The sequence below is a fragment of the Hemitrygon akajei genome, chromosome 3 (assembly GCF_048418815.1).
Source record: "Hemitrygon akajei chromosome 3, sHemAka1.3, whole genome shotgun sequence".
NCBI lineage: Eukaryota > Metazoa > Chordata > Chondrichthyes > Myliobatiformes > Dasyatidae > Hemitrygon > Hemitrygon akajei.
In genome coordinates this window covers 173,042,414-173,114,502 of record NC_133126.1, presented here as the reverse complement: position 1 = coordinate 173,114,502, position 72,089 = coordinate 173,042,414, and the positions used below count along the sequence as shown (strand labels likewise).

The 72,089-nt window shown below is 40.2% G+C and overlaps 2 protein-coding genes across 2 annotated transcripts; both read left to right on the top strand.

The window, feature by feature from the left end:
• Positions 1-23,888: 23,888 nt before the first annotated feature.
• Positions 23,889-44,681, top strand: LOC140725635 (alpha-2-HS-glycoprotein-like). The gene is made up of 7 exons (XM_073041346.1): positions 23,889-24,166; positions 28,619-28,729; positions 30,330-30,417; positions 32,563-32,729; positions 34,066-34,167; positions 39,445-39,531; positions 44,103-44,681. The coding sequence occupies exons 1-7, from the start codon at positions 23,978-23,980 to the stop codon at positions 44,436-44,438; spliced, it is 1,080 nt and encodes a 359-aa protein (XP_072897447.1). The 5' UTR covers positions 23,889-23,977; the 3' UTR covers positions 44,439-44,681.
• A 57-nt stretch (positions 44,682-44,738) lies between these two features.
• Positions 44,739-67,762, top strand: LOC140725634 (alpha-2-HS-glycoprotein-like). The gene is made up of 8 exons (XM_073041345.1): positions 44,739-44,787; positions 53,089-53,366; positions 54,158-54,268; positions 57,147-57,234; positions 59,143-59,309; positions 60,991-61,092; positions 61,308-61,394; positions 66,219-67,762. Exons 1-8 carry the CDS (start codon positions 44,739-44,741, stop codon positions 66,510-66,512), a joined length of 1,176 nt encoding a protein of 391 aa, XP_072897446.1. The 3' UTR covers positions 66,513-67,762.
• Positions 67,763-72,089: the final 4,327 nt, after the last annotated feature.

Sequence of the window (72,089 nt, the reverse complement as noted above, 5' to 3'; positions counted from 1 at the left end):
CTTGACTTACCAACTGTTAAATTGCATGAACTCGTTCCGTGCTGCGAGTCAAGGGGAACTGTTGGGCACCCATTATTTATACATCCCCAATAATGTCTGTTTGGTTGGTGAGTTACGATGAGATTGCCGAATTTCAGATGCATTGTGACGAGTGCTCATTGCCTGCAGAGCTATGGTTCTTCCTGTGTTCCAGTGCCTCATCCTTTTTTTTTGGAAGTGCCTGCTCTAATAATGGTTGGTTGGGTGTCGTGTACCTCAAGTTAGGATGCTGCTTACAGTTTCCCCCAAGAATCTTGAACACCCCTTGACGACTTCTATTTCCCCTAACACCCCCTTAGGACGTGTAACGGACCCCACTGGAAATCACTGCTCCTTTTAAGTAACAAGCAAAATCTTCATTGGCCCACTGTAACATAACTGTTTGTCACAGCTTTGCGAGACTAACAAAACTCCAGGCTTTAATACTGCTTTGTGTGAGATTTATCATTACCTATGGTGAAGGTGTTGGGTAGCACTGTTAGGTGCAAAAGTCTGAACTTTATTGTCATGCATATTACTCAGAATGAGGCACTGTAGAATTATGGAGACGTTCTGGAGGCAAGACAGCTCTGCTAAGTTTGTGGATGTTACACAGCTGGGCAAGAAGAGGGTTGGGGTGAGAGACATGGAACTGGTGGGCTAGAGATTGTGGATGTCTCCTATGCTCACTCATTCTTAGTGGCTTCATCTATGACCTTCCTTTCACCTTGAGGTGGTTGTTGATGACTGTACATCATTAATTCCATTCACAGTTCCTCAGGAAAGGAAGCATTTCAAGTCTATATGTGGCAAAACCCAGATAATATTCAGGAGTGAGCTGATAAGTGGCAAAAAATATTTTAAAGTGACAGACAATGGCCACCACTAATGAGAGAGAATCTAATTGTGTACCCTCACGTAGTCTAAACACAGCAGCTGTGTGGTGAAAAAGGCACAACAGCACCTCTTTCACCTCAGACGGTTGAGGAAGTTTGGTATGGGCCCTCAAATCCCAAGAACTTTCTACAGGGGCACAATTGAAAGCATCCTGACTGGCTGCATCACTGGCTGGTATGGGAACTGTACCTCCCTTAATCGCAGGATTCTGTAGAGAGTGGTGTGGGCAGCCCAGCACATCTGTATTGTGAACCTGCCATAATTCAGGACATTTGCAAAGACAGGTGTGAGAAAAGGGTCCGAAGGATTAAGATTTAAATTTGGAAAGGATGTAGAAGGAGTGGATTGAGACAATTTGTTTTATGGGAGGATGTAATAGAGAAATGGAGGTCATTTAAAAGTGAAATTTTGAGGGTACAGAATCTTTATGTTTCTGTTAGGTTGAGAGGAAAGGTTAAAAGTTTGAGAGAGCCATGGTTTTCAAGGGGTATTGGAAACTTGGTTCAGAAAAAGAGAGAGATCTACAATAAATATAGGCAGCATGGAGTAAATGAGGTGCTCGAGGAATATAAAGAATGTAAGAAGAATCTTAAGAGAGAAATTAGAAAAGCTAAAAGAAGATATGAGGTTGCTTTGGCAAGTAAGGTGAAAATAAATCCAAAGGGTTTCTACAGTTATATTAATAGCAAAAGGATAGTGAGGGATAAAATTGGTCCCTTAGAGAATCAGAATGGACAGTTATGTGCGGAGCTGAAAGAGATGGGGGAGATTTTGAACAATTTCTTTTCTTCAGTATTCACTAAGGAGAAGGATATTGAATTGTGTAAGGTAAGGGAAACAAGTAGGGAAGTTATGGAAACTATGACGATTAAAGATGAGGAAGTACTGGCGCTTTTAAGGAATATAAAAGTGGATAAATCTCCAGGTCCTGACAGGACATTCCCTAGGACCTTGAGGGAAGTTCGTGTAGAAATAGCAGGGGCTCTGACAGAAATATTCCAAATGTTACTAGAAACGGGAATGGTGCCGGAGGATTGATGTATTGCTCATGTGGTTCCATGGTTTAAAAAGGGCTCTAAGAGTAAACCTAGCAATTATAGGCCTGTCAGTTTGACGTCAATGGTGGGTAAATTAATGGAAAGTATTCTTAGAGATGGTATATATAATTATCTGGATAGAAAGGGTCTGATTAGGAACAGACAGCATGGATTTGTGCGTGGAAGGTCATGTTTGACAAATCTTATTGAATTTTTTGGAGAGGTTACGAGGAAAGTTAATGAGGGTAAAGCAGTGGATGTTGTCTATATGGACTTCAGTAAGGCCTTTGACAAGGTTCCACACAGAAGGTTAGTTAGGAAGGTTCAATTGTTAGGTATTAATATTGAAATAGTAAAATGGATTCAACAGTGGCTGGATGGGAGATGCCAGAGAGTAGCGGTGGATAACTGTTTGTCAGGTTGGAGGCCGGTGACTACTGGTGTGTCTCAGGGATCTGTACTGGGTCCAATGTTGTTTGTCATATACATTAATGATCTGGATGATGGGGTGGTAAATTGGATTAGTAAGGATGCAGATGATACTAAGGTAGGTGGCATTGTGGATAATGAAGTAGGTTTTTAAAGCTTACAGAGAGATTTAGGCCAGTTAGAAGAGTGGGCTGAATGATGGCAGATGGAGTTTAATGCTGATAAGTGTGAGGTGCTACATTTTGGTAGGAATAATCCAAATAGGACATACATGGTAAATGGTAGGGCATTGAAGAATGCAGTGGAACAGAGTGATCTAGAAATAATGGTGCATAGTTCCCTGAAAGTGGAATCTCATGTGGATAGGGTGGTGAAGAAAGCTTTTGGTATGCTAGCCTTTATAAATCAGAGCATTGAGTATAGGAGTTGGGATGTAATGTTAAAATTGTAAAAGGCATTGGTAAGACCGATTTTGGAGTATTGTGTACAGTTCTGGTCACCGAATTATAGGGAAGATGTCAACAAAATAGAGAGAGTACAGAGAAGATTTACTAGAATGTTACCTAGGTTTTAGCAACTAAGTTACAGGGAAATGTTGAACACGTTAGGCCTTTATTCTTTGGAGCGTAGAAGGTTGAGAGGGGACTTGATAGAGGTATTTAAAATTATGAGAGGGATAGATAGAGTTGACGTGGATAGGCTTTTTTCATTGAGAGTAGGGGAGATTCAAACAAGAGGACATGAGTTGAGAGTGAGGGGGCAAAAGTTTAGGGGTAACACGAGGGGGAATTTCTTTACTCAGAGAGTGGTAGCTGTGTGGAATGAGCTTCCAGTAGAAGTGGTAGAGGCAGGTACGGTATTGTCATTTAAAGTAAAATTGGACAGGTATATGGACAGGAAAGGAATGGAGGGTTATGGGCTGAGTGTGGGTTAGTGGGACTAGGTGAGAGTAAGCATTCGGCACGGACTAGAAGGGCCGAGATGGCCTGTTTCCGTGCTGTAATTGTTATATGGTTATATGGATCATTTGGGACCCGAGTCACCCCAACCACAATCTATTCCAGCTGCTACCATCAGGGAAATGACACCGCAGCATAAAAGCCAGGACCAATGGTCTCCGGGTTAACTTCTTTCACCAGGCCATCAGACTGATTAATTCACACTGATTTGAGTGTATTTCTATGTTACATTGACTGTTCTATTTATTATCAATTATTATAAATTACCATGATTGCACATTGCACGTTTAGATGGAGACATGTTGACATAATGTAAAGATTTTTACTCTTCATGTATATGAAGGATGTAAGAAATAAAGTCAATTCATTCATTCAATTCATCCTTGATATTCACCAGCAGTACCTTCACCCAGTCCCTGATTACTGATATTCTGAGGTGTCATCCAGCTACTGTATGTTAATTTATGGCTAAAAAGCCAACACTTCAAAACGTTTCCAGCAAAGGATAAGTTAAGAGTGTGATGGAATCTTCTTCAAAAGGCTGGATGAGTGCAGCCTCAGGAAAACTCAAAATGCTTTACATCATTGAGAACAAAGCTACCTGCTGGAATTGCACTACATCCATTACCCTAAATATTAATTCCATCTGCTATCAGTGCATTATGTGTGTGCAGTGTCTGTTATCTATAAAGTATACTGCAATCATTCACCCATGCTTCTCCAATTCTGTCCTTGATTCTAAAAAGGTCAAAACACTGCTACCATTTCATTGTCAAGAGATAAAATCTTCACAAACCAAATCTAATGGATTTTGGGAGTACAAACAGTAGAATTACAGCAGCATTTGAAGAAGCTGGTTCAGTAATATGTTCACAAAAAGCATGCAGTATTCAAACAGCCAACCTTTTGTAATGTATCCATATAAAAGAGGGTCTTGTTTGGTTGCTCTACCAATATCATTTGCACTCCTTCTTATATGCAAAGTGAACTACTGGGTGTACTTTGATGGGGTCTGGTAATCGTTGTGTAAACAGTGTTGATCTGTCTTAATGTGTTGCAATTGATCTGACCTTCAGGTGTGTAAGCATGCAGAAATACAGGTCCACATTTGCTTTAGTGCTGCATTTAATGTGGGAATTGCTGAATCAGGAATTCCTGGCCAGTTATGAATGTAAACCCATGATTTACAAATATATTTGGTAATTTTATAACCAGAAAAAAAGTAGGGGCAGTTTTTATTCTCATTTTATTTGAACATAGCTCTGCTCAATAGCACTGACATATGTGGTACAAGTGCAGTAGGTCTCACTTGCCCATCATCTATCTTATGAAGGACCACTGGCCAAGTGTCGAATGGCTAGTGACCTCTCATAAGATAGATGATCACATGTTAGTTTGATAACATTTGATGTATAGTATGGAATTCTCTATAAGCTGATCTTTTACAACTTGATTACTTTGTTATCCATTCAATTTCATGGGACAACTTTCCTTGATATATCGTTTAATAGATTTACCAAATGTTGCCATAATTGGTATTATTAAGCCCCAAAAAAAACTGATTTCTGAGAAATGCACACAACATTCTGGAGGAACTCAACAGATCAGGCCACATCTATGGAGAGGAATTAACAGTCGACATTTTGGGCTGAGGCCTTTCATCATTCAATGAGATTATAAGGATTTCCTAATACAGCACCTCCTTTTTGTATCAGTCTTTTCCTTGGATACCTTCAGTATCTAAACATCTTTCGTTCTCTGTCTTTGATATACTCAGCAACTCCATTGCATCCTTGGATGAGATTTTCAAAGATTCTATCACTCCCAGAAGGTAATTTCTTCTTGTCTCTATTCTGTGTATCTTAATGGTGTGTTTTAACTCTAGTTCTAGACACGAGATATATCAAACTCATTATCAGTCACTTCAAGCACCATTTCAATAGGCTCCTCTTTCGTTTATCAAAACCCAACCGAGTATAGGCCCAACATGTTTGATCTCTCACCATACGGCATACTCACAATTCCAAGAATCAAACAGGTGATCCCTCGTTGCTCTCTTCTGCTGCAATTATATCCTCTTCCTCAAGTAGGGTCAACAAGATCCAAGACTATAAAAATCGTCATGCAGACAAATCCTCCACTCTCTTTCATTTCATGGTTCATATTATAATTCTCTCAGGACAACCAAGACTGTCAGTGCCTGAGACCAAAGCATGTTGTACAAAATAATAACCTGAGATAATTAGCCCCTAAACCACTTGGTTGTTTACTACAAATCACCATGAGTTAGTGGCAGATCAGACTCAATAGCTAAATGGCCATTTCTACTTCTATTTCTTATGGACTTCTGGACTTCTCCAGTACAATAATGATACTGTTAAACAAAATTATCAGTAAATAAGAAAAGCCTGAAAGGATCTAATGCTTTCCTGGTGTATATGATGAATAAACTCTTCTCGGGCTTCCAGCTGAGTACAGGTATTGATTTTAGCTGATGTTTCGATGACAAACTCTGCCATCTTCATCAGGATCTTCATTAGTTCTGCTTCTATGTTAAATACCACCGGACATGACATGCCCAGGCATCATCCCTGATGAAGATGGCAGAGTTTGTCATTGAAACATCAGCTAAAATCGATACCAGAACCCAGCTGGAAGCCCGAGAAGAGTTTATTCATAAGAAAAGCCTAGTTACTAAAGTTATTTGGTTTTGGGGCTGGTATTGCAATCCTGTCCCCAGATTCACTTCTTTCTGTAAGCACAAGATCACAGAACTGATCCTTGTTCCCTGGTCTTGTTTAAATTGGAAAGCATTCCAGGGGTAGTTCAGAGACCTGAGTAAATCAAAGGGATAGACTGATAATGAATTTCTTCCCAAAAACAGTTGGCCTGATGGTTGTATTGATACTGTTGTATGCTGTGAGATAATGCCAGATTATGTCTATAAAAAGTGCTTATCATTCTTTTCAGTAAGCAGTGATCTTGAATATAGAAGGCATATCAACAAACAATGCTGAAGCTCAGATATGGTTGGTCTGATTGCAAACTAGACTAAACCTTGTGAATGAGATGGTTTAATGCTCAAGATGGCAGAAGATGCTGTTGTGGTCACCTAATCTGAAGAGGTGGGACTTTATTAAAAAATCATATTGATATTGAAGATATTTGGAACCTCAGGAATAATAGTGGTACATTATGTGTAAAGTAAGCATCTCTTTAAATCTTGACAACAACACACACAAAATGCTGGTAGAACACAACAGGCTAGGCAGCATCTATAGGGAGAAGCGATGTCGACGTTTCGGGCCGAGACCCCTCATCAGGATCCTTTAAATCTTGTATTTGATTCAACACGTTCTCTCAACAAGCTGTTTATTCCTCTTCTTCTGGAGACAGTTACTATCTATAAAACATGCTACAGAATATTAAATGTATTCACCATTTGCCTTTCTTAAATTGCTACAGAATATTAATTTGGACATAAAAGATTCTAAAGAAAACCTGTTTCAAATGCATTATAATGTGTCTACATTCATTATGAAACATTGGGAAGAAGATCCTAGGTTTAAACCTTCCCAACAAGATCTGATCCACCTTGGACTGATTGAGTGTTGGCAAGAAAAGATGTTGGCTCTAAACACAGAAGTGAGAAATTAACAGCTGCAGTAGCTATCCTTGAAAAAAGACCGTTCATATAAGGAATTTTTGTCTTTGTGGTGGCAAAATATCCAGGCACATGAAATCATTGAACGAACCTGCAATCTTGACATCCATCTTGTATCTGCTGCTTTAAATAGCCATATACAAAAAAAAAGTAAAATGGGATTTCAAATATGCATCTTACAAATTGGATAATTGATTAGCAAAAATAAGGAAAGGAACCTCTTTTTTTGAACCATCTTCAAAGAAAGAAGTACAAATGAAGATCCAATTGTGATAGTTAAACAATACTGGAGAAACTAGGCAGGTTGAGTGTATCTGTAGGAAGAAAGGAATTATTGACCTTTCAGGTAAAAGCACTAGATCAGGACTGAGAGTGGAAAAAGAAAATGGCAGTATAAAAAAGAGAAAGGTAATAGTGAGACATAGCCCAAGGTGATACGTGAACTGAAGAGGAAGGAAAGAATTCAGGCAGGTTGTGGCAGGTAGGGGAGACTGGGGGTGTGAGGTGGGTAGAGCTGGGAGGCAATGGCAGGTGAATGATAAATGGAGGCAGACAAAGATAGAGTTCTTCCAGCAGATTGTTTGCAGTCTCTTGTGTCTCTGTAATAACTACACAGAAATCTCATTCTCTGCCATAGTCTTTTTTAACTGCCTCATTTCTGTGGCTGAAGAACTGTTCATTGAAATGCAGTGTTGATTTTTCCCATCCAAAGTTCAAAGTTCAAAGTCAATTTATTATCAAAGTACATACAGTACAGTATACATCACCAAATACAGCCCTGATATTTATTTTCTTGCAGGCTTTCACAGTAAATACAATGAAACACAATAGAATAAACAAAAGACCACACACAACAAGATGGACAAACAACCAATATGCAAAAGACAGCAAACTATACAAATACAAAAAGAAAAAAAATAAGCAATAAATATTGAGAACATGAAATGAAGAGTCCTTGAAAGTGAGTCCATTGGCTATGTTCAGTTCAGTGTTGGAGTGAGTGAAGTTATGTCCTTTGGTTCAAGAGTCTGATGGCTGAGCGGTTATAACTTGTCCTGAAGCTGGAGGTGTGGATCCTTAGGTTCCTGCACCTCCTTCCTGATGGCAGCAGTGAGAAGAGAGCAAGGCCAGGATGGTGTGGCTCTTTGATGATGGATGCTGCTTTCCTACGACAGTGCTCCACGTAGATGAGCTCAATGTAGCGGAGGGCTTTACCCACAGTGGACTGGCCTGTATGCAATACTTTTTGCAGTACAATAGACAAGATCTTCGCTATGTATCAACATAAGAGAAGAGAAGGGAACAACATGAATTGTCTTTTTTTTAACCTAAAAAAACTTTTGACTCAATCAATTTAGAAGGATCATGAAGCATTTTTTTCAAATTTGGCCTCCCACAGAAAGTTGTTTCCAGCTTATGTCTGCTAAGGGACACCAGGAAAAATGTGATACCTGATCAATGAATTCACAACAGACTCAATCTCAGTGTAGACCGGAATTAAGCAAAACCGGTTCATTGTTAGATATATATTAAAGACCTAATCCTTTCAAATGGTGAAGTTAAAGAAAAACTTGTAAATGTAGTGAAGATTGATGAGACTAGTAACATGTGGTAGGAGACGATCCAAAAACAAACCATCTGCTGTTGGAATCAAATATTAGAACAGAGAATAATGATTATAGCATCTGCTTCTATTTCTGAGGCTTCTCTCTCTTCTCTTTTCTGATCTTCTAATCTATCCCCATCTTTTTTTTTGCAGGAACATTTGTGTAAAATACTCATGATATAAATAAACATGAATAATAGATAATGTTAAACTAAGATCTATTTCTCATAATATAAACTAGATGTTATAGAAAAAAAATCACGAACATTTAACACTCTTAAATTCCATTCCTTTGTGCCTTGTATTGCAATGAGGTTTTCACTGCTTATCTTAAATAATTTAATATATCCCTAGAAATAATATACTGATGTCTTTATTACAATAGACTAAAGCACTTGTGCCTGTGATTGTCAAGCATTTAAGCATTCACTCTTTTAAAATCTTGGCTTTGTCAGAATGCTGTAGTGCACAGTATAGCATTACATTTATAAGAAATAATCACAGTCATAGAGTTGAATGGCATATAAATAGGATCATTGGCCTATTGTGTCTATGACAACAAGTGCTTATCAATACTAATAACTTCCAGACAAGATGGCACCTGCGTACAACCCTCCTTTGGTTGACATCTTCTAGATAGATCATGAAACCACATACGGTATTTCACTTGTTTTATGTCTTTTAGTTTTGTTTTCTGTCTTGTGTGTGACTCTGGAACTGTTGGAGCCCATGATTTGCTGCTTGGAGATTGTTTGGGTGTTCCAGTGCTCTGCAGTCTCCGAGAGAATTCCAGAAGGCAGAGTTAGTGTGTCCAAATCTCATGGCAGGCAGACTGCGGGATGGGGTGCAAGCTGATGTTCGACTCCATTTCGCCAATTATAGCTTCCATTATTTTCCAATTAGATAGATAGATAGATAGATACTTTACTCATCCCCATGGGGAAATTCAACATTTTTTCCAATGTCCCATACACTTGTTGTAGCAAAACTAATTACATACAATACTTAACTCAGTAAAAATATGATATGCATCTAAATCACTCTCTCAAAAAGCATTAATAATAGCTTTTAAAAAGTTCTTAAGTAGTTTACTTAAATACACTAAATACAATCAACCCCGGCACTTAAACATATCTTACTCCTGGCGGTTGAATTGTAAAGCCTAATGGCATTGGGGAGTATTGACCTCTTCATCCTGTCTGAGGAGCATTGCATCGATAGCAACCTGTCGCTGAAACTGCTTCTCTGTCTCTGGATGGTGCTATGTAGAGGATGTTCAGGGTTTTCCATAATTGACCGTAGCCTACTCAGCGCCCTTCGCTCAGCTACCGATGTTATACTCTCCAGTACTTTGCCCACGACAGAGCCCGCCTTCCTTACCAGCTTATTAAGACGTGAGGCGTCCCTCTTCTTAATGCTACCTCCCCAACACGCCACCACAAAGAAGATGGCGCTCTCCACAACTGACCTATAGAACATCTTCAGCATCTCACTACAGACATTGAATGACGCCAACCTTCTAAAGAAGTACAGTCGACTCTGTGCCTTCCTGCACAAGGCATCTGTGTTGGCAGTCCAGTCTAGCTTCTCGTCTAACTGTACTCCCAGATACTTGTAGGTCTTAACCTGCTCCACACATTCTCCATTAATGATCACTGGCTCCATATGAGGCCTAGATCACCTAAAGTCCACCACCATCTCCTTGGTCTTGGTGATATTGAGACGCAGGTAGTTTGAGTTGCACTATATCACAAAGTCCTGTATCAGTTTCCTATACTCCTCCTCCTGTCCATTCCTGACACACCCCACTATGGCCGTGTCATCAGCGAACTTCTGCACGTGGCAGGACTCCGAGTTATATTGGAAGTCTGATGTGTACAGGGTGAACAGGACCGGAGAGAGCACGGTCCCCTGCGGCGCTCCTGTGCTGCTGACCACCGTGTCAGACCTACAGTCTCCCAACCGCACATACTGAGGTCTATCTGTCAAGTAGTCCACTATCCAATCCACCATGTGAGAGTCTACTCCCATCTCCGTTAGTTTGTGCCTTAAGATCTTGGGCTGGATGGTGTTAAAGGCACTAGAGAAGTGATGAGGGAGATTGAAACATTGAGGCAAACGAGGAATGTGAGTACTTTTCTTTTGATCGCTCTGCAACTGGAGAGGGGAGAGCCTGCCGCTGTGCCCAAAGAATGTTACCCAGATTTTCTGCATTTTGGATATGGACTTGGACTGTAGACTTTTTTCATTCCCATAGCTTTTTATATTCTATGTTTTTTGCCTGATCTTTCTTGGCTTTTTTGTGTGGGAGGAGGACTTTGAGGGTTGATATGCCGGCTCTGTATTTGTTTGTCTTTTTTGTGCAGGTAGGGGGAATTTGGGACTTGATGTGCCAGCTCCAGGTCAGCATGGTTTCCTTTAGGGGAAATCTTGTCGAACAAATCTGTTGGAATTCTTTAAGGAAATAAGAGGCAGGATTGACAAAGGAGAGTCAATTTACTTGGGTTTTCAGAAGGCTGTTGACAAGGTGCTGCACATGAGGCTGCTAAACAAGATAAGAGCCCACAGTATTACAGGAAAGATACTAGCATGGATGGTATGGATTAGCTGACTGTCAGAAGGCAAAGAGTGGGAATAAAGGGGGCCTATTCTGGTTGGTTGCTGGTGACTAGTGGTGTTCCATAGGGGTTGGTGTTGGGACCACTTCCCTTCCCATTATACGTTAATGATTTGGGTAGTGTTGAGGAAGCATGTAGTCTGCAGAAAGTGTTATACAAATAGGGTGAAATGACAAAGAAGTGGCAAATAGAATATAGTGTAGGGAAGTGTATGGTCATGTACTTTGGTAGAAGGAATAAAGGCGTAGATTATTTTCTAAATAGGGAAAAAAGCCGGAGATCAAAGGTGCAAAGTGCCTTGGGAGCCCTTGCACAGGATTCCCTAATGTTTAGCTTGCAGGTTAAACAGGTGATAAGGAAGGCAAATGCAATTCATTTCAAGAGGACTAGAATACAAGAGCAAGGATGTAATCCTGAGGCTCATTAAGGCACTGGCCAGATTGCACTTGGAGTATTGTGAGCAGCTTTGGACCCATTATCAGGATGTGCTGACATTGGAGAGGGTTCAAAGAAGGTGCACAAGAATGATCCCAGGAATAAAAGGGTTAACGTATGAGGGGCTCTTGAAGGCTGTGGGCCTGTACCTGCTGGAGTTTAAAGCAGAGGTTATAGGTTCTTGATTAGTAAGGGCATCAAAGATTACAGAGAGAAGGCAGGAATATAGGGTAGAAAGGGATAATAAATAGCCCATAATGTGATAGCAGAGCAGACCCAATGCACTGAATGGCCTAATTCTGCTCCGATGTCTAGTGATCTTTTAACTTTATGACCTTATGGCATAAGCCTCTCATAATTTTATAGAACTCAGTCATTTCACTTCATAGCCTCCATTACTCTAGGGAAAACAAACCCATCTATCCCATCTCAACTCAGGCACTACAATCCGTGCAACGTCCTTGTGAATATTTTCGGTCCCTCTCTGGATGAATGATATCTTTCCCAGAATGGTGATCAGAACTGCACACAATACACCAAGTGGCCTAACCAACATTTTGAACAACTGTAACGTGACGTCCCAACCCTTGTACTCATATTCTCAGCTGGTGAATGCAAACATGCTTTGAACCTTCTTCAGCCAGTCCATTGTCAAGTCAAGCTGCTTCTGATTGTCACTTCGACTATAAATTGCTGGTACAGTACACAGTAAAAATGAGACAACATTCCTCCAGGACCATGGTGCTACCTGAAACAACACAAAACTACACAAGACTACAGACCTACACAGGACTACATGAAGTGTAAAAAACAGTGCAGGGTAGTACAATAATTAGTTAATAAATAAATAATTAATAAACAAGACAATAGGCACAGTAGACGACAAATTTTAATATAATAATAAATGATGTAGATGTCAGTCTAGACTCTAGGTCTTGAGGAGTCTGATGGCTTGGGGGAAGAAACCGTTGCACAGTCTGGTCATGAGAGCCCGAATGCTTTCTGGCAGAAATGCTGACTGATGTCTGATCATCCCTGAAAATTATCGTAAAGTGCTGACACCTGATGGTGGAGGCATCTTTAAGGTGACTGTGCTCATCTATGATGAATCACAGATACTTCAAAGTTCAACATTCAAATTAAATTTATTACCGAAGTACGTACACTATATGCAACCTTGAATGTTATCAATCTACAGGAAACCTCCAAAACAATGGAGGCAATAGAACCCATTAAAAGACAGTCAAACCCCCAGAGTGTGAAAAAAGGAACAAGTCAACAAAACAATAACAAGTAAACAAATAACACTCAGAACTGAAGTTCCCAAAGGTGATTCCACAGTGACGAAGCAGTTCGTCGTTGCAGCTGGTCCGGAAGACCTTAGTTCAGTGCAGAGATTAGTAAAACTTGTGGAGCAGCGAGCTGAAAACAGGGCCGTTCCTTGCCTCCAGCCCCAACACTCTGACCTTTTCTTGATTGAAGACATCAGTAAGCTGCATCTTCTGCCTGAAGACACAATCCAAAGTCTTGTAGTTTGTTAACAAGTTTCACGAGACGAGCTGCTGATAATAAACCTGAATCTGAAAATGTGGTCCAGTCGTTGGCATAGTTCTATCTGATCACAATGATGTCATTGAGATAAGTGGCAACACTATCAATACCACTCAGCATGGTGTCCATAAGCTGTTGGAAAATTGCAGGAGCTGCTTTTATCCTGAAAGGCAGACAGAGGAAAGAAAACAACCCCTTATGTTTTGTTATGGTGAGAAGCTCCTGTGTCTTTTCCCCACTTCTGCATGGAGAAAGCCTTCGACAAAGTCCAAATTTGCAAAGTAGCGACCACCGTTCAATTTTGCAAAGAGATCTGCTAGTACCGTAAATGGGTACTGGTGTGTCTCCACAGCCTCAATGAGACCAGTTGAGAAGTCTGCACACAACTTCACTATACTGTTGGCTTTCTTGATAAAGACAATTGGATCTGCCCATCATGAGTAGCTGACAGCTTTGATCACACCTGCTTGTTGCAGGCAATCTTGCTTTTGCTTCATAATTGGTAAGGCAGCATAAGGTACTGATCTTTTAGGACAGAAGACTGGGTTTGCATCAGGATGATGTTGGAGTTCTGCTTGCAATTTAGTGCAGCAAACTGAACACTCTTGAAACATTGCTACATAGCACTGCTACAGTTACTGTTGCTTGGTCTCATGCACTGATGTCGTATGGTGTCACCTGACATGATGGAAGTGGGGAGATGCCTGAATTAAATTGTGGGAAAAGGGGAAAAAGACTAGTTGAAAGGTGATAGGTGAATCCTGGTAGGTGGAAAAGGTCAAGAGCTGGAGAAGAAAATGTTCTGCAGTAGAGGAGAAAGGGAAGGAGGAGAGGACCCAGATGGAAGTGACATGCAGATGAGAAGAAGTAAAAGGTCAGAGAGGGGAATGGAGATGGGGAATTTTATTCATTGGAAGGAGAAATCAGTATTTATACTATCAGGCTGGAGGATACAGAAGGCCAGAGATTGGGCATGCTAAGGTGAGAGACTAACTTGCCAAAGACACAAAAACCTTTCTACCATCTACAAACCAAAACAGGAGTGTGATAGCTTGATGAGTGCAGTTTTGATAAGTCTCAAAAAGTTCATCGACATTTTGGACGAAGCAATTTGTTTGTTTGCCACCTCATTAGCCAAACTAAACCTCTGTTCTCTCCAGCGTCACTGCACAGTGGCTACAAAGTATACCATCTACAAAGTGCTCTGTAGTTACTCACCATGACTACTCCAATAGCACTTTTGAAACATGAGACCTCCACCAGCAAGAAAGGTAAGATTGGCAGGTGCATTAGAACATCATCATCTGGGGGCTCCCCATCAAGTCACACAACTTATGGAAAGATGCTGCCTGTCTTTCATCATTACTGGGTCCAAGTCCCGGAACTTCCTGCCAGCTAGTAGGACTGTTAACAGTTCATAAAATTGGCTCATTGTCACCTTTTCAAGGGAGGATAGAGATGGACCTAGTAAGTAATGGGTGGCCAGATCCTGAAAACTGAATAATGAAAATAAAATGGTAGTATGAGATCTTTAGTTCCAGAGATCATTTCATCTCATAGGTCTGCATAACATTCAAATTTTGTTACATCGACAATGTGGGGAAATTGTTCTACTTCTCCACGCTAAATGGACTAATAATGCCTGAAACATAATTATTGAAATTTATTATTTTGATAGCAATTTACCAATTCTGAAACAGTACCTAAGAGATAGTGAGAGATAGTAGCTTTCTGCCAGCAGTTAATGAAAGTTTTTGTTAAATTCCAAGTATTTTTGCTGTTCATGGAATGTTCTCTTTTTGCAAAATTTGCACATTTTATAAGTAAATTGCCATTGTCTTCTTGATCTGAAAAATTGATTGCTGAGTTAAAATGTAACCATCAAGGGCTTGAATAGCACATTTACTTGAATCTCTGTTCATTCACCTAATCCTGACGTATTAAGGTCAGACATTATGGATAAAAGTTTCCTTTACTTACTGCTTGAACCCAAGCCAAAGTAAATGAAGTTTCAGCTGTTCAATGGTGGTAAATATAAAATGTTGCTTAAAATTCCTACAACCCGCATTGTATGATAAAGATGAATTCTTGATCTCATAGCATCCTTCATCGTGACCCTTGTACCTTATTGTCTACTTGCATTGCATTCTCTCCATAACTGCAACACTTTATTCTGCATTCTCTTATGCTTTCCCTTTGTATTACTTCTATGAACTTAGGTTTTGAAATGATCTTTGTAATGCAAAACAAATCTTTCACTGTATCTCAGTACATATGACAATAATAAACCAGTTATCAGTTACCAATTAACTTGACAAGGAGGAATTTCAATTAACAATTCAGACATTCACTTACATTTTCCAGTTTATCAGTGCTGCAATGTATGGAAGTTACTCCCTTCAGAACTGGAGAATGATTGTGAAATTGCTTTGTTCAGATCATGCCACTCCAAATACTCTTCATTTAGGTTCAGTTGCAAACCATCTTTATGCCATTGATATAATTCTTAAGGAAATCTACATGAGATGAGGGAATTCACTTTATCAATGCTCCTTGGCTTGTGAAATTATGTTACAATTATCTGACCAGCAACTATCATTAATTACTCCTGGAATAATATCATTTTCTCCAAGAGCACTATTTAAAAAGGGGGCTCTTGAAGCAGTCATAAAATAAGACAAGGTATTTGAAGGGTTTGTTTGATATGGAATTGCAATCACTCTCATGAGCTAATGGAAATCTTTTGCATTGTTGTACCTAGCTCCATGGGTTTTATCTCCTCATAACGCCTTCAGCAATTATACACTCAGTGGCCACTTTATTAAGTACCTCCTGTACCTACTAAAGTGGCCACTGGGTTTATGTTCATGGTCTTCTGCTACCATAGCCAAGGTTCACCATGTTATACAGTACATTCAGAAATGTTCTTCTGAAACCATTTGGAAACTCCAGAGGATGATGCATGTGGAAATTCCAGATCAGCAGTTTCTGTGATACTCAAACCGCCCTATCTGGTACCAACAGTCAAAGTCACTTAGGTCATATTTCTTCCCTCATTCTTATGTTTGGTCTGAACAACTACTGAACCCTTTGACCACATCTGCATGTTTTTAATGCATTGAATTGCTGCCAGATGATTGGCTGATTAGATATTTGCATTAATAAGCAGGTGCACAGGTAGCCACTGAATGTATTTGTTTTCTCTAGCTTCTGATAATGTACCAGGAAAACTTCTTGGCTTCTCATTGCTACAGGTTATCCTCCTTCCTTTCCATTTCCTCATCAAGGTTCTCAATGCAATTCCTAACACTCTACAATGTTGTGCTATTTTCCAGGTCAGATTAACTTTCCAGAGATACAGGCTACCTTAGCTTTAGCTGGAGCTAGCCATTCACACACAACTTCCCCCAGCTGTGATGGTTAACATTGGCTGAATGCTGAAGCAGCCACATAACCCACCCTGACAAGTACCACTTCCCCACTTTTGCAAGTGTCTGTAGATCTGCCATAGGACTATCCAATGGACTCGTATGTGGAATGGAGGTAGAGTACAGTGCAAAAGTCAGGCACATATATATACTGTAGCTAGCGTGTCTAAGAATTTTGCACTGTACTGCATTTGTTAACATGAAGTGGACAGCCAGTTTTTCAATCCAGTGGGAACAAAGGATGTTGGGAACGGGGGGTAAAGCTCCACAGGAAGGGTGTGGGACAGGTAGCAGAGAAGGAGTTCTGGGGACTGGTGGGGAGATGGAGAAAACACCAGGCAAAAGTCCTTTAATTCCTCGGTTTATTGATCATTAAAGAATGTCTCTCTGATGCTTCCCATTCCCTCCCTCTCCCTTCTCCTTTTCCCAGCCATAATTTCTCTCTCCCTGCCCCTTTCCTATTCTTTTTTTTTGTAATTTATTTTTTTAATTGAAGTTCGTCATCAAACAAACATTTCCATAAGATGTATTTCAGACATTGTACATGTATATCATCTAATCATATATATCACATATCTCCACAAAGTATTTATCTGGGGTATACACTTATAGAAAAGAGTGGAAAGAAAAAACAAGCAAAAGGAAAGAACTATATACAAGTAGGGAGTGATCTTTTTTTTTACAACATATTCATTGATTTGTGAGAATAAAATCAGGCCTATGAGGCATTATGTAGTTAAACCATTTTTCCCAGTATGAATCAAATTGTTCCAGCTTATCATTAACAGATGCTGTTATCTTCTCCATTTTGTAAATGTCCATTGTAATTTCCATCCATGTATTTAAAGTTGGGCTCTCCTGTGATAACCATTTCCTAGTAAGAGTCTTTTTACCAGCCACCAAAAATATATTCATTAAATATTTATCTCTTTTCAACCATTCTTGAGGTATATATCCAAAATATATGGTCTTACTCTCTAAGGGTATTTCACATTTAAAGATGTCTTGTAGGGCATTGTGTATCCCCCTCCAATGGTGTTTGATAACAGGGCAGTCCCAAAAAATATGATAATGATTTGCATTTTGATTTCCACAATTTCTCCAGCAAACAGGGAGGTTACTATCATAATGGGATTTCTGAGAGGGTGTAATAAAATATCTTATCAAGTTTTTCCATCCAAACTCCCTCCATTTCTGTGAACTGGTACGCTTCCATTGATATCTCCATATTGTTGTCCATTCTTCCTCAGATATAATTATCCCTCCTTCCTTCTCCCATCTTGTTTTAATGTATGAAGTCAAATGTGTTTTAAGATTTGACAACCCCTTACACATGCTTGAAATGATTCTACTACCATTATCTGAATTATATGCTTTTCTAAAGAGCTCTATCAAACATGTATTTGTCTTGGTTACATTTTTAAGCGTCTTATTAACATATTGTCGCATCCGTAAATACCGATAAAAATCTTGTTTTTCTAATAAGTGTTTCTCTTTAAGCATTTCAAAACTGAACAGTGTTCCTTCTTTCATTATGTTGCAAAGAACTGTTATTCCTTTAGCTGTCCAGTCCTTAAATCTAGCATCCAATTTATTTGGTGTAAAATCCAAGTCATATGCACACCATTTAAGAATTGCAATTATTACCCTCTAGATTATATTCTTTTATAGTAGTTTTCCATATTTTAAGAGTCAATTTCACCCATGGGTTATCAACAGTATTTATGTACCTTTGCAGGTTGTTATCAGCCAAAATTGCTTGTATGGGGATGGGAAGTACCCGCTCCTCAATGTTTTTCCATTGAGCATCATATGATGGGTTGCACCAACATATCACAGCTCTCAACTGTGCTGCAAAATAATAATCTCTAAGAGAAGGTAGGCCCCATCCCCCCTTTTCCTTTGTTAATTGCAAAGTTTTGAGATGAACTCTAGGCCTTTTACCCTGCCAAATATACCTTGATAGCATCTTGTTCCATTCATTGAATTGATTTTGATTAATCTCTATTGGTAGGGTCTGAAAGAGCTGTAACAGTCTGGGCAATATATTCATTTTAATAGACTCAATCCTTGAACTGAGACTGAAAAAAGGAATCAGGTTCCATCTTGCCACATCTTCCTTAATTTTTTAATATAAAGGCTGATAATTACATTCTGATAATTTTGCCAAATCTTTTGGCATAATGATGCCCAAATATTTGAAAGACTCTGTGTGCCATGCCCAGGGGTATCGACTTTCAATTTCTCTTGGTGGGCTATAGTAATATGAATGTAATTGGGTTTTATCTATGTTGATCTTGTATCCTGATAATTGACCATATTGTTCAAAGGATTGCATCAATTTAGGTACAGAGTATGTTGGTTGCCCTAGATAGATCAAAATGTCATCCGCATAACAAGCCAGTTTATGCTCTGTCCCTTTAATAGTAATTCCCCTGATATCTTCATTTTGTCTGATGTATTGAGCTAATGGTTCCAGATGTAGCGTGAAGAGTAGTGGTGACCATGCACATCCCTGTCTTGTGCCCCTTTCTAGGGTAAGACTGTTTGATAAATATCCATGATTTTAATCCTAGCAGTAGGATTGTCATATAGTGTCTGTATAGTTTTAATAATTGTGTCTTGGAAACCAAATCTATGTAAAACTCTGTAAAGAAAATTCCAATAAACCGAATCAAATGCTTTTTCAGCGTCCACGCTTATCACTATTGCTTCAATTTTATTTTTTTGTATATGATCCATTATGTGAAGTGTCCTTTGTATATTGTCTTGTGTCTGGCGTTGTCGTATAAAACCTGTCTGATCATTACGTATTGTCGTGGTTTCCCGTGCCCCACAAATGACCAGGAGACGGAGAAGATTCTTCAAGAAGGGTTAAACTTTAATTTGCAAATCAAAGCTGAGATGGTCATTGAACTAGTTGCTGATTGCCCACCGATCCTTTGGACATAGCATTTTTTATAGCAATCTCCTGGTCCAGTTGTATTAGCATATCTATAGTCTATAGTCTATAGTTGCGTATCACAGTACATCCTGCCACTATTGTTTCTACCCATTGACTTAATCATGTTCTAATCTACATCTCTTAGCTACCTCTCATTAACACACCATTGTCTTCTACATTCTTAAGATTTCGTGACTTAATCATGTTCTAATCTACATCTCTTAGCTACCTCTCATTAACACACCATTGTCTTCTACATTCTTAAGATTATGTGACTTAATCATGTTCTAATCTACATCTCTTAGCTACCTCTCATTAACACACAATTGTCTTCTACATTCTTAGGATTTCATTCTCCTACTAAATTGGGTACATGTATAGCAAATAGCAAGTTTCAAAACTGACTACATAGTTTTGGTTACACAGCAAAATTTATACTTTCATACTCCAATAGTATCAGTATGGGTAGAAACTCCTCTAATCATTTGGCCATGATGGAGGTAAATAATCTACAATCTACATTAAGAATGGATATTGGTCTAAATGACCCGCATTCCATTTTTTCCTTACCTTCTTTTGGTATAGCTGAGATTATCGCTTCCTTCCAACTGGGTGGCATTTGTGCCTTTTTTTAGAGCCCAGTTCAGTGTGGGGAGTAAAACAGGAATTAACTCATTTTAAAATTCTTTGTACCACTCTGCCGTATACCCATCTGATCCTGGTGACTTACTAAATTTAAGCCTACTAATTGCAGCTTTTAATTCAACTTCAGTTATGTCAGCAGTCATCGTTCTATTTTGTTCTTTGCTTAAAGTGGGTAACTCTAGAGAATTCAAGAAGGTGTCAATTTGGGTTATGCTCCCCCCTGGAACTTTGGAACATAGAGTTTTGTAAAACACTTCAAAAGCTTCTTGAATTTCACTTAGCTTATTTTTTTATCATTTTCGTTCTTGGGTCCCTAATTCTATGAATTGTATTTTCTGCTATTTTTTTTCAGTTTCCATGCCAGTATTTTCATAGATTTCGATCCACTTTCATAATGTCTCTGTTTCAGAAACATTAAGTTTTTCCTGATTACTTGCGTAGCCAAACTATTTATTTCATTCCTAATTCTTTTAATTTCCCCTAATGTATCCTGTGCCAAATTCAATTTGTGTTTTTTCTCTAGTTCCTTCAGCCTATTTTGTAATTCCTCTAATGTTTTATTCCTTTTATGAAGATATCGCTATAATTTTCCCTCTTAAGACCGCCTTCAGAGTATCCCACAAAATGAGAGGTGAAACCTCTCCATTATCATTAAATTCTAAGTAGAGATCAATTTCTTTTTTTAATTTGTTCCTTAAAGTACGGATCATTGAGTAGACTTGAATTTAGTTTCCAATTAGTATTCTTTGGTTGTAGGTCAAAATCAACAAATAAATATATAGGTGCATGGTCATTTACATCTATTGTCCCAATTCCACAGGTGTTTATTTTGTCGTTGTCTTTTCCAAATGTTATGAAATAGTCTATTCTTGTATATACAGAATGGGGAGCAGAATAATGAGTCTTCTGTCAGGGAAAAGGTCCCTCCATATATCAATTAAACCAACATCCTCAAAAAGTGTATTAACTTATGTGAAGATTTTGTTTCATAGGTTTTTCTATTGGAAGAGTCTAAGTTTGGTTGTAATTGTAAATTTAAGTCTCCCCCACATATCAGGAGACCTTCTGTTTCCATTACCATAATATCAGTAATTTTCTGAAAGAAACCAATATCATTTCCCGGGGGTGCGTATATATTCAATAGAGTAACTGAATTTCCATCTATTTTCCCCCTTACCAGAATACATCTGTCCTCTTTATCTCCCATTTCGAATACTTTTTCAAAATTTAGCTTACTTGAGATAAGAATAGCAACTCCTCTCCTATGTCCTGATTTATATGAGGAGAAAAACAGATTAGTGAAGCCCATTCTCTTTAGTTTTTTATGCTCATTATCACTCATTATCACAAATGAGTTTCCTGTAAATATACTACATGGGCTTGTTCTTTTTTCATTTTGGATAAAATTCTCTTACGTTTGATTGGATTTAATAGCCCATTGACATTAAAAGAAATGAATTTTACCTTGTCCTTAGCCATCTGTATTTATCTCTCAATGTAACATTGAAATTAGCAGAATAAAACTTAATCAATCTACTCCCTGAACAAATAAGAACCAAGAAATGCAAATAATAACAAAAATGGCAACGAACGTGTGATTCCAAGGCTGAGATCTCTAGTAGATTACCCTGCGTTGAGCTAGAGGAAATGTCTAGCTGTGGGGGATAACCCCTCCTACTTGTGAGTTGAGGGCCCCCATTGCAGTATACATAAAAGTCAGTGAACAAATCCATTACACAGAAAAGATTTCCCTGTGTACTCCTCCTATATATACACATATACAAACATATATATGCACACACACAAATATATATACAACTTTGTAGATATATATATATATATATATATATATACACATACATATACACATACACACACACATTACATGCATACACATATATGCACACATATATATATTTTCTCATTTTGGTGGGGAAAAAGGAGTAAGGAGTAAGTAATATAAAATCCACATTATAATAAGTATTTCTCGAGATAGGTATATCACTGTGTACTTTTGCTTCCATTTAGCTTCTCAACATTTTTAAAGTTAGCCAAACCTTATGGCTCTTCTGAAGGGGGTGAGGACTGTCTTTGGGAAACTCCCGGTCTCTTCCTGATATATTTCTCTCTGCCTCCTCCCGTCTCCTGCTTTCTCGATTCTCACACTATTTCACAAGCAGAGCGGGATAATTCCTCTGCCAGGCTTTCCCTCGTTGTGGTCACGCTGGCGGGCAACCCTCTGGCCTTCATGTCTGTAGTCGCCTCTTTCACTGTCTGGTACAACTGCGTCCTGTTGTCATAAAACACTCGAAGTTTAGTAGGGTATGGTGTTTGAAATCTAATCTTATTTTGCTTTAGTACTCGCTTTACTTCAGAGTATTCTTTGCGTTTCTGGAGGACCGTGGGGTGGGGTAATCTTTGTCAAAATATATTAATTTATCCTCTAAAAACACTTTCTTCTTACCCCAGGCCCTTCGTGGAATCTCCGCCTTGGTGCTGTACCAAAGGAATTTTATTATTATTGAGCGTGGCTTTCTATCCCGGGTAGGTTTTGGGACAAGTGCGCAGTGGGCTCTTTCGACTTCCAGCTCCATAGCGAGGGAAGCTCCAGCACATCCCGCAGTAACTTTCTGACAAACTCCGTCATAGACGAGCCCTCTGCTCCTTCGGGAACGTTGTAGATACTGATATTTTTCCGCCATGATCTTCCCTCCAGGTCAAGCAGTTTACCTTCTTGGTGATGTAATATTTTTATTGTCTTACTCAGTATCTGTTCCACGTTTTGAACGCGATCTGCCACCTTCTCAATTCGAGTCCCTGCCACCGCTATTTTTTGATTGACGCTGGCGAGCTCTGACTTAATATCACGGAGATGCTGCTTTTTTTCTTTCTGAAACTCCATTATTTCTTTCAGGATTTTGAAGATATTCGCCGCTTCGTCTGAACAAGGCCCAACGTCTGCCTCGCTAGCACGCAGTCGGGTAGGAGAGCCGCTCGCTGCACTCCTCTCGGACGCAGGCTCCGCAGTGTCACTTTTAAAATTTCCGTTCCTTTTCTCCATTCTTGCCCTTCTTTTCAGTTCAAATATTTTTCAAAAAATATTATATTTGATGGGTTAACGGGGCTTAACACGCGTTTTTCTGGAGGAGCTAGTGACTTAAGCTGCCATTCTCAACGATGATGTCACCGGAAACCCCCCTTCCTATTCTTATTCCACAGTGGAGACCCATATCAGAATCAGGTTATCTTCTCTCACATGTCATGATTTTTTTTTGCGGCAGTAGTATATAGTGCAATACATAAAATTACTACAGCACTGTGTAAAAATCTTAGGCTCCCTAGACGTGTGTATATATATTCTTTTGTGTTAAAGAAGACACAAAACTACCAATGGGACTAATATTTTGTGCATTGTAATCCTCCTTTATGTTGTAATGATTGGTTAGAATCAATAACATGGTGAACCTGTGTACACACTTTGTACAATATTAAATTTACTTTGGTGAGGCTGACCTTCATGGTATCATTCTATTCCTGGAAGTTAAATACTGTCTCTGATTTTGTAATCGGTCTTGTTTTTTCAAGCTCCTTTGTTTTTTGGTCATGTGACTTTTTAAAAAATTGATTTCTTCCCAAACCCAGAGTATTTAATGCAACCAGTCTTTGTGAGCTGTCGCTGACAGTTCTGTCATCTCTCTGGTCTCAGGCAGGTTGCAGTTTAAAACAGTACAAGTTTTGTGAGCAACATGAAGTGGCTTCTGGCACTTGCAGCTTGCTTGGAGCTGTTCGCACCTTGGGTTGCTTCACATTATGTAGCCCTGCCATGCAATGACCAAGAAGCTCTTGCAATTGCAGAAAAGGCAGTTAAACTCATCAATGCGGACCGGAACCGGGGATACAAGTATGCTCTGGACAGAATAGAGAACGTTCAGAAGGTACAGAAACAAGAATGAATGTTATTTCCATGATTAGTGATGTTCATAATTAATTAAATAGCAAGCTGTATTAAGGGCAGAAATGTTGGTTCCTGGTCACACTGTAGTTTCTATAGAACAGGCTCTGCCCCAGGGCGGTGGGTAGAGTGTGCAAAGAACAGGAAGATCGGACGGGCAAGAGCATGGAGATAGCAGGACTGGACAACAGCAGCTTGTAAAATACATTGGTGAGACTGCACTTGGGGAATTGTGTGTAGTTCTAGTCACATGAATATAACAAGACTTGCATTTCAGGAAGGATGTTGCCAGGACTCAATGGCTTCAATTATAAGGAGAGAATGAACAATATGAAACTACATTCACTGGAAACTGAGGGTGACCATATAGAAATATGTAATATCATGAAGGGCCTTAATAAGGTGGATGGTCACAGTCTTTATCCCAAGGTTGGGAAGTTTTAAACTAGACAGCATAGTTTTAAAGTGAGAGCAAAAAGATTTAAAGGAGACCTGCGGGGCAATTTTTTCACTTGGTGGATGGGGACTACGTGCAGTAGACTGCCAGAGGAAAAGGGAGAGGTAGGTATATTTACAACATTTTAGACAGGTACATATATAGAAAATGTTTGGAGGGATAGGGGCCAAATGGGAGGAGCTGAAGTTATCACCGTGACTGGTATGGACAAGGAAGTTAGCATCATGGGCGTATGTTCAAGGTAGTTAGCATCGCGACCATATGGACAAGGAAGTTAGCATTGTAGCCAGAATGGGCTCTTTTCCATGTTGTAAACTCTATGACTCTATGGAGGTTTTGTGAACTGTTTTTTCCTAAGATGTGCAATTTTTTACACCAGTGTAAGCAGATCTGTGATGCTGTAACTATTGCTTGCTTCCTACCTGCTTTGTCAAACAATGGGACTTGTCAGCTGGATAGAGCAGCCAGGTTCTCAGCCATGTCTTCAACACACAGCACAAATATGGTTCAATGGTTCAACTGAATTTCAGAGTATGAATACAGAATCCAACCTGAAATTCTTACTCTTCGCAGACATCTACGAAGTCGAAGAAAAACCCCAAAGAATGAATGGCAGAAAATGTTAGAAGCCAAAGCCCTCCTCCCTCCTCCAAGGCATAAGCAACAGCAAAAGCATCATCGCCCTCCCTCTCCCGCTCCAGCAAAACCCTCAACCCCCAGCATCCATGATGCATGCAATATCAAGCTGCCAGAGACCATGATCCATCGACTGTACTGTTTTCCACAGATGCTGACTGACCTGCTGAATTCCTCCAGCATTTTGTGTGTGCAGATTTTCCCTTGTTTGTGACCGTGATCTGGAGTCCATCAAAAACTACTGTCCATCCCAACACTTTGACATCTCAGAGAGGCTCTCTCTCTCACTAGATAGCTCTCCTGCAGCTGACAAGAGGGAAACCAGCAGCTCGCTGTTTCGATGTTACAATCTGCAGTGTCACTTAGGGCAGTGTCAGCTTGTCTCTTGTGACACATGTGGGCTGAGATGGGTGTCTTGATCAGTGTCTGGAACAACGAAATTTATTAACCTCTACTCAAAAACATAGAAAAGTAAACAAACGACTAACTTAAATGGAAGTTAAGTGTTCTGCGTCTGTAGCTATTAAACAGTCAAACTTAGAGACAATTCTTAACAGATCTTACTCAAGCACAGTCTTAAAGTGGTAATTTAAGAAGTCCAAGTGATTCATGAAATAAGTGAGAGGAGAGACTTCATGAAGCAGCGATGAGACGATTCTTGAAGAAATGAAAAATCTGTTGTTGTCAATCCCAGCCGAGAAGTACCTTTTCCGAAGAGACTACAAAGAGTGAGGTTTCTCAAAGTAACTGACCTTTCCCCGGAGTGGTCACTACTCAACACCCAAACCATGTAAGGGTTAACAAACACGAGGAAATCTGCAGATCCTGGAAATTCAAACAACACACACAAAATGCTGGTAGAACACAGCAGGCCAGGCAGCATCTATAAGGAGAAGCACTGTCGACGTTTTGGGCCGAGACCCTTCGTCAGGACTAACTGAAACGAAAGGTAGTAAGAGATTTGAAAGTAGTGGGGGGAGAGGGAAATGCGAAATGATAGGAGAAGACCGAAGGGGGTGGGATGAAACTAAGAGCTGGAAAGGTGATTGGCGAAAGTGATACAGAGTTGGAGAAGGGAAAGGATCATGGGACGGGAGGCCTCGGGAGAAAGAAAGGTATGGGGATAGAAGGGGAGGAGGGGCTTTCACCTTTCAACTTTCACCCTGCCCTCAAATTTACCTGGTCCATTTCCGACACCTCCCTCCCCTTTCTTGATCTTTCTGTCTCCATCTCTGGAGATGGCTTATCTACTGATATCTACTATAAGCCTACAGACTCTCACAGCTGCCTGGACTATTCCTCTTCCCACCCTGATTCTTGCAAAAATGCCATCCCCATCTCACAATTCGTCCGTCTCCGCCGCATCTGTTCTCAGGATGAGGCTTTTCATTCCAGGATGAAGGAGATGTCTTCCTTTTTTAAACAAAGGGGCTTCCCTTCTTCCACCATCAACTTTGCTCTCAAACGCATCTCTCCCATTTCCCGCACATCTGCCCTCACCCCATCCGCCCACCACCCCACTCGGGATAGGGTTCCCCTTGTCCTCACCTACCACCCCACTAGCCTCCAGGTCCAACGTATAATTCTCTGTAACTTCCGCCACCTCCAATGGGATCCCACTACCAAGCACATCTTTCCCTCCCCCCTCTTTCTGCTTTCCTCAGGGATCACCCACTACGTGACTTCCTTGTCCACTCGTCCCCCCCATCCCTTCCCACCGATCTCCCTCCTGGCACTTATCCTTGTAAGCGGTACAAGTGCTACACCTGCCCTTACACTTCCTCCCTCACCACCATTCAGGGCTCCAGACAGTCCTTCCAGGTGAGGCAACACTTCACCTGTGAGTCGGCTGGTGTGGTATACTGTGTCTGGTGCTCCCAGTGTGGCCCTTTATATATTGGTGAGACCCGATGCAGACTGGAAGACCATTTCACTGAACACCTACGCTCGGTCTGCCAGAGAAAGCAGGATCTCCCAGTGGCCACACATTTTAATTCCACATCCCATTCACATTCTGGTATGTCTATCCATGGCCTCCTCTACTGTCAAAATAAATCCAAACTCAGGTTGGAGGAACAACACCTTATATACCGGCTGGGTAGCCTCCAACCTGATGGCATGTACATTGACTTCTCTAACTTCCGTTAATGCCCCTCCTCCCCTTCTTACCCCATCCCTGACATATTTAGTTGTTTGCCTGTTCCCCATCTCCCTCTGGTGCTTCCTCCCCACTTTCTTTCTTCCTAGGCCTCCCGTCCCATGATCCTTTCCCTTCTCCAGCTCTGTATCACTTTCGCCAATCACCTTTCCAGCTCTTAGCTTCATCCCAACCCCTCCAGTCTTCTCCTATCATTTCGCATTTCCCCCTCCCCCCACTACTTTCAAATCTCTTACTATCTTTCCTTTCAGTTAGTCCTGACGAAGGGTCTCGGCCCGAAACGTCGACAGTGCTTCTCCTTATAGATGCTGCCTGGCCTGCAAGGGTTAACAAAAGTGCGTGCCATGTATGGATTATACCAAGTGTCAGTCACACCCAAAATGCACCAAATGCCACTGATTAACCCCAATCCTTTGGGTTCGTTTGAAGCCTGCAATCTCCACACTCTCTCTCTTTCTCTCCTTCTATGATTGCATAACCACCGACTGCGACTCCCCAACAAAGCAACTGCCAACAATCGGCGGTCTCCCCTTTTATACCAGTGGGATATGCCATCATGTGATGCTCACAGGTAACAAAGTCATCGGGCATTCAGGGGAATTGATACTCACAGGAATCATGAGACACTCATGGGAATTAATATTCAGGGGAATCACGAGATACAGGTAACAGTATCAAATACATATCGAAAGTACAATGTTATTAATGTCATTGAACTCATGAAAAACTCATCTTAGGAAAAACAGTTCACAAAACCTCCATAGAGTCATAGAATTTACAGCATGGAAAAGAGCCTATACTGACTACAATGCCAACTTCCTTGTCCATACCAGTCAGGATGCTAATTTCTTTGTCCATACCAGTCAGGATGCTAACTTCTTTGTCCACAGATACAGATAAATGTCTTATGTGAGGACTCACACTCATCCAGAGAAATTCAGTTCAGCTGCACTAAAATCAGATACTATTTTAAAGATATTATTTCATTGTGAGTGCAGTGTTGTTATTTTGTGTCACTAGATTATTTTATTGCTTTTTAGAACATTGTTTGCATATTCTGTAGCTTGCTTGAGATAACAAAGAGTCAGGCATGGTATCTTCATTCTATTATGCAGCAATCTGTAATAAACCACTAATTTAGGAGCTAAGTCACTGGGAGGATGTAATAATTATTTCTTTTTCAGATTATTGGAAATACAAGGTACTATTTAGAAATTGAAGTTCGAGAAACTGTGTGCCACGTGCTGAACCCCAAATCATTGAGAGACTGTGAAATTCGACGATTCACCGGCACTGTGAGTCTTTCAAAATAGAACAGGGTTGGGAGAGGAAATGGGCACATCAAGATCAAGAAGAGCAAATCTGTGATTAAGTTCCCATTTTAATAGTGACAAAAAATAAGCCAAGAAAAATGTAGTTTCTTCCTAACTAACGTGCATTTGATATATTTTAAATTCTGAGGCAAAAATATTTTTATGAACTTCCAGTGTGGGACAAAACTAGAGAACAGATCTCAAACTGATAGTTGAGACTTTGTCTATAATGATGCCAATTTCTAGTTAGATGGGGAAAGGCTAATTCCTTCCCTGTTGCTCTTCTGGCACATTGTCTTGGCTATTTTCTGAGTCATTATATCCTTATGTTGAAAAGGATGCAGAAAGAATCCACAATTTTGGTGGGACTTGACAGCTTGAGTTATAAGGAGATACTTGATAGGCTAGGCTGTTTTCCCTGAAGTGTAAGAGTCTATGGGGGTGATGATATAGAAATATATGAAAATAATGAGGGGTATTGATAAGGTACCCCAGGATTCTGGCCTGTACATTCTTACTAGACTACAGTAGAATCCTCTCCTTCCACATATTCCAAAACTTTAAATCACAGAGGGAACTCTGCATATTGGTCCTCCTGAGTCATGACTCCATTAAGGTCAACCTGATTTCTATGCTTTTCTTTGTAGCACGTGTTAGTTGTACAGTGATATAAATGATTTTGTCTAGAGTTTGGGATAGGATTTGTAGTTTGTGCATTGTTGGATAAAGGGCAAGGATTCATTATTATTTATATATTTAAATAGACAAGTTTTGATTTGCAAAACCCGAGTAATTAATACCTATGAGTTCGGTTCTTGAGAGCGCTATTGCCATTGTAATTTTTTTTCTGGCCCATTCAAACTTTCTGTGATACATAAGAATAAATAAGCAATTCAAACTGATGTGAAAGTGTAAAATTTGGATTCATCTGGTAATTGCCAGTTACATTTTTGGTCTGTGAAAAATCTGGGTACAAATTTTCTACTGACTAAAATTTAGAGACTAGTAGTATTCTAGCATCACATAAATCACTAGTAAAATTGTCTACTATTAATTCCATTAAAAGTATATATGTGGAACTATAGGAATCTCTTTTACTGTACTAAAAGATTCAAGATTGTTTAATGTCATTTCCAGTACACAAGTGTAAAAGAAAACAAAATAATTGTTATTCTAGATCTGATGCAGCACAAAAATAAACATACAATAAGATAGAGAACACAATATTCAGAAAATGCACAACAAATATAAATACATATATGGGTGGGTTTTAGACTCCTCCTCTATTGGACACACCCTCTTCATGTCCACTTTATCTAGCCTTTCAATATTTGAATGGTTTCAATAAGATCCCCTCCTCATTCTTCTGAACTCCAGGTAATAGAGACCCAGAACAATCAAGCCCTCCTCATATGTTAATCCTTTTATTCGTGAAAACACTCTTAGGAGCATCCTCTAGGTTTTGATTCCATTATCACAAATGTACCACATAGTATTTGAGATGCCTCTGTGATTGATCAGTTGATATATTATATTCTAATCCAATTTAAGAAAAATTATATTTCCCTAATTGTCACATTAGAAAGCAGATGGAGATTGCGAAGTACTCATACAAACTACACCTGATGGTACCAGTCATTTGGATGGCTACGAGTGTGATGTGTCTCCAGGTATGTTCTTGTTTTTCTTGAGCTGGCAAGTACATTTGAGAGTTGTGTGAGTGAATGTTAAGAATGAATTTGTTGCAAAATTGATGCACAGAAATGATGGTGATTAGGTCAGTTTAGAGGAAGTAGCAGCTGAGGATAACACAATATTGTGAATGTAACTAAATCAGGAATTCCCTACCAGCAACATCACAAGAATAAAGACTAGAACAGTTGAAGCAGATGAATTATCACCGCCTTCCCAACAGCGACTGGAAACTGGTGTTAAAGTTCAAAGTTCAAAGAAAATTTCATTTACAAAGTACATATATGCCACCATATAGAACCCAATTAGTTCATTTTTTGTGAGCATACTCAATATGTCTATAGATTAATAAGCATAATGAAATACTACCCAACTAGGGTGTTCAACCAGGCTGCAGAAGGCAACAAACTGTGCAAATACAGAATGAAGAAATAATAACAACAAATAAATAAGCAATAAATATCCAGAACATGAGATGAAGAATCTCTGAAAGTAAGTCCATTGGCTGTGGGAACATTTCAGCGATGGGGCAAGTTAAGTTGAGTGAAGTTATCCCCTTTGCTTCAGGTTGAGGGGTAGTAATTGTCCTATGTCTCCTGTACCTGCTTCCTGATAGCAGCAGTGAGACGAGAGCATGTTCTGGGTAGTGGGGTCCCTGATCATGGATGCTGCTTTCCTACAGCAGTGCTCTATGTAGATGTGGTCAATGGCTGGGAGGACTTTCCCTGTGATGACTGGACTGCATCCCTGGATTGTAGGGTTTACATTTAAGAGCTTTGGTATTTCTATATCAGGCTGTGATACATCCGTTCAATATACTCTCCAGCACACACATATAGAAATTTGTCAAAGTTTTGGATGTTATGTCGAATCAATGCACAGTCTCAAGGAAGCAGAGGCACAGCCATACTTTCTTCATATTTGCACTATGTGCTGGGTCCACCAAAATAATAATACCTGGGAATTTAAAGTTGCTAACCCTCTTCCCCCTCTGCTCTTCTGATGATGATTGGCTCATGGACCCCTGATTTCCTTCTCCTGAAGTCTATAATCAGCTCCCTGGATCTTGCTGACATTGAGTAAAAAGTTGTTGTTATGACACCACTCAACTAGATTTTCAATGTTCTTCCTATATGCTGATTCATCACCGCCTTTGATTCAGCCTGTGACAGTGCTTAGCATAAGACTTGGCAGAAAGTAGTGTTACGAAAACCCCGTAACCAGGTAACTTACCAGCAAAGATAGATGGATCAGCTGAGTCGGATGCTACTATTTTCAAACGTTTTATTCAATAAGGGCACAAACGTATGGTTCATACAAAACATTCAAATCGTCAAAACTCAATCTAAACACCGGTGTAACCATAATCAATCAGAAATAAGCTCTTTCGTTGTCTAGGGTATATAATACTGAGTCCAATTGGAAATATAAAGAGTCACTCTGAAGTCTGCAGGCTTTTCCCTTTTGGTTTCACGTGTTGGAGAGAGAGAGAGATAAAACGGAAAAACTTGCCCAAAACATCCATGGAATCAGGGGAGCGATCTTCCCCGTTGTTAGTTAAAAGCGATCTTCCGTTGGTTCCAGCCACAAACCCCGCATTCGGAATTTAACGCACGTGGCTTATTTCAAAATGGCTTCCCGTTCCCACGGGAAGCGTTATCGTGCTTCTTGGTGTCTCCTTGGTGCGTCTGAGGGTCGTCCTCTTTCAGACCCTTCTTTATACTGCCTCACGGGATCTCAGGTGTCAATTAGGTTGCAGGTGAGGCAATCTCTCTCTCAACCAGCCCACTTTGCCCGAGGGCTTTACAATGTCCCTGCGAGTTGGCACGTCTGCAGTTCCCAGGTGTCTCCTGAGAACAATGCCACAGTCGCCAGCTTTTGTCCCAGTGGAATGCGGTATCCAGCACGTTGCTGTCTTTCCATTTCCTGTGTCCATTCAGCCTGTCTCTCTCTCTCTCTCGGGTCATTGACCCCCCTTTTACTAGGGCTCTTGCAATTCTCACAAAGGAGGGGGCTGGTATCATAACAGTAGTTACAAAGTCTTCTGTTAACCTCAACTACCTGCTTTGTTGAATACCTGTTGCACACAGCAGGATGTATAGTAATACTATAATATTTTTCAGATTCACGTGGAGATGTTGTTAAACAATGTCCTGACTGTCCGGCTCTATTATCACCAGACGATGATTCAGTGAAACATGCTGCACAGGTCTCACGTCAAAAGTTTAATAATGAGTCCAACCATATTCATCGTTTTGATATTCAAGAAATAGCAAGAGGCTATTTGGTGGTTAGTCTATTTGTTTTTTAACTATCCCTTTAACTTTTCATTGTAATTATTATTGGTGTTCAAATTTCATGTTCATCCGACTTTTTAGTGTTCAAAGGAGGGTGCAAGATATAGTGTTGCAAGATCAATGCTGAAACCAGTCACCGGGAAGTATTTCTATGACTAGAATAGCATTGCAATTCCAAATGAACTTTGTCTCCATTAGGAATCATGACAATAGTTTGGCAAAGTTTACCAAAGTTCTTTAATTCATCTAATTAGCAACTGCAATTAGAAAAGACACCACTTATTGAGCACTAACACATATTTTTATCATTGTTAGATACTTTTACACAACTAATATGCTTTCTGAATCTGCCTTCTTGCCCTTGGGAGGCTTTGTGAATTGTTCCAGCTATAGATTTAATGACTCACCTATGGTGTCCTAAACTGACCCAAACCTCCTTGCTTGTCCCAATATCACTTACGTCAGGTTTGCAATTCTTCTTTCTCAGAATTTAATTTCCATTCTATCAAAGAGCTTTGGATGAATATGTTTGGCCGTGAGGCCCCACGTGAGCTGGATAGACCAGAGTGGTATGGTAGGTTCTTTAACTCAGCAAAGTATCCTCATGCCATATTTATAACTTTTAAATACCTCTGATGTTGCTGAATTAAAGTGGATCTCTGATGCATCAAAAACTTTTTTTGAATGGGATACCAACTGAAAGAGGTTAAAATGAGCTAGCATTGCATAGACATCCAAATGGCTATGTTATCACTATGATTTACTCCCTCCACCTCTATGATATTGTTAGCTATGTTCCAAGTAACTAAGGAAGACTTCAGTGCATCTAGCCTATGTTTATCCTGCCATTCTACACAAGTACATTTTGAAACAGTCTCAATCCGATGCTTGCGAAATGCTGACAAAGTGTGAGGACGTAGCCACTTCACAGAGAGTGGGGCATTTTAAACATTTTTTAATCTAAGAGTAGAATAATTGGATTGATTAGAATATCATCCAGTCTATTGTGGGTAATTTCTCTGACCGCTCTGGGTGATGTGAGGATTCTATGTGAAATGAATATGGATGGCAAAACAATTCTTCAATTTATGCCGGTCTTTGGAATAACATTTATTTTTGTTACTTCAGTGCTAATTGGGAGTGATAACAAATGTGACATGGATTTCACAATCTTACCAACATTTTTCAAGTCCTATTTCTCCTTCAGGTGGTCCTACCAAAAATTGATATTACTGTTATCCTAACCATGTTGATGTTAGGTTTGCAATCATAATAAATACAGCGAAAAAACCCAATCTGCCATTCATTGGAAATGTTATTGTGATTAAGTTTCAGGGAAGGTTGTCTTCGGTAGCAGTAGAATATATTTTGAAAGAAACAACATGTCGAAAAAACAGTGATATATGTACTCTCGAACTTCTTCTAAATCCTGTGAGTATAACAGAGATTGGTAAAATAAATAATCCTAACTAAGTTACAGATTATAATCATTCAAAATGCTTAGGTGGTTTATAAGTAATATTATCAATAAATAACTACGGTTTGAAAAATAATTCTGATAATTCTAATAATGGATAGTTTAAAGTGACCTAAATTTATTAGTGTAACAAAGGATGTTGAATGAGATCCTAATAGTGTAGCCTGAACAAACATACAATGCTTATACTGGAAAGCATTTGAGTTTGGAAAATGAATCACAGGCACTAAGTATGAGTTATTATGTGCAAGGAACATTGGGAAATGTGTTTGTGGAGACTGTAATAGGCATTAAACACTCATGGGTTTACCAATAGGTTTCATGGTTGTATTTGTTGACCAAATTATGATAACTTCCAAATGTCTATCTGATCATTTTAGGACATGTTTTATTCAGATAAATGGGGTGATCGTTGCCAGCATGTTTGGATTATGACAGACAGTCAGACATACTTTATTGATCCCGAGGGAAATTGGGTTTCATTACAGTTGCACCAACCAAGGATAGTGTAGAAATATAGCAATTATCTCAGTATTTTTGGCTTGAATTTTATGTAACTGTTGATTACCTATTGATTAGTTGGTGCTTCTGAATTGTAATGAGCCCAATTTTTTTCTGGCATAATCAGAGTTTATAACGTAGCACTGTTGTCAAGCATATTCAGGCACACTAACCTCACACACATGCGGCTTTTATCTCAGATGTTGCTGTATCATCAGTTAACCTAAGGAATTAGACCCATTCAGCACAGTTTTAATTAAGATTCTCTGTGAAAGAAGCACATAGGGCTAATTTTGCCAAAGCAGAATTTATAATCAATTGTCAAACATAATATGAAAATCCAACTTATAACATTTTATATTAGTATGAAGCCATGAGAGAGAAATTTGAAGGTTTTCTTTCCAAAATGAATCAAACTCCTTTCCTGAAAAATGCTGGATTCCAGTCTAATTTTGATAACTTTCACAATGATGAACTTTTATGAGGTAAATTTATGAAAGAACGTGGAACAGAGTGAGCAAATGAAACTGGGGTGGCTTAGCAGTTCAATTAAATTAGGACAAGATGAATGTCTCGGCTCTGTTTCTCTGTTTTAATATTCCTCTGAATTCCAAAGACAATAAACATTCTTCTCTGTTGGTACCTGGTTAGATAAACAGCAACTAAGATCCTTAGGCTTGCATTGTGATAACTGCTGGATCTTAATCAATTCAATACAATTGAACCAGAAGTATAGACATGATAACATATGAACATAAGTTTCTACATAAAATGGGAACAGGCTATTCAGCCCAGCAGGCCCAATCATTATTAATAGTCTTTACTACATTTCTTATCTTATCTCATTCCTCTTGATTCTTCAGCTATTTAGAAATTCATTGATATCAGTTTTGAATTCTGTCAATGACTGACTTTCCATTCACCAAAATTCTTCAGCAGGGAGTAAAGAAATTCTCATTCCTAAATGAGTTATCCCTTATGTTAAGAGTGTGACCACAGTGCAGTCATCTCAGCTGGGGATACATTATCTCTGTATTGTAGCCTACTAAACCTTCCATACAATTCAAATCTGGCCACCTCCTATTCATCTAAATTATAAATAACTGAATCCTAGCTACTCAATGGTAAAGATCAAAGTTCAAAGTAAATCTATTATCAAACTACGTATGTCACAGAATACTACCTTGAGATTCATTTTCTTGCGGTCATTCACAATAGAACAAATAAATAAAATAGAGTCAATAAAAAGATACACAAGCATAGACTGACGAATAACTGACATGCAAAAGAAGACAAACTGTGCAAATACAAAAATAATATTATATAATAAGTAAATAAATAATACCGAGAGCATGAGTTCTAGAAACCTTGGAAGTGAGTCCATAGGTTTCCTGTGTTACATAGGTTATGCATGTTGTACAGGTTTCCATCATTCAGCAGTCTACCATCCCAGGAAATATGAAACAATATTGATAATCATTAAAGTCCCTCTGGACTAAGTATATCCTTCTTTAACTAAGGAGACCAAAACTGCACAATACTCCAGCTGTGGTAGCACTTAAGTTCAATATATTTAAAGTAGAAAATCCTTTTTCCCCAAATTCTCTAGTAAAAAGAGGCCAACATACCATTTTTCTGTCTAATAGTCTGATGAATCTCACATTAGTTTTCAGTGTTTTGAGTATGAGGATACAGAATATATACATCCCAAGGCATGGGATACAAGAGGAAGAAGTATAGTAAAGGCAAGGTGACACATCCGTCGCTGACACGAGAAGTGAAAGCCAATATAAAAGCCAAAGAGAAGGCAGACAATAGAGCAAAAATTTGTGGGAAATTAGATGATTTGAAAGCTTTTAAAAACCAACAAAAGGCTTCTAAAAAGTCATTAAGAAGGTAAAGATCGAATAGTAAAGTCAGTTACTCAATAATATTGAAGAGGATATCAAAAGTCTCTTCAGATACACAAAGTGTGAAAGAGATGTGAGTGTGGATTTTGGACCACTGGAAATGGCAGACAAATTGGTATTTTGCATCATTCTTCACTGTGGAAGACATTAGAAGTATGGTGGAAATTCCTGATGTCAGGGGTCATGAAGTGTGTGAAGTTACCAATACTAGAGAGAAGGTTCTTGGGAAACTGAAAAGTCTGAAGGTAGAGAAGTCACCTAGACTAGATGGTGTACACCCCAGGGGTCTGAAAGAGGAGGCTGAAGAGATTTGTGGAGGCATTAGTAAAGATCTTTCAAGAGTCACTAGGTTCTAGAATTGTTATGGAAGACTGGAAAATTGCAAATGTCACTCCACTCTTCAAGAAGGGAATAAGGCAGAAGAAAGGAAACTACAGGCCAATTAATCTAACCCCAGTGGTTGGGAAGATGTTGGAGTCAATTATTAATTATATCTCAGGGTATTTGGAAGCACATGATAAAATAGGCCATAGTCATCATGGTTTCCTCAAGGGAAAACCTTGCTTGACAAATCTATTGGAATTGTTTGCAGAAGTAACAAGCAGGATAGTCAAAGGAGAATCGGTTGATGTTGTGTACTTGGATTTTCAGAAGGCCTTTGACAAAGTGCCATGCATAAGGTTGCTTAGCAAGCTTCAAGCCCATGGTATTACAGGAAAGACTCTAGCATGGATAAAGCAGTTGCCAATTGGCAGGAGGCAAATAGTGGGAATAAAGGGAGCCTTTTCTGACTGGCTGCTGGTGACTAGTGGTGTTTCACAGGGGTTTGTGTTGGGACCAATTCTTTTTACGTTATATGTCAATAATTTTGATGATGATAGAATTAATGGCTTTCTGCAAAGTTTGCAGTCGATACAAAGATAGATGGAGGGACAGTTAGTAGAGAGGCTAGAGAAGGATAGACAGATTAGACAGATTAGAAGCACAAGCGAAGAAATGGCAGATAGAATACAGTGTCAGGAAGTGTATCGTCATGTAATTTGGTAAAAAAATTGAAAGGGTTGACTACTATCTAAATGGAGAGAAAGTACAAAAGAAAATACTGAGGTGCAAAAGAACTCGGGAGTCCTTGTGCAGGATTTCTTAAAGATTAATTTGCAGGTTGTGTCTGTGGTGAGGATAGCAAATGTGATGTAGCATTAATTTCCAGAAGACCAGAATATAAAAGGAAGCATGTAATGTTGAGACTTTATAAAGCACTGTTGAGGCCTCACTTGGATTATTATGAACAGTTTTGAGTCCCTTATCTTAGAAAGCATGTGCTGAAACTGGAGAGGGTGTAAAGGAGGTTCATGAAAATGATTCCAGGATTGAATGACCTGTCATATGAAAGCGTTTGATGGCTCTGGGCCTGTACTCACTGGAATTCAGAAGAATGAGGTGTGAGCTCATTGAAACCTCTCGAATGCTGAAAAGCCTTGACAGAGTAGATATGGAGTGGATGTCTAAGACCATGAAGCGGACATGGCCTCAGAGTAAAGAGTGTCCTTTGAAAACGGAGATGAGGAGGAATTTCTCTAGCCAGAGTATGGTGAAGCTGTGCAATTCTTTGCCACAGGCAGCTGCAGAGGCCAAGTCTTTACGTACATTTAAGACAAAGTTTGATAGATTCTTGATTGGTTAGGACATGAAGAGATATGGGGTGAAAGCAGAAACTTGGGGTTGAGAGTAAAATTGGATCAGCCATGATGAAATGGCAGAGCAGACTCAATGAACCAAATTACCTAATTCTACTTCTATATCTTATGGTCTTATCATCTTATACTAAGGACTCCTTGAAGATTATTTTTCTCCAATTACAGAATGCCCAGTATAACTGAAGATGATAACCTCACATTTTCCCACGTTGTACTCCATATACACACACACACACACACACACACACACACACACACACACACACACACACACACACACACACACACACACACACACACACACACACACACACACACACACACACACACACACACATCCTCATCAATATTCCCCTTCCCACTTACTTTCAGACCATCGTGGGTCACGTGCAAATGTCCTTACAAAGACCTCAGATTTGAAAAATGTTTATATTCACTTTGGGTAAAGGTTTAGGCTACACTGATCATTTTAGGAAATATTTTGAAGTATTTCATAGGGTTTTACTATATCATTTAAGAGCATAAAACTACAAGACTAGAAGGTATAGGAACAGAATTAGGCCATTTAGCCCATCGAGTCTGCTCTGCCATTTCATTATGGCTGATCCATTATTCCATTCAGCCCCAATCTCCTGCCTTCTCCCGTATTGATTTATGCTCTAACCAATTGAGAACCTGTCAACTTCTGCTTTAAATATACATAAAGACTTGGTCTCCATAGCTGCTTGTGGCAACAAAATCCACAGATTCACCACTCACTGGCTAAAGAAATTCTCATCTTTGCTCTAAAAGGACACCCCTCTATTCTGAGGCTGTGAAAACACTCTTGTTTAGGATCAGCACAGTACGTTCATATCGTAATGTTCATATCCCAAAATCTAATTGGGAAACATTTAAAGGAAGGGAAAGCAAATGGCAATACCAAAGTATTGTCCGATTGTCCCACTGATTTTCCTCAAAGGGCAGCACAGTGAATGGAATTACCATTTGGGCTTCAGTATTCTGTTGAATTTTGTCTCTGCTCAATTCTGTTGAAAATAGGTAGGAAAACACAATGCAAAATAATTGAACTGCACTCAGATGTTTAATCATTTGTTTACTCCTGTATTTTACATTGTTGTAGCAAATTGTGTTCTGCAAATCCGATGTGAGCCCTGGGATAACTGGTTTAGAGTACATTCATCAGAACTGTGAATTCCTCAACACTCAGGTAATGCTTTAGTCCTTGAACTAAATATATTTGCCAATTATATCCCACTGTTATTATAGGACAAATATATGGCAAGGTTTTACAATATTCATTTTCTGTACATCACCAAACCTCTGTATGAATATACTGACCCTGAAGCAGATTCACCAGACCAAAACAAAGATGTTCAGGTGTAGGTAGGCTTGTATACATGCTGTATACATTTGCATTCAGTTGTTTTCAATAGATAAAGACTGATGTAAATGAGATGGTTAAAATGATACAAGGTCTTGATCTGAAACACCAACTTACACATTTTGCCTCCACAACTGCAGCTTGACCACTGAATTCTTCAAGTGAACCCCCAACCCCCACCCCAGGTTGTGGTATCTGTAGTCTGTGTTGTCTACCTCTTTGGCTAAGTAGTGATTTATTAGGCTGAAATCAGCAACCTAAAGGTGATATTCATGAAGGACAACATGAAAAAGGAAGCTACTTCAGACACTGAGATACCCTAGAAGAGTATAGGAAGAGTAGAGATAAAATGGGACAGTAAATCAGAAAAGAAAACAGAAGACACAAAGATGAAGCAGCAAAGTGAAAAACTGGGTGGTATGGATAGAAAGTAATTGGTAGAAGAATTAAAGGGGAGATGAGTAAAACAAGAATGGCAGTTTTTTAACTGGGTGATAAAGAAGGAACCCTCGTCACATTGAAGTGCCTCTGGAACACTGCAGACACTTGACTTACAGGGCTACAGACTAGGTGTTGGAAGGTGGGTTAGGCATGGTGGATCTTTTCCCACTAGCACAAAATAAGTGACTGAAGAGTCTCCTGTGTCATTAGCACAGTTGTATAGCAGGCAGCATGATGCTATTATAGCTCGGAGCATTGGAGTTCAGAGTTCAAATTTCAAAGTAAATTTATTATCTAAGTACACACAGTACACGTTACTATATGCAACCCTGAGAGTCGTTTTCTTGTGGGCAAGCAGAGTAAATGAAAGACCACACCCAACAGGATGGACAACAACCAAAGTGCAAATGCAAACAGAAAGAGAAGAAAATAAGTAATCATAATAAATAAATAAGCAATAAATATCGAGAACATGAGATGAACTGTCCTTGAAGGTGAGTCCATAGGCTGTGGGAACAGTTCTGTAATGGAGTGAGTGAAGTTGAGTGAAGTTATCTGCTCTGGTTCAAAAGCCTGATGGTTGAGGGGTAATTACTGTTCCTAAACCTGGTGCTGTGCATCCTAAAGCTTCTGTACCTTCTTAGTGATGGCAGCAGCAAGAAATGAGCATGTCCTGAATGGTGGGGGTCCTTGATGATGGATGTTGCTTTCCTGTGACACTTCTCCATATAGATGTACTCAATGATAGAAAGGGCTTTTCCCATGATGGACTGGGCCATATCCACTACTTTTCTGTAGGCTTTTCTATACAAGGGTATTGGTGCTTCCATACCAGACCTTCATGCAACCAGTCAATATACTCTCCACCACACATCTGTGGAGTCTGTCAAAGTTTTTGTTGACATGCTGAATCTTCATAAACTTCAAAGAAAGTAGAGGCTTGCTGTGTTTTCTTCATAATGGCACTTACATGTTGGACCCAGGACGGACCCTCTGAAAAGATAACACCGAGGAATTTAAAGATAGTGACCCTCTTCACCTCTGATTCCCCCAATGGGGACTGGCTTTGGACCTTTGGTTTCCTCCTTCGGAAGTCAATAATCACCTTCTTGGTCTTGCTCACTGAGTGAGAGGTTGTTGTGGCATCACTCAGCCAGATTTTCAATCTCCCTCCTATATGCTGATTCACTGCCATTTTAAATCAGGCCAGTGAAAGTCAGCAAATTTAATGCATTGGAGCTGTGCTTAGTCTTGCAGTCATAAGCGTAAAGCAAGTAGAGAAAAGGGGTAAGCACGCAGCCTTGTGGTGTACCTGTGCTGACGGAGATTGTGGAGGATATGTTGTTGCCAACCCAAATTGACAGAGGTCTGCAAGTGAGGAAATTGAGGATCCAGTTGCACAAGGAGGCATTAAGGCTTAGGACTTGGAGCTTATTGATTAGTTTTGAGGGGATGATAGTATTGAATGCTGAGCTGTAGTCAATGAAGAACATTCTGATGTATGCAACTTTGCTGTTCAGATGTTGCAGGATTTAGTGAAGAGTCAATGAGATGGCATCTGCTGTTGACCTGTTGTGATGGTAGGCAAATTGGAATGGATCCACTCCAATTTCAGTATCCTACATAATGAAGTTTGTATATCTTTCTTATGAAACCTCTTGGTGCTCCCGTTTCCTTCCTCAGTCCAAAGACATAGCAACTACTAGGGGAATTGGTCTTTGCAAACTGTTCTGTGAATAGGCTGGTGTTAAATAGGTAGGTTGCTGGGCAGTGCAGCTCACTCAGCTGGAAGGGCCCGTTTTGTGCTGCATCACTAAATGAAATAAAATCAATAAGCAACTCATTTCCAAAAGCATGAACTGGGCCATTTCAAAAGCATACACGAGGAAATCTGCAGATGCTGGAAATTCAAGCAACACACACAAAATGCTTACAACACGCCGGAGGAACTCAGCAGGTCAGGCAGCATCCCTGGAAATGAGCAGTCAACGTTTTGAGTCAAGACCCTTTGTCAGGACTGAAGAGGGAGGGGACAGGGGCCCTATAAAAAAGGTGGGGAGAGGGTGGGAAGGAGAAGGCTGGTAGGTGCCAGGTGAAAAACCAATCAGGGGAAAGATCGGGGGAGGGGGGGGGAAGCAGGGAGGGGATAGGCAGGAAAGGTGAAGAAGGAATATAAGGAGAAAGCACTATGGGTAGTAGAGGAAGGCAGAATCATGAGAGAGGTGATAGGCAGCTGGAGGAGGAAGCAGAGTGAAACTGGGATGGGGGAAGGGAGAAGGAGGGAAGGTTAATTGACTACTGAAAATTATTCCTTCTGGGCTAAAACAATCAAACAGGAGTTGATGGGATTGTGCCAGAAAGAATAAATAAGAATGTAGATCAAAGAACATAGCACAGTTCAGAGTTCAAAGTAAGTTTTATTATCAGAGTTCATATACTGTAGGTCACCACATACAACCACAAGGTTCTTTTTCCTGTGGGCATACTGAACAAATCTATAGAATAGTAACTGTAACAGGATCAATGAAAGATCAAGTAGAGTTTAGAAGTTTAGAACTGCAAATGCAAGTATAAATAAATAGCAATAAAGGCGGACATGAAATAACACAATAAAGAGTCCGTAAAGTGATAATATTGATTGTGGGAACATCTCAATAATTGAGCATTTTATAGTTATCCCCTTTTGTTCAAGAGCCTGATGGTTGAGGGGTAGTAACTGTTCCTGAACCTGGTGGTGCGAGTCCTGAGCTCTTGTACCTTCTACCTGATGGTGGCTGCCAAGGAAAGAATGGCTTGGGTGGTGAGAAACTTTGATGATGGATATGCTCAATGATTGGGAGGGCTTTACCTATGATGTACTGAGTCAAATCCTGTACATTTTGTAGGATTTTCTGTTCAAAGGCATTGGTGTTTCCATGCAAGGCTGTGATGCAGCCAGTCAATACACTCTTCACTACATATCTATAGAAGTTTTTCAAAGCTTTAGATATCATGCCTAATCTCCACACACTTCTAAGGAAGTAGACGCTGTTGTGCTTTCTTTGCAATAACATTTATATGATGGGTCCAGGACAGGTATTCTAAGATAATAACACCTAGGGGTTTGAAGTTACTGACCCTCTTCAACTTGATTCTCCAATGAGGACGGGCTCGGGGATGACTGCTTCCTCTCTCCTGAAGTCTACAATCAGTTCCTTTGTCTTGCTGACATTGAGTGAGAGAATTCTGTTATGAAATAACTCCGCCAAGTTGTCAAGCTCTGTCCCGTCTGCTGATTTATCACCACCTGTGATACGGCCCACAATAATGGTGTTTTCAGCAAACTTGAATATGATATTGGAGCTGAACAGTATAGCCAGCTCAGGCCCTAGGCCATTATGTTGTGGAACCTTTTAATCTACTCCAAGATCAATCCAGCCCTTCCCTCTCATATAGCCCTCTGTTTTTCTTTCATCCATTTACCTGTCTAAGAGTGTCCTACATTTCTAGCACCATCCTGGCAGTATATTCCATCACCTATCACTCTCTGTAAATAAAACTAACTACCTCTGTCATTCCCCCTATACTTCCCTCCAATCACCTTCAAATTTTACCCAATAATTTAAGAGCTGAGAATGGCTCCACGCCAATTAGTCAAGTTGGCTTCATTGGTATAGGTTTGCCTGTTTCATTAAAATCCTTCACAGAGGGCACAGGACACAATTACACACAAAGCAACCAACTCTACAGCTTATATAATGTGATCCAAAATATACTGGAGTGGTTTCACATTTTAATTACTGCAGTGTAATGTAGAAACTACTCCTGTGAATGTGTGTGTCTGATCACTTAATATCTTCCAAACAAGAAATAAATCTCAAATTTGGAGCTATAATAAAGATAATATGCTTTGTTACAATCAGGCAGCACGATTGTCATGTCAATAACAATAAAACACAATTGTTCTGATACTACAGAAGGCAGCAGTAGACGGGGCTGGTGCTGTTCCCGAAGGAGAGGATACTACTAACCCAGCAGCAGACGGGTCCGTGGCTCCTCCAGTAGAAACAGACGAGTCGGTTACTCATGGAGATGTGGTCTATGATGATATTACTCCACAATCTGACACTGAGACGGCTACCCTACAAAATGTAAGACTTCCGATTGATCTTCCTAAGCGCAAACGATCAGCGGAAGCTGAATCATCAGATTCCTCTGAAGAAATCATCCCTAAGGTTACAGTTGTATTCCCTAAACTTCCTGCAGATCCGGCAACCTGCCCAGGAAGTCACAAATATTCAAAATACGGTTAAAGAAATTAAAACCCATTCTTAATGACAATGCTGTCTTGTACTGATAATTAACTGCACCAGAATAGTAAGATTTCCATTTCCTCCTTAAGGAAATTTAAAATAATAGAACTAAGCATTTATTTGAGAATTGAGCAAACACAGTGTTGCCCTTTAGCAGCAATTGTAACTAGAAATATTTGGAGTTCTTGAATTTTTCTCATCTGATTTTCCCTTTGTATGTGCAATAAAATATATTTGAAATTAGTCATCTCAGTGTAAATGTTCATTTGCAATTAAATATCATTGAAGTTACAGAATTAAATGAAAATGAAAACAATCATTAAACTTACTGGAAGATTGGAGGATGACGGTAAGAGGGATCACCCTGGGAATTGTAGACCAATGAGTATTACATCAGTGGCAGGCAAACTACAGGAGACAATTCTTGGAGACAGGATTTACAAGCATTTGGAGGAGAATAGTTTAAGTGGGAATGGTCAGCATGGCTTTGTGAGGGGCCAGTCATATCTCACAAGCTTGATAGAATTTTTCAAAGAAGTAACAAAACAAATCGATGAAGTTAAAGCAGTGTATGTGGCAAAATGAATTTTAGTAAGGTATTTGATCAGGTTCCCCACGGTAGGCTCATATAGAAAGTCAGGAGACTTGGGATCCAGGGAAACTTGGCTGAGTGAATTGGGAGTTAATTTTCTCACAGAAGGCAGAGGTTGGTAGTACATAGAGTGTAATCTGCCTGGAGGTCGGTGACTAGTGGTGTTTTGCAGGGATCTATTGTGGGACATCTATTCTTTGTGATTTACATAAATGACTTAGATGAGGAAGTGGAAAGGTGGGCTAGTAAGTCTGCAGATGACTCGAAGGTTGGTGGTGTTGTGGGTGGTGTAGAGGGTTATCGTAAGTTACAGTGGGACATTGATAAGATGCAGAAGTGGGACGAGAAGTGACAGATGGAGTTCAATCCAGAGAAGTGTGCAGTGATACAATTTAGAAGGTTAAACTTTCAGACAGAGTCAAGATTAATGATAGGATTCTTAGCAATGTGGAGGAACAGAGGGATCTTGGGGTCTGCGGCCATAGATCCCTCAAAGGTGCTATGCAAGTTTATAGGGTTACTAAGAAGAGCAATGTTGTGTTGGTCTTCATTTATTGGCGGATTGAGTTCAAAGCTGCAAGGTAATGTTGCAACTCTAAAATTTTGATTAGACCATGCTTGGAGTATGGTGTTCAGTTCTGGTTACCTCATGTTGGGAAGGAAAAGAAACATAGAAAACCTACAGCACAATACAGGCCCTTTGGCCCACAAAGGTGTGCCGAACATGACCCTACCTTAGAAATTACTAGGCTTACCTCTAGCCCTCTATTTTACTAAGCTCCATATACTTATCTAAAAGCCTCTTAAAAGACCCTATCGTATCTGCCTCCACCACCATTGCCAGCAGCCCATTCCATGCACACACTATTCTCCGCATAAAAAACTTACCCCTGACATCTCCTCTGTACCTGCTCCCCAGCACCTTGAACCTGTGTCCTCTTGTGGCAACCATTTCAGCCCTGGAAAAAAGCCTCTGACTAGCCATACAATCAATACCTCTCATCATCTTGTACACCTCTATCAGGTCACTTCACATCATCCTTCGCTCCAAGGAGAAAAGGCTGAGTTCACTCAACCTATTCTCATAAGGCACGTTCCCTAATCCAGGCAACATCCTTGTAAATGTCCTCTGCACCGTTTCTATGGCTTCCACATCCTTCCTGTAGTGAGGCCACCAGAACTAGGCATAGAACTCCAAGTGGGGTCTGACCAGAGTCCTATATAGCTGCAATATTACCTCTCGGCTCCTAAATTCAATTCCATGATTGATGAAGGCCAATACACCATATGCCTTCTTAACCACAGAGTCAACCTGCGCAGCTGCTTTGAGCGTCCTATGGACTCGGACCCCAAGATCCCTCTGATCCTCCACCCTACCAAGAGTCTTACCGTCTTACCATTAATACTATATTCTGCCATCATATTTGAAGTGGTTCATCAAAATGAACCACTTCACACTTATCTGGGTTGAACTCCATCTGCCACTTCTCAGCCCAGTTTTGCATCCTAACAATGTCCCGCTGTAACCTTTGAAGTCTTAGGGAGGATGCATAGGTGATTCACTGTGATGGTGCTTGGATTAGAGAACATATGTTATAAGAAAAGGTTAAACAAGCTAAGGCCCCTAGCATAGGATAGTAGTGAATTCTAATGGGTATGTGAAGAGAATAAATCGCAGAACAATTTTGAGTGAGGGTGTAATGACATAGTGCTCTGCTTGCTTAGACTCAATGGGCTGAAAGGCATCATGGAAAAGCAAAATAAATTAGTTTTTCTTTACAAAATAAAAAATATCAAGAACAAAGTTAGATTCATATGTGGCAAACTGTTAGCTGCTCTTAATGAGCAGGCTTCCGTACTGCTTCAACTTATTAATTTTGTAACATATATGCACTCTCACTATCTCATAGTCCATTATGAGATGATTATTTAAATTAGTATTATGCACAGCATAACAGCCAACTATTACCTAAACCAATTGTTCACATTGGTTATTCTTGTCTGGTCCTTCACACCAAATGCTGCACACAAATGTTTGTAAATAAAAAAGGAAACATAAATAGTCCAAGTAATCCCTTAAGCCTTCTTCATCACTTAATAAACTTATAATGGATCCAATTTTTGTAATAACACCATTATAAATTTCTGTTCCCTACTTCTTGATTCCTATATCACTCAATCTTTTATGAACAGAGATACTACATAAGAGATACTACATATTCTGTATCTCTGCTCTCACAGCTCCCTAGAGTCATGGCCATCTGATAGAATAAATTCTTCCACATCTCCTTCCAAAGTAGGTGATACATTATTCTGAAACAGTGCCCCATAGTTGTAGATACTTCAGCTAGGAAGTATCTTAGTTCCTCGGGGATCTAAAGCTTTAAGTTGCTCAGGGTCAATATTACAAATGACCTGACTTGGTCTAACCAAGTAGAGTCCACTGCCAAGAAGGCCCACCAGCGCCTTTACTTCCTGAGAAAGCTGAAGAAATTTGGCCTGTCCCCTAAAACCCTCACTAATTTTTATAGGTGCACCATAGAAAACATTCTTCTAGGGTGCATCACAACCTGGTATGGAAGTTGTCCTGTCCAAGACCGAAAGAAGCTGCAGAAGATCATGAACACAGCCCAGCACATCACACAAACCAATCTTCCGTCCTTGGACTCACTTTACAGCGCATGTTGTCGGAGCAGTGCTGCCAGGATAATCAAGGACACAACCCACCCAGCCAACACACTTTTTGTCCGTCTTCCCTCCAGGAGAAGGTTCAGGAGCTTGAAGACTCGTACCGCCAGATTTGGGAACAGCTTCTTTCCAACTGTGATAAGACTGTTGATCGGATCCTGATCCGGATCTGGGCTGTACCTTCCAAATATCCGGACCTGTTTCCCAGTTTTTTTTTGCACTACCTTACTTTCCCTTTTCTATTTTTTATTTATGATTTATAATTTAAATTTTTACTATATTTACTATTGATTTGTATTCCAGGGAGCGCAAAATGCAGAATCAAATATTGCTGTGATAATTGTATGCTCTAGTATCAATTGTTTGGCGACAATAAAGTAATAAAGTAGGAGAAACTTCCTCTCAGCATCCATTCTATCAATCCCTGTCAGAATCTTTTATTTTAATAAGGTCACCACTTACTCTTATACAGAGAGAAAACAGGGAATTATAGACCGGTTAGCCTGACGTCAGTGGTGGGAAAGATGCTGGAGTCAATTATAAAAGAGGAAATTACGACACATTTGGATAGCAGTAGAAGGATCAGTCCGAGTCAGCATGGATTTATGAAGGGAAAATCATGCTTGACTAATCTTCTGGAGTTTTTTGAGGATGTAACTATGAAAATGGACAAGGAAGATCCAGTGGATGTAGTGTACCTGGACTTCCAGAAAGCTTTTGATAAAGCCCCACATAGGAGATTAGTGGGCAAAATTAGGGCACATGGTATTGGGGGCAAAGTACTGACATGGATTGAAAATTGGCTGGCTGACAGGAAACAAAGAGTAGTGATTAACGGATCCCTTTCGGAATGTCAGGCTGTGACCAGTGGGGTACCGCAAGGTTCGGTGCTGGGACCACAGCTGTTTACAATATACATTAATGATTTAGATGAAGGGATTAAAAGTAACATTAGCAAATTTGCTGATGACACAAAGCTGGGTGGCAGTGTGAAATGTCAGGAGGATGTTATGAGAATGCAGGGTGACTTGGACAGGTTGGGTGAGTGGGCAAATGTATGGAGATGCAGTTTAATGTGGATAAATGTGAGGTTATTCACTTTGGTGGCAAGAACAGGAAGCAGATTACTATTTAAATGGAGTCGTTAGGAAAAGGGGAAGTACAACGAGATCTAGGTGTTCTTGTACATCAGTCAATGAAAGCAAGCAGGCAGTGAAGAAAGCTAATGGCATGCTGGCCTTTATAACAAGAGGAATTGAGTATAGGTCCTTCTGCAGCTGTACAGGGCCCTTGTGAGACCCCACTTGGAGTACTGTGTGCAGTTTTGGTCTCCAAATTTGAGGAAGGACATTCTTGCTATTGAGGGAGTGCAACGTAGGTTCACAAGGTTAATTCCCGGAATGGCGGGACTGTCATATGTTGAAAGATTGGAGCGACTGGGCTTGTATACACTGGAATTTAGAAGGATGAGAGGGGATCTGATTGAAACATATAAGATTATTAAGGGATTGGACACGCTGGAGGCAGGAAGCATGTTCCCGCTGATGGGTGAGTCCAGAACTAGAGGCCACAGTTTAAGAATAAGGGGTAGGCCATTTAGAACAGAGATGCTGAAAAACTTTTTCACCCAGAGAGTGGTGGATATGTGGAATGCTCTGGAGGCCAAGTCTCTGGATGCATTCAAGAGAGAGTTAGATAGAGCTCTTATAGATAGCGGGGTCAAGGGATATGGGGAGAGGGCAAGAACAGGGTACTGATTGTGTATGATCAGCCATGATCACAGCGAATGGTGGTGCTGGCTAGAAGGGCCGAATGGCCTACTCCTGCACCTACTGTCTATTGTCTATTGTCCAATGAGTATCGGCCCAGCATGCTCAAACCCTCTTCATAAGTTAACACCTTAATCACCGGAATCAATCTAGTGAATGCTCTCTACTCTATTTTTAATATGAGCACATCCTTCCTTAAATATGTAGACAAAAGAATGTGCAAAACCTGCAGCCTGCAAAACTGCATCAAAAATTTCTTTCTTTTCTATTCCATGTCCCTTGCCATAAAGGCCAACATTCCATACAGCCATAAGACATAGGAGATGAATTAGGTCATTCAACCCATTGAGTCCCTTTTGTCATTCCATCATATTTGACTTATTATCCCACTCAACCCCACTCTCTTGCATTCTTCCTATAATCGTTGACATCTTGACTCATCAAGTCTCTGCTTTAAATATACCCAGGGACTTGGCCCCCACAGCCATCTGTAGCAAAGAATTCCATAAATTCACCATCATCTGGTGAAGCAAATTCCTCTTCATCTCTGTTCTAAAGGGCCATTGTTCTATTCTGAAGCTTACCACTGACTCAAAGACTCAAAGATCAGGAATACCAGCTATTTCATGCCCTACATTTCAGTAAATCGAATCACTTGACTGTCCTTCTCCCAGCTATCTATAGTCAAGTCAAGTCATTTCCACCATAACTGCTGGTACAGTACACAGTAAAAATGAGACAACGTTTTTCAGGACCATGGTGTTACATGACACAGCACAAAAACTAGACTGAAATACATAAAAAACAACACAGAGAGAAAAAAACAACTACACTAGACTACAGACCTACCCAGGACTGCATAAAGTGCACAAAACAGTGCAGGCATGACAATAAATAATAAACAGGACAATAGGGCAGTAAGGTTTCAGTCCAGGCTCTGGGTATTGAGGAGTCTGATAGCCTGGGGGTAGAAACTGTTACATAGTCTGGTCGTGAGAGCCTGAATGCTTTAGGCAGAGGCTAAAGAGCAAAGATACATAGATTAGGACAACTATGAGGTGGGTGCAGGAGGCAAAGGAGTGGCTATGGGATTGTTATGAGTCAGAGGACTGGGCCGTGTTCAAGCATTCATCTAGGAATCTGAATATACCATGGTTGTATCAGACTTTATTAAAACAGATGTAGATGAGTATGTCCCCATTAAATCTTTCAGAGTCTTCCCTATGCAGAAGCCCTGGATGAACCATGAGATCTGATATATGCTGAGAGCCAAATCATAGGTATTCAAATCTGGTGACCAAGAAAGTTACACGAGGTCCAGGTATGAAACCTAGAAAGCCATCTCATGGCGAAGTGGAAAAGTTGGACCAAATTTGAATCTATGAGAGATGCTCGACAGTTGTGGCAGAGATGAATACTAGCAGCTTCTATAAAGTTAAATCAAGTGACATGGGAGACAGCAGGCCTTTACTTTCAGATGACCTCAATGACTTTTATGCTCACTTTGACAATCAAAACACGGAGGAACCATCACGAACTCCCACATCTCCCAATGATCCTATGATTAAAGTCTCTGAAGCCAATGTGTGAGCTGCCTTTAGGGAGATGAACCCACAAAAAGCATCTGACGGGGTAACTGGCCATGTTCTAAAGACCTGTGCTGATCAACTGGCTGGTGTGTTTACTAAGATCTTTAACCTCTCACTTCAGCAGTATGCGGTATCCACCTGCTTTAAAGGAGCTTCAATTATACTGGTGTCTAGGAAGAGCGTGGTGACCTGCCTCAAGGACTATCACACAGTAGCACTTACATTAACAGATTTGAAAGGTTGGTGATGAAATATATCAACTCCTGTGACTTAGATCCACACCAATTTGCCTACCGGAGCAACAGGTTCACAGCAGATGCCATCTCTTTGGGACTTCACTCAACTGTGGAACCTCTGGACAGCAAAGATGCATATATCAGGATGCTCTTTATTGACTACAGCGCAGCATTCAACACCATCATCCCTTCAAAACTAATCAATTAGTTCCCAGACCTTGGCCTCAAAATACTTCCTTGTGCAATAGGATCCTGGATTTCCTCACTTGCAGACCTTAGTCAGTTCAGATTGGCAACAACATCTCCTCCACAATCTCCATCAGCACAGGTGCACCACATGTCTGTGTGCTTAGCCCCCTGCTCTACTTGCCTTATACCTATGACCGTGAAGTTAATGCCCTATTTAAGTTTTCTAATGACATCCGTGTTGTAGACTGAATCAAAGATGGTGATGAATCATCAAGTAGGAGGAGATTGAAGATTTGGCTGAGTGGTGTCATAAACACAACCTCTTTCTCAAGAAGCCAATTATTGACTTCAGGAGAGGGAAACCAGAGGTCCATGAGCCAGTCCTCATTGGAGGATCGGAGGTAGAGATGGTCAGCAGCTTTAAACTCTTCAATGTTACTATTATGAAGGACCTGTCCTGGCCCCAGCACGTAAGCACAATTATGAAGAAAACTTTGCAGTTCCTCTACTTCCTTAGGAGTCTCTGAAGATTTGGCATGACATCTAACACTTTGACAAACTTCTATAGATGTGCATTGGAGAGTATATTGATTGAATGTATCACACCCCAGTATAGAAACACCAATGCCCTTCAACGAAAAATACTACAAAAGTAATGATACAGCTCATTCCATCCCAGGCAAACCACCACCCCCCCCCCCCCAATCATAAAGTGCACCTACATGAAACGCTGTCACAGGAAAGCAGCATCCATCATCAGGGACTCCCTCCACCCAGGACACGCACTCTTCTTACTGCTGCTATCTCACTGATACACAGGAGGCCACACCGGGAGCACCGGACACAGTATACGACCCCAACAGACTCACTGGTGAAGTGTCGCCTCACCTGGAAGAACTGTTTGGGGCCTTGAATAGTAGTGAGGGAGGAAATGTAGGAGCAAGTGTGGCACTTGTTCCCCTTGCAAGGATAAGTGCCAGGAGGGAGATCAGTGAGGAGGGACAAACGGACAAGGGAGTCACGTAGCGAGAGACCCGGATCCTTTGGTATGTCAAATTGTCGGGTGAATGATTAGCTTTTGTTTACTGCAGATCATGGTCTTTCTTGGGGGCTTTGCTATTGCTTGCTTGGGTGTTGGATGGTGCTGATGCATTTTTTTGCTGAATTGGGGAAGGGAAGAACATTGTTTTGCTGCTCCTTGTGCATGGGAGGGCAGAGTGAGGGGGGCGGCTTTGGGCTCTAATATTGTTACTGTCTCTCTTTCTTTGGGGTACTCTTTTGTTTTTGTGCGTGTCTGTGAAGAGCAAGAATTTCAGGTTTTATATCCTGTACATTCGCTGATATTAAATGGAACTATTGAACTATTAAAGATAGATTGTTTACTTATTGATTAATTCTGTGCACATATTTCAAATGACCTTTGTTTTACAAGTGACTTGGTCATTGCCTGATGTTCCTGTGACTTCAGCAATTTTCATATTTATTTTTCAAGTTTACAAGTTTGTTTTTCCCATGGCCAATGTCTCTACTTAATCCAGATTGTGCTTGGTCAAATTGCTGATATTTGCACTTTTACTTCTACTGCAGTGAGTTTCCTAATGTTGGAGAGACAATTCATGGAGGCCCTCCGAAGTCGTGCAGCTCCATCATTCATGTTCTCAGATAACATGAAACTGCTGATGGTACTTATGGTCAGCATTCAACTCTTCCAGCCCTCTCCTGCAGCCTCCTACAGGGCCCTTTCCTGCAATGAGCAGAGGGTGGTGAAGGCAGCAGAACTGGCAGTAGAACACATCAATGCTGACCAGCCAGGAGAATACAAGTACGTGCTGAACAAAATCGAAAATGCCCAGGAAGACCGAAGTGTGAGTACGAAACTAAGTTATTACAGAACATGAGAAACACAGAGTATTTTTGTGAAACAGAAAATCCTTTTCTTGTAAAATCCTGAAACAGATGAAAATTGTTTTCATCAGTAGGAAAATTCCCAAAACAGATCTGGACGAAGAGCAGTGGCCTTGAAGAATTTTTTTAAATGTCTCTGATATCAATATGGTGCTGCGATTGGTTCGTTACAGCACTGCAAAACTGGGATAAACCAGAGATCAGATATAATCACTAAAATTTAAATCTGCCATTCCTGAAGCAGGCACGTCTGCTGTATACTTCCATTTTCTGATATAGATAAGATACGATTATAGATTTTGATCAGGAAATTACGATGACTATTCATGAGAAAGTTCAAATAAAAGAACACCTTCTCAGGGCATTGTTCTTGTCTTTCCCATACAAGCTGTTCTTGTCATGGTGATCTCCCAAATTTGCCATGTCTTACTGGTTATCAAAGTGTGTCTCATTGTTGTTAGGGAATATTTATGTTACAGCTATTGCTGTTCATATATTGTCCGCCAAAGTTTCATGAGATAGAGTGGAAAGAATTAGCAATTTATTCTTTTGTTAGGGATGACACAAAGTGTGCAGGTGAATTAAAGCTGTTTTTTGATGGCTGGATGTTAATACTGGGGTTAATTATTGTTTTCTGTCATGTAAATCCAGGGCAAGAATTTGCAATGTAGTTCCTTGACTGTACCTCATTGCAAACACAGATGAGACTGGACTAATTTTATTACACTACACATTTTTATTTGTCTTTCAGAAGCAAGCCACGCCTTCTGTTTACCTCGAATTTGAAATACTAGAAACCAGATGCCACTCACTGAACCCCAAACCTGTGGCACAGTGTGAAGTACGATCAGGTCCTGAAGCTGTAAGTTTCCCATTTGAATGCTTTTATACTTAGCAAAGTTGACATTGAGGGGTAATTATGGAAAAGCTGCCCACTCAGCTTCCCTACAACATACACAAATGCTGGAGGAACTCAGCGGGTCAGGCAGCATCTATGGGAATGAATAAACAGTCGACATTTTGGGTTGGGACCCTTCTTCAGGGCAGGAAAGGAAGGGGAAGATGCCAGAATATAAAGGTGGAGGGAAGGGAAGGAGGATAGGTGAAGCCAGGTGGGTAGGAAAGGTAAAGGGCTGGAGAGGAAGTTGATAGGATAGGAGAGTGGACCATATGAGAAAGAGAGGGAGGAAGGGCACCGGGAGAGAGAAACTTTTTTTACCGGAAGGAGAAATTGATATTCATACAATCAGGTTGGAGTCTACCCAGACAGAATGTATGGTGTTGCTTCTCCACCCTGGGGGTATTCTCACCATAGCACAAGATGAGACCATGGACCGACATATTGGAACGGGAATGGGAATTAGAATGAACATGCTTGGCCACAGAGAAGTTCCACTTTTGGTGGACGGAATGCAGGTGCACAACAAAGCGGTCCCCCAAATTATGATGCGTCTCACCAATGTAGAAGAGGTTGCATCGGGAGCACTGGACACAATAGATGCAGATGAAGTGTTGCCTCGCCTGGAAGGACTGTCTGGGCCCTGAGTAGAGGTGAGGAGGAGTTGATGGGCAGGTGTAGCATGTTGGCTGCTTGCAGGGATAAGTGTCAGGATGGAGATTAGTGGGGAGGGATGAATGGACAAGAGAATCATGGAGGGAACGATCCCTGCGGAGAGGAGTGGAGGGGGGAGGTAAAGATATGTCTGGTGGCAGAAATTGCAGAGAATTATGTATTGGATGCAAAGACTCATGGGGCGGTAGGCAAGGACAAGTGGAATACCATTAAGGTGTCAGGAAAATGGGGTGAGCGTGGATGTTGGGAAATGGAGGAGATGTGGCTGGGGGCGCAGCATCAGTGGAGGAGGAAGGGAAAGCCCTGTTCTTTGCAGAAGGAGGACATCTTTGATGTCATGATATCATTTTTCCTTACAGATTGACTCAGTCGACACCCAGCTGCAAATGTAGTCACTCACTTTAACATCGGAACCAAGTTTATTATCACTGGTTTATATGAGGTGAAATTTGTTGTTTTGTGGCGGCAATACATGGAAATTCACAAAATCTGCAAATCAACTGCATTTGTAGTGTTAAATGAGGGTCAGGTAATGTTCCACCCAAGAATCAGCAGGGATAACCTTAAAACATTAGAATTTTGGAGCATCTTGGCTTTACTACCATTGAACCAGATTTTTTAATATGACGTCCTTGTGGAATATTAGCTTACAACTTAATTATTTACTTGCGGTCAGATATAATTAATGCAAGGATGGTTGGGCCAAGAATAGGTTATTCAGCCTCGCAAGCCTGGCTGCTATTTGATATGATACTCGCTGATCTACTCCGGCCACAACTTCTCCTCTGTGCCAAGTACTTTTAACAAGGGATGGATGGCAAGATGAGAACCTACAGAGGTGGGGCATAGGGGTATTGCTGGCTGCTCTCTGTTGCAGTACCTACTCTGTCCTTGGCAATACAGGGGCTGCAAAGAAAAGAGCCATCAGGACCATCACAGAGGCTGCTGAGCGAGCCTCCAGATTGCTATGGATTAAGAAGTGTGGCCCATGGACCAATGCTGCTGGGACACATATTAGGGCTTGATCAACCTTGGATGGGTTGCCTGGGCGAGGGTGTTAAATGCTGAAAAACCTGAAACAGCTGATGACCCCTGATTATTTGAATGATGATGTATCCCAGCACATTCTAGGATGTATCCCAGCATCAATGATCAAACCTTCAGAACCGTCTGGGTTAGAGAAGGCCAGAGATTCACCACACTCTGCTTTACAAATGACTGATTTTGTAACAATAATATAACAACAATAACTTGTTTTTAACTTGATAGCATATTGCCTAAAGCTTCTTTTCATTATATGGACATTCTAATATCATCTCCCTTTCAACTATATTCAATATATTTATCAGTTAGTAAAGTTGTGATCAAATACTTTAGTTATATATTTACACAGCCATTGATATTCCTGGTGAGTCATTGTACTAGTTATTACTGTTAGGAATTGTCAGAGGATTTTTATCACAAATCCTCCCTGCCACCTTTCATGAATGCTGATCACCCAGCTTCTGGTAGTAGTCACATGTGATTCAAGATAGCAGATGCTGACAAACTTTGATGGGCATTTTCCCCACCCGGCTGTGAGCACAAAGCACTGAAGAATGACCTGAAATGGGAAAATTGTGTCTTTTTAATTAGGAGTCACAATTGTTTTACCATTAAAACATCAGTAAGTTCCACATATCAACGCATTAACATCCAAATGGGAAAATCTGAGACTAAGGCCAGTCTTGCAGCACCTTCCGGTTTTGGATACCACCTGGAGTCCTTCGACAGAGCCCAGTCTTGGCAGAGGAAGTTAGAAGCAGTAACTTGCTTCAAGATTCCCAACGTGGCTCTGCAGATCTTCTCCAGACTACACACACTGCGTGCTCTAGTGTTAGACATGTTGGGTGTAGGGATTAGACTAGCAGCATTATGTTTTCACTGTCATCCTAAAAATTAGGTATTTCAGAACAGAGGATGGAAGTAAGAGAGGATGGTTACTACCTATTTTTCAGCTGTATTCTGGTTGGAGGACACCGTTGCAGAAAAAGGAAAGGGAAAACTTGCAGTGTTACTTGTTTCTGTACATTACTCTGTATGGTTGCTCAGTTCTCACTTCTGTGTTAGAAATAAAGATGGATAATTGCAAGCTGTAAACAAATAATAACAGACTTTTCTATGTTAGATTTCTGGTGACTGTAAAGTACAGTTACAAATGAACAAAACAACTGGATGCATGAAGGTCGACAGGTACTGGTGCTTAATATCACCAGGTGAGTCAGAGGTTCTGTGAATGTTACCTTCATTGGGCTGACCATTCATTTCGACCACCAGGGCATTATTGCTCAACTTTGAAAGATTCAGCAATAAAATAACTCAGCAACCCGTGAATTACTTCGCATTAGTTTTCCTCGAGTCATAGAAAAATATAGCCCAGAGGCAGGCTATTTGGCCCATCTAGTCCATGCTGAACCATTAAACTGCCTAGGCCCATTGACCCAGGACCATAGCCCTCCGTACTCCTCTCATCCATGTACCTATCGAAACTTCTCTTAAATGTTGAAACCTAAATCAAATGCATCACTTGCGCTGGCAGCTCATTCCACACTCTCACCACCCTCTGAAGTGAAGAAGTTTCCCCTCATGCTCCCCTGAAATATTTCACATAACGCCACTAATCCATGACCTCTAGTTGTTGCCTCAGCTCACCTCAGTAAATAAAGCCTGCTTGTATTTACCCTATACAGAGATTTGATAGATATTTGTATACATCTATCAAATGTTCCCTCTATCTTCCACATTCCTGCCTATTCTGACCTATTCAATCTTTCCTTATAACTCAGGTCCTCCAGTTCCGGCAACATCCTCGTGAACTTTCTCTGCACTCTTTCAACCTTATTTACATTTTTCCTGTAGGTTGGTGACCAAAATCTGCACACGATACTCCAAATTAGGCCTCACCAACATCTTATCCAACTTCAACAAAACATCTGAATGATTTAGAAGATCTCAAGTCTTCATATATTAAATATTTGCTAATATAGTCATTATGAAGGTTACATTTGAGATTATCTTGGAATCTGCCCAAGGCCACACACAGCATTGTGCTGAAACTATCCCATTACTAAACAAAGAAGTACAACACAGAAACCGACCATTTAGTTATGTAGGCGGTTGGAAGCATTTAGAGACTTTGTTATATTTTGTTTCACCTAATTCCATCAAAATATAAAGCATCCATTCTTCTTTTGCCAAATATTTCACCTGTTGTCAAGCATGATGCTTATGGTAATCACTGTAATCTATATAAACTGCTGTTGTCATAGCTTATGAAAATATTGCAGGCTCCATATTTTACCCGTATCTGCCTCTGTGTAGCCTACCGGAATATTAATTGCTTTTAAGAGATAAAATGGAAGATTATCAATCTCTGTCTGATAGCAAGCATTACTATTACATCATTAATGGAGAATGTGTGGAGCAGGTTAAGACCTACAAGTATCTCATGGGGATGAATAAAGTATCTATCTATCTATCTATCTACTGATCAGAATTTGTCTTTTAAGACAATGGATGCCATTATTTACAGTACATAGCACTGGAGTCTAAGGCTTTAGTACAGTACTGTATTTGACAATATGGAGCAGAGAGTGTGTTTGTAAATCTTGCGGGAGCAAAGGATGTTGGGAATGGCAAGGGTGGAGCATCATGGGAGGGGTCTGGAACAGGTGACAGGGAAGGAGTGCCAGATTGGGGGGGGGGGGGCAGTGGTTGGTCTGGGTGCAGCCACACCCAGCCCTAAGACACCAGGCAAGGTTATTTGATTCCAAACTGGTTTATTGATCATTACAGAATGTCTGTCTGGTGCTTCCCACCCCCTCCCCTCTCCTTTCCCCATTTCCCAACCATGATTACCCTCTCCTTGCCATCGTCCCAATCTCAGTCCACAATAGAGACCCATATCAGAATCAGGTTTATCATTGCTCACATATGTCAAGAATTTTTTTTGCGGCAGCAGTAACAGTGCAATACAGAAAATTTCTATAGCATTGTGCAAAAGTCTTGGGCATCCTAGCTATAGGCTGTACATAGCTAGGGAGCCTAAGACTTTTGCACAGTACTGTACTTAAAGAAGATACTTCAAGCTGCTTTTATTGCTGCTTCCCATGCTTTCATTGCAGATTCGGACGACATGGTTCTGAGACCCTGTCGAGATTGCCCACATCGTATAGCTTTAAATCATTCTGATGCCAGCTACACTGTTACCGCGGCATTACACAAGTACAACCAAAACAGCAGCAAGCCAAATTATTTTGCTGTACAGAAAATAACAAGAGCTTCCTCCCAGGTAAGGCTGATGGCAATTCTATTGTTTTCAGCAAAATCTAAGAAATAAAAATCTGAACTCGTGTAGTTCAATATGCAAGTAATATGGGAAAAGAACTGGGGAAATGGAAGGGATCTCTATACTAAGAGTTGGCAAGGACTCATTGGGAAAAACAGTTTTACATGCTGTAACAATCTGATAATTTTATTCTATGGTTCTATTTTCTATAATCCATTAGAACCTCTGCTTCCATAAATAAAGTCCTGCAGAAATGTCCAGAGTTTGAGACCTAATGCACAGGTGTAATTTTGGCATCGTAAGTCTTAAAGTCAGTAAGAAATATTTCAGCAATTCCAAGTAAGGCAAACTTGACATATTCCCCAGGGTCTCACTGTAGTATATGGTGACATACACATATTTTGATAATAAAAGTACTTTGAACTTTGAAATTTGAAGTTGCTCAAGCCTCAGAAAGATTTTAATTTGCACAGACTTTTGCTCATGTTTGTACTGTGCTGGCCGAGATACGCAGGAATATAGTTTTTTGAGGCTTGAGATAGCCAATCATTAACTCTACTTCACAAATTGGCAAGTAAATGAAATCCTGTTCAGATCATTGTACAAGGTTAAGATCAACTGATACTGTAGATAGTACAGCACATTACAGGCCCTTCGGCCCACAATACAGCTGATACTGTAGCAATCTGCCAAACATCATGTTAAAGATCAGATCTGAAACTAATAGAGCAAAATATAGCGTTCAGGACAAAAAAATGTGCTGTTGTATTGTAACTTGACACAAAAGAACTGGTGATAGAAGTTTTTATGGTGATTGTAGCACATTGGCATCAAGATCAGGAAATGCATGAAGTGAAAAGTATGAGAAAATTTGAAAAGTGTAGGAAAGCATGACCAGACTTGGAATATCATGTTCGGTTCTGGTTGCTTTATTATGGGAAGGATGTAGAGGCTGCAAAAGATAGTACTGCCTGGATTAGTGAATCAGGCTGAGTGAGCTGGAGCTTATCTCTTTGGAGCGAGGGAGGATGAGAAGTGACTTCATAGAGATGCTAAAAAGCATCGATCGAGTGGACAGCCAGAGACTATTTCCTAGGGCAGAAATAGTTAATATCAGGCGGCATAATTTCACGTGGTTGGGGGAAAGTGTAGCAGGGATGTCAAAGGTAAGTTCTTTACAAAGAGAGTGGTGGGTGGGTGGAATGCCTTGTCAGGAGTGGTGGCAGAATCAGATATATCAGGGGCATTTAGGAAACTCTTAAACTGGCACATGGATGATAGAGAAAAGAAGGACTCTGTAGGAGATATAGGAGGGAGGGTTTAGATTAATCTTAGAATAGGTTAAAAGGTCACAAGTTTTATTCACAAACATTTTCAGTCTTTAAGATAATTTCTTTTTTTTGAGGCATTGTCAGTGTTGTTACTTCAATGTACCCGTGTTATTTTTGAATAATAATAATATTTGAAAAAAAAGGTCACAACATCTTGGGCTGAAAGGTGTATACTGTGCTATAGTTCTATGTTGTCTGCACAGTATGCAATTAAACTTGCTGCTGGCATTTATTTAGATTTAATAATATTTAAACTAAATAACTGCTATCAGCAAAGATGGATGTTGTAATTTAAAGCTGATACTCCATTGTTACTTATTGCTGAATAATTATTTCCCTGTGTTTTCATTCAGAAGGTTGCTGGGAAGAAAGTATTTGTTGAATTTGTAATCCAAGAAACTAAATGTCCTAAAACTTCTAGTCTTCCGAACTGCACAGGCAAATTTGCTTCTCGTGTAAGTATTGCTGCTGTACAGACTACTAGTCTAATTCATCATAAGAATAATACCACAAAATTCCTAGTGTGGATTTGTGGAGGAAATTCCATTTATTTCTGTAATATGGAGAAGGGTAGATCTAAAGAAAAACATTAAAACCAGAGAATAATAGAAAGGGAAAACTGGCTGCAAATTTTGCTGTGCATTTCCTGTCATATTTTTTTCCTTTGTAGAATAAAGGTTTCTGTGCTGCCTCTGTCTATAAACCCATTACTGGGCAAGAGAAAGTGGAAGTGAAATGTGAACACTACAGACCAAAGGTAATCAGTTGTTGTGGAGTTCGATTAAACTTTAGAAGAGGGATCTCCAAATGATTATCAGTTATCTTTCTATCTCAGTTATCCATCAGTCCTATCTTTGCAATCTCCTTTGGCTCCACAAACCTCTTAGAATTCTTATTTTTTTTTGGTCATCACAGTGTTGATTGGCAGACATCTTTCAGCTACCAAGACACTACATTCTGGAAGTTATCTCTCATTCTCTCTGCCTCTATACCCCTTATTCCCTCTTTAACCTTACTCTAAAATATACTTCTATGATTAAGTGTTTTTGTCACCTGATTTAATAGCTTTATTTGTGACACTGTTCCAAGTCTTATTTCTAACTCCAGCATAAAGAGTTTTGAGCAGTTTTGCTACAGAAGGTGCTAGAAAAAACATTTCGTTAGGATTGAATGTCATGGATCTACATTCAAAAGACGATCAGAGAAATTAGCCTGGAAATAACTGCCATCTCTTGAGTGCTTACTGAACTAAACGATGTGTCAGTTTCCAGGGATACTCCTCAGAAAATTACACATCTCACAACTTTGAGGGAATATTGGCAGCATCACAGTGAACTTGGCAATCAGAAGTATAGGACAACAAGTTTCTGGCAGAGAAGGCAGCTCATCAGTTGCTCATCTTGTCTTTGTTCTGCCTTTTGATGGAATAATCCTGTATCTGAGGCTTTACACATTTCATGGCTACTGACTAATTACTTGATGCAACACACACACACACACACACACACACATGCGCGCGTGCACACACACACACACACACACACACACACACACACACACACACACACACACACACACACACACACACGCTCTCTCTCTCTCTCTCTCTCTCACACACACATGATGCGGGAGGAACACAGCAGATGGCGGAGGAATTACTTGATGCTTTTGTTTTAAATGACGTATATTTCCAATTCAAATTTTTTCTCTTTTTTAAATTTAGTTCCCTTTTGCCTTTCATTCTCCTCTCAGTTCCACACATTATTCTAGCAAGGCAGCATAGGTTAGTCTATTGTCCCAACGGGGTTAATTTCAAGCTATTCAGCCATACAAATTATTATTTCTCAAGCATCTATATTATCTCCTTTTTAACGCTCTGAATGATTCTGTTTTGTATTGCACTCACCTTTCACTCTTTAGTCACATTTTTAATTCAATGCGTCTGCACTTTGAATCTCCATAATGGAAGCGCTTCGCTCTATGTATTCACAATATTTGAGTCATGGAACTTGGGACCTCCAGCAAACCTCTTATATCCTTCTTCGCGAGTTTGTAAATCTAGCGGGAAAAAAGGAAGTTGGGAATGGCGAGGGTGGAGTGCCCTGGGAGGAGTGGTGAGGAGGGAGGTGACAGGTGCCGTGAATGAAAGTGGGAGAGGGGTGACTCATAATTGGCACAAGTTCAGATACAGGACACCCAGTCCAGAGCCAATAGGGAAGGCTATTTGATTTTAAACATTTGGTTTATTGATTGCTCGCTGTGAAAATGGGGAGCACCTCCCTTTCCCTCGCCAGGAAGAGAGAAAATCTTTGATTTGTCGATTGTCAGATGAAATGCAAATCTTTTCAGGTAACTTTGGTCTGTGTCTTTGCTATTGTTTAGCACAGCTTGGGCTCAGAGATGGTACCGATGCATGATTTTTTTTGCGAGTGGGGGGATTGGGGATAGTTGTTCGCTGCTGCTTATGCGCAGGAGGGGGGAGCTGGGGGGGTCTTTGGGGTTCTCATGTTTAACTGTCCATTCATTGGGGCACTTCTCTGCTTTCGTGGATGTTTGCGAAGAAAAAGCATTTCAGGATGTATATTCTATACATTTCTCTGACGTTAAATTTGACCTTTGAACCTTTGAATTACAGACTGTCTCTCTGGTGCCTCCTAATTCCTCTCCCCTTTTCTCTTCACCTTTTCCTAACCATGATTTCCCTTTATCCGACACATGATTCTCCACTCTCTGTCCCCTTCCCACTCTTTGTTCACAATAGCAACCCATATCTGATCCAGGTTTATCATCACTGATATGCCTTAGGACCACACCACTAGATTCAGGAACAGTTGTTACCCCTCAAAGATCAGGCTCTTGAACTTCCACTTGTCTCATTACTGAACTGTTCCCACAACCCATGGACTCACTTTCAAGGACTCTTCATCTCATGTTCTTGATATTTATTGTTTATTTATTATAATTATTACTATTTCTTGTTTTCTTTCTCTTTGTATTGCACAGTTTGCTGTCTTTTGCACATCGGTTGTTTGTCCACCCTGTTGGGTGTAGTCTTTCATTGATTCCATTCTGTTTCTGCAAGAAAAAGAATCTCAGGATTGTATATGCTGACATATATGCATTTTGATAATAAGTTTAGTTTGATTTTTGAACTTTGTTTCAAGGAGAATAATTCCAGTTTCTTCAGTCTAATCAGTTACTCGTCAGTAATTCATCAGTAGTCAAATTAGATTATAAGTTTACATGTGTCGCCACTGTCGGTGCTCAATCTTCTTATAGGACCATAAGACATAGGAGCAGAATTAGGCCCGAATTAGATGTCTTCTCCATCATTCAATCATGGCTGATCTTTTTTTCCTCTCCTCAGCCTACTTACTGGCCTTCTCCTCATAGCCTTTGATGCCATGTCCAATCAAGAACCAACCAATTCACCCAATGACCAGGCTTCCACAGCTGCCTGTGGTAAAAAATTCCATAAATTCACCACCCTCTGGCTAAAGAAATTTCTCTGCATCTCTGTTTTAAGTGGAGGCCCCTCTATCCTGAGGCTGTGCCCTCTTGTCCTAGACTCTCCCACCATGGGAAATATCCATTCCACATCTACTGTGTCAAGGTCTTTCAACATTCAAAAGGTTTTTTTTTCATAGTTCAGTCTAGTTTTTGTACTGTGTCATGTAACACCATGGTCCTGAAAAGCGTTGTCTCATTTTTACTATGTACTGTACCAGCAGTTATGGTCGAAGTGACAATAAAAGTGACTTGACTTGACTTGAATGAGAATCCCCCTCATCCTTTTAAATTTCAGTGAGTACAGACCTAGAGCTATCAAATGTTCTTCGCATGATAACCCTTTCGTTCCTGGAATCATCCTTGTGAACCTCCCCTGGAAACTCTCCAATGCCAGCACATCTCTTATAAGATGAGGAGCCCAAAACTGTACACAATACTCAAGGTGAGGCCTCACCAAGTGCCTTATATAGCCTCATCATCATATCTCTGTTCTTGTGTTCTAGACCTCTTGAGATGAATGCTAACACGGCTTTTGCCTGCCTCACCACCAACTCTACCTGCAAGTTAATCTTTAAGCACAAGGACTCCCAAGGTCCCTTGCATCTCAGATTTTTGGATATTCTGTTCATTTAGAAAATAGTCTGCACATTTATTTCTATTACCAAAGCACATGACCATGTATTTTCCAACATTGTATTTCATTTGCCACTTTCTTGCCCATTCTCCAAATCTGTCTCTAAGTCCTTCTGCAGCCTACCTGTTTTTTCAACACTACCTGCCCCTCCACCAATCTTCGTATCATCTGCAAACTTGGCAACAAAGCCATCTATTCCATTATTTAAATCATTGATATACAGCATAAAAAGAAGTGGTCCCAACACTGACCCCTGCGGAACACCACTAGTCACTGGCAGCTAGCCAGACAAGGATTCCTTTATTCCCATTCACTGCCTCCTACCAATCAGCTAATACTCTAACCATGTTAATAACTTTCCTGTAATACCGTGAGCTCTTAACTTAGTAAGCAGCCTCATGTGTGGCACCTTGTCAAAGGCCACCTGAAAGTCCAAATATACAACATCCACTCTTTATCTCTCCTACTTATAATTTCCTCGAATAATTCCAACAAGTTCATCAGGCGAGACTTTCTCTCAAATAAACCATGCTGACTTTGCCCTATCTTGTCCTGTGTCACCAAGTCCTCTGTAATCTCATTCTTAACAATTGACTACAAAATCTTCCCAACCACTGAGGTCAGGTTAACTGGTTTATTATTTCCTTTCTGTTGCCTTCCTCCTTTCTTAAAGAGTGGAGTGACATTTGCAATTTTCCAGTCCTCTGGCACCATGCCAGAATCTAATGATTTTTGAAAGATCTTTGCTAATTTTTCCACAATCTCTAGTGCTACCTCTTTCAGCTCGTCAGGTCTGGGTGACTTATGTACCCTTAGGTCTTTCAGCTTTTCGAGCCCCTTCTCCCTTGTAATAGTAACTGCACCCACTTCTCTTCCTTCACACACTACAACAACTGGCACACTGCTAGTGTCTTCCACAGTGACCACTGATGCAAAATATTCATTTAGTTCATCTGCCGTCTCATTGTCCCCCATTATTATTTCTCTGGCCTCATTTACTAGTGGTCCTATATCCATTCTGATCCCCCTTTATTTTTGACATACTTGAAAAAGCTTTTACTATCCACTTTAGTATTGTGTGCTAGCTTGCTTTCATATTTCATCTTTTCCCTTCTAATGAATCTTCTAATTGCTCTCTGTCAGTTTGTAAAAGCTTTCCAATCCTCAATCTTCCTGCTAATTTTTGTTTTGTTGTATGCCCTCTCTTCGGTTTTTACATTAGCTTTGAATTCCATTATCAACCATGCTGTTATTATTTTGCCATTTGAGTTTTTCTTAATTTTTGGAATACATCTGTCCTGTACCTTCCTCGTTTTTCCCAGAAACGCACGCTCTTGCTGCTCTGCCATCATTCCTGCAGCAGCTCCTTCCCAATTTACTTTGATAGGTTCTCCCACATTCCACAAAGTAGCTAACTTAATCTTTGTATTATTGAAGGTCATAAGCTCGACGAAGAATAAACCTGCAAATTGTATCCAGCAAAGACTTCGACACAAAGGACAAGGAAAAAGAAATAAGAGGCATACCATTCAAAAGAAACAACTTGGTAGTAAAAAGGCAAAACTACGTGGTGGAACTCCCAAGAGAATTGAATCATCTGAAGAAGTACGGGGCGCACTGGGTTTTGAAATAGGTACAGGTAGTAGAAATAACTTTCCAAGACTGCCTGCTCCACGAAATATATGCCCAGGGAGAGCTCGGTACTTTGCAGGGCCCACAGTGTCTATTTGACAGGTCTCTGAAATAAATCCAGAGTAGAGAACACAACGGACTGAAAATCCAATCTTTTTTAATGTTGAGATACAGTTTATATTGATTGTGCAAGGCACACACCTAACGCATTATTAAATTGGAAGGAATGATCAGCATTAGCTTGAAATTAAAAGTCTGAAATAAATACTACTCTTTTAAAAAAAATTAATACACAACATTCCTGTTTATGGTATTGAATGCATGCACATTCAGTAATGACAGTTCAGTTACAATATGCTATGTCATTTCAGTTACCCTCACTAAAAGCCTATCTTGCTGTTTTAAAAGCTATTTGTGCTGTTCAGCCTTTTCCTTATGTTAGAAAAACTACTTATCTGATGTACTGGAAGTACAAAATATAATTCTGTCTTTCAGCTGTTTCAGCTAGCAAACTTCGCCTCATCAGCACATTATAAAATTGGATTTTTTTTTTGTTCTTTACTCTGTAACAGAATTTCTTTGTTTGGATCCATTGTACTGTATAAAGTTTGAAGTCTGGTGTCCTCATTATTAAATCCTTTCTACCTATCTGTCCCACTCCTCCCTCCTGATCATTCCATAATCATCCTTATTACAAAGAAAACCATCCAAATTGTTCAAGTAGTTCTTTAATTTTATATATTTTCCAGCAACACACACACTGGATTGAATAAATGGGTTTTGCTATCCTTTATGCTCACAGTTGTCCATAGCTTTTGTGGAGCATAAATTGGCACAGAAGTCCAACGTGAGAGTGGAGAGCGCAGCTAATAGGTAAAACAACATCGTACCTCTTTGGCCAATTAACTTGAAAATTCCTTACTGAGCTGTCAAATGCAGGAAGCAAAATAAAGTCAGGGCTTGGACAGTATTAAAAGAATATAAAAGAGTAAGAAAAAAAGCTAAATAATAATTAAAAATTCCAACAGTAATTAGAAGTTAATTGAATAGAACTTCATACTTGTAAGTACAAGTACCTGAGAGTGGTTGGCTGGGAAGCAATAATAATGAATAAAATTTCAAGAACCCCTAACATTTGCTGACATATTTGATGATTTTCTAACAAGATTTTCCTCTAGCCTATCTTTATATAATCTCGGTGATGTACCATTGTAGTGAAACTTTTGAAGAAGTAGAGAAAATATGCTGCATGCTCCTTATTAAAAATGCAGCCCGATGTCTTATGAATCTTAAGTATAATGTGGTTTATCTATTTTGATTAACTACCTCATTAAATATTTAAAACTGAATTCAATGGACTGAATTTCAGAAATGAATAAAATGACCTACGTAATTGGTGCTTTCAACCAACCATGAACAAATATCTAAATTATTCATCCAAATTAGTTTTTTACTGAATGACAGAATCAGACCCATGACTTCTTTCAGGGTGCAGACAACTGGAATTTTCTTGCCCAGAGAACTATGGGAAGGGTAATAATAAGGATACTCTAAAGAGGGCTAGGGAAAACTGTCATAGAAGAGGAAATGAAGCCCGAGAAGACACTACTATGATGTTTTGTTCTTATCTTGACCTTCAAAGCTAAATGAATGGACTTTTTCTTCCTGTCCCATATCTAAGATGGCACGGGTTCAGTAGACAAATCTGTAACTCTCTAATGCTGGGTACCACAAAGCAGTCACAGTTGGTGGACAGTTTAGACACTGGTGGTGATAATTGGCTAGCAAGCTTGGGACTTCTGTGGTTTGCATGGGAATCAGAAACTGGATTGCATGGCGGTGAGTAGTTAATGCTGCTGACTCACAGCTTAAAGACCTTGGCCTAGATTTCTGGATCTGTCATGAAGTGTTAGCACATTCTCTCTATGAACATGTTGTTTTCCTCCAACATCACAAAAATAAGCTGTAGATAAGCTGTAGATTAATTGGCTACTGAAAATGATTTCTTCATGGCTTGTGCAAGAAAGAATAAATTAGAACATAGAACTGTACAGCACAGTACAACCCTATCAAACTGTGTGGCAATGTTAAGAGCTCTATGGATATCTCTATGTTCTTTCACATTGATTAGAGTCCTGTCATTAAACCCATATTCTGACCTCAAATTCAACCTTCCAAAGTGAATCACTTCTCGCTTTTTTGGGTTGAACTCTGACACTTCTCAGCCCAGTTCTGTATCCTGTTGAAGTTGCATTGTAACCTATGGCAACCTTCTATATTATCCAATTCTGGTGTCAGCTTACTAACCCACCATCTCACTTCCTCATCCACATCATTATTAAAGTCATAAAGAGCAGGAGTCCCAGAAGAGACCACTGCAGAATACCACTGGTCATAGATGTCCAGGTAGAACATGCTCCATCTTTAACCAGCCTCTGTGTTCTTCGGGCAAGTCAATTCTGAATCGATACAGCCAAATTTCCCTGGATCCCACGCCTCCTGACTTTATGAAAGAGCCTACTATGGGGGACCTTATCAAACACCTTAATCAGATCTATATCCATTACATCCACTGCTCTACCTTCATTGATGTGCCTTGTCATATGCTTAAGCACTTCAGTCAGGCGTATGTGCCATGATCTGCTCCTCAGTAAGCTATGCTGACTATCCATAATCAGTCTATCTTTCTCCAAATGCCTGCAAATCCTGTCCCTAAAAATCTTCTCCAATTATTTGCCCATCACTGAGTAGGACTCACTGGTCTATAATTCCCAATATTACCCCTGTTCCCTTTCTTGAAACCAAAATGTTGAAGGAAATCAACAGGTCGGGCAGCATCTGTGGGGAAGAATGAATAGCTGAGGCAGGAAGGCACAGAGTCGACTGTACTTCCTTAGAAGGTTGGCATCATTCAATGTCTGTAGTGAGATGCTGAAGATGTTCTATAGGTCAGTTGTGGAGAGCGCCCTCTTCTTTGTGGTGGCGTGTTGGGGAGGCAGCATTAAGAAGAGGGACGCCTCACGTCTTAATAAGCTGGTAAGGAAGGCGGGTTCTGTCGTGGGCAAAGTACTGGAGAGTATAACATCGGTAGCAGAGCGAAGGGCGCTGAGTCGGCTACGGTCAATTATGGAAAACCCTGAACATCCTCTACATAGCACCATCCAGCGACAGAGAAGCAGTTTCAGCGACAGGTTGCTATCGATGCAATGCTCCTCAGACAGGATGAAGAGATCAATACTCCCCAATGCCATTCGGCTTTACAATTCAACCGCCAGGAGTAAGATAGGTTAAAGTGCCGGGGTTAGGACTCAATGTATTTAAGTAAACTACTTAAGAACTTTTTAAAAGCTATTATTAATGCTTTTTGAGAGAGTGATTTAGATGCATATCATATTTTTACTGAGTTAAGTAATTAGTTTTGCTACAATAAGTGTATGGGACATTGTATGGGACATTGGAAAAAAAAATGTTGAATTTCCCCATGGGGATGAATAAAGTATCTATCTATCTATCTGAGGTTTCAAGCTGATCCTTCACTAGGACTGGAAAGGAAGGGAGAAGAAGCCAGAGTAAGAGGGTGGGGAGAGGGGAAGGAGTACAAGTTGTTAAGTCCATTTGCTGTACTCCAATCACTCATGGAGCAGTGAGGGTGCAAAGGTCATTGTCATAGATTTAGCAACATCTTTCTTTGCGTCCCATTGTAGCCTGGGGTATATCCCATCTGGCCCATGGATGTATCCTAATATTTTTCAAAAGTTCCAGCACATACTCTTATTAACATTGACATGTTCCAGCATATCAGCCTGCTTTACATATTTGTCACAAATGTCAAGGTCCATTTCACTGGTGAATATTGAAACATGGTATTCATTAAGGACCTCCCCTCTCTCTTCCAACTTCAGGCATGTATTTCCTCTTATATCCCTGATCGGTCCCTCCTTCAGTCCAGTCATCCTCCTGTTCTTCACATTCCTGTAGAATGCCTTGGGGATTTCTTTAATCTTACTCACCAAGGCAGTCTCATGCCCATTTCTAGCTCTCCTAAGTTTAGACTCATGCTCCTTGATGGCTTCCTTGTAACTCTCAAGAGCCCTGTCTGATTCTTCCTTCCTAAACATTAAGTAGGCTTCATTTGTCTTCTTGACGAGGTGTTCCACATTTCTTGTGAACCATGACACCTTCACCCTACCATCCTTTCCCTTCTTCAATGGGGCAAACTGATCCAGATTCCCGTGCAAATTCTCCCTAAACAATGTGTGCAGTATCTGAAATATTGATTTGTACCAGCACCAAAGAACCAACAGCAACCAATTTGTCTGTTGTGTGAAAAGATTTTTTTTAAGTGTGGCATGAAATCGTCTAGGTTCCTTGAACATTCGAAGAGAATACACACTGATAAAGCAAACAAGGACTTGGCTTATTTTCAGTCACTTTGTGAAAACGTTCAGAAATGGAAAGCACTTTAAACCATGTTTCCCAGCACTTCATAACAAAATAGTGATAGTCTGGATGCCTCATGCAATGTTTCATTGCTCACTGCTAAATCTGGAAAGCCCCATGCAATTGGAGGAGAACTGCTTCTGCCAGCAATAAGGGAGGTTCTGAGTACAATTCTGCTCTGCAATAACTCTGTTGAAACATGAATAGATGAAATGTCTGATAATGTGGAAGACACATTGTGCACAAGCCCCTTTTAGGTGCTATTTTATACCCAGGATATTTGAAACTGGACACTAGACAGTTAACCAATGGGAGAAGCAGCTACAGTTTCTAAACTAACCAATCATGATGAAAATGACTAGAGACAGGCAGAATAAGCCACGCCCCCACAGGGCACTCCACCCCTCAGAAGTTACATATGTGATTATCTAACCCTCAGATTCCCACAAACTTCGTAAGTTACATATAAAACACAAGAGTACAACACCCAATACTGTAAATCCAATAGTCACTCCCTAGTATACTACAGTGGTCCACCAGCACTACCCCTGCGGTGCCCCAAAAGACCTTCAACCCCACCCCAGTGTGTAACAGCTGATGAGCTGCTCCCCCCACTTAATCTTCTACATTGACTCTCAGATGTGATCAACCTGGTGGGTGATGTCAACAAACCCATCCGGAGTGTAGCTGACCAATAACAGTACAAGTGCCACCTTCCTTAGTGAACAGGTAGTAACCAAAATCAGTTCTCGGAACAGTCTGGCTACACCATGCTGAGAAAGGCTATCCTTCAAAACTCTCCTTCCTTTGTAATAGCCCTGTTACTGATCAACATGGGCAGGGTCATCCAGGACTAGGGTGGCAAACATACAGCACCACATATCAAGCGCACCATCCTGTGGCAACTACAGGTAGGCTTAAGAATTACATATACAGTAAGTGCCATTCAGCATTTAACAAGGGCTCACCTTCACAGCACCATTTGACATAGGCTCAGCTGTCCCAGGATACTTTTCCTGCTCACACTTGTCATCCACCTTGCATCATGTACCTGCACTCAACATATCGCTTACATGGGGAAATCACTCTATGAGTCAGGACCTTCCAATTAATGGTATGTAGGGAACCACCAGCCCTTAAAGCACTGGGGCTATTAAGGCTCATCCCTTAAGGCTGTTAACATACTCTGGATTGAGGTTGAGGACTAGATGACTCTTCTCCCAGTTCCTGCAAAAC

Excerpts from the sequence above, each read along its gene's own strand:
- LOC140725635 (XM_073041346.1), top strand. The coding sequence starts at position 23,978 with ATGAAGTGGCTTCTGGCACTTGCAGCTTGCTTGGAGCTGTTCGCACCT. Across the intron at positions 24,167-28,618 it reads GAATAGAGAACGTTCAGAAG|ATTATTGGAAATACAAGGTA; the intron begins GTACAGAAACAA and ends TTTCTTTTTCAG. Across the intron at positions 39,532-44,102 it reads GTGAATTCCTCAACACTCAG|AAGGCAGCAGTAGACGGGGC; the intron begins GTAATGCTTTAG and ends CTGATACTACAG.
- LOC140725634 (XM_073041345.1), top strand. The coding sequence starts at position 44,739 with ATGAAAATGAAAACAATCATTAAACTTACTGGAAGATTGGAGGATGAC. Across the intron at positions 53,367-54,157 it reads ATGCCCAGGAAGACCGAAGT|AAGCAAGCCACGCCTTCTGT; the intron begins GTGAGTACGAAA and ends TTTGTCTTTCAG. Across the intron at positions 61,093-61,307 it reads CAGGCAAATTTGCTTCTCGT|AATAAAGGTTTCTGTGCTGC; the intron begins GTAAGTATTGCT and ends TTTCCTTTGTAG.